General features: G+C 35.4%; 1 protein-coding gene across 1 annotated transcript; it reads left to right on the top strand.

The window, feature by feature from the left end:
* Positions 1 to 47,559: 47,559 nt before the first annotated feature.
* LOC149529268 (BTB/POZ domain-containing protein At5g48130-like) lies at positions 47,560 to 53,455 on the top strand. The gene is made up of 5 exons (XM_089809417.1): positions 47,560 to 48,167; positions 49,375 to 49,444; positions 49,534 to 50,102; positions 50,372 to 50,954; positions 52,518 to 53,455. Exons 1-5 carry the CDS (start codon positions 47,905 to 47,907, stop codon positions 53,367 to 53,369), a joined length of 2,337 nt encoding a protein of 778 aa, XP_089665543.1. The 5' UTR covers positions 47,560 to 47,904; the 3' UTR covers positions 53,370 to 53,455.
* Positions 53,456 to 72,089: the final 18,634 nt, after the last annotated feature.

The raw sequence follows: 72,089 nt of genomic DNA, 5'->3' as shown, positions 1-72,089 counted from the left end.
ACCTACCACCATTGTTTTTGTTTAGGCTCTCTTAGGCACTAATGGGGAGGCTTCTTCCTTTGAGCTTCTAGGTGGTGAGACCCCTTGCTCTAGAGGCTCTGCCTATTACTTCTCTTGTGGTTTGTCTAGCTCTTGCTGCACTTTTGCTTCTTGGGCCTTGTCCACTTGCTTCATTGCCTTAGGGGCTTCCCTTTTCCTCTTACCCTTTCCTTTTTCGGTCTCAAAATACTCAACCTCCCACTCATGTTGATGTACCATTATGTACCTCACTAGTGATTGAGAAAGGTAGGTTGGTATTGTGACTTTGGTTCCTTTTCCTTTCTTGGGCCTTGTTGTAGCCTAAAGAGGTATGGCTTGAGTAAATTGGATCCATCCAAAATGGTTTCCTGATTCCTTCCCTTGTAAGATCCACTACATGTCTTCCCTAATGATCAGTGTCATCATTCTCCTTCACCCTATTTCCACATTTATAATGGGCCTATCATATATTTTATCCATGTTGTACAAGGGATCCATTATCTCAGGGATATCCTTGTCCCAGACCTTTAAGGGTATCTCTATGTTGAGCACCTTTTCTGCTAGATATAGACTTGTCCAACACTAGTCCCTAATGAAGACATCATAGTTATCTACTACATTCATCCAATGGTCCTCCAAGGTTTCCTCATGTACAAACTTCTTCCAAACTACATGTTGCACCATCCTGATATTATCAAAATATGGGTGTGGAGCTTGATAATCTTCTAAGGGATATTTATCCCATTTTGAGTCAAAGGTAGCAATATCTTGCTTCTACTTTACCTTGAACACTCTGATGCTGATTGGCCAAACTCATGTTTTCTTATGTTGTTTCCTCAATCTATCATATATAGAAGTGAGTTGGGGAGCTATCTTCAATAGTATGAGTTGGTCTAAAGGGTACCTTGGGAGCTTCTTGGGACATAGGAGAGTACCATCTATCTAGAGATAGGTAAAGGTCTTAAACTGGATGTAGTAGGCACCTACTTTGGCATAGTCACCTTCAATAAATTTGATGATGGAAAATATGAAGCCATCATTTACTACCCTATATTCCACACTTTGTAATTGAAGCTTCTTCTTCACTAGTTATGGATATACCACATAGGGTCAAGTGTTTGCATCTTGCATGCTTCCCTTCCTGTACAACCCCGGGTAGTCTGTGGTTCTAGCTACCAATAGATACACCATATAAGATGTTGTGTAAAAATGAAAATCGATCTTGACTGCTATTAGTTTCTCATCATAATTGTCACTTAGGATGGTGGCCCAATCAATAGACATCTTAGTTATTATGATGGTCTCAATGAAGTGCACCATCCATGTCTCTAAGTGACATATTGGAGGAAGGCCCATGGCTCTGCTAAGGAGAACAATTGAATACCCAATATCATCTTTCATGTACCACCAAGTCATATCCACCTTCCCTACTCTCTATCCCAAGGGTGTTCTATCAATCAAGAATGTGGATTGCACCAATTCCTTGGCCTCTTTCTCATTTTCTCTATACCATTTGTTTATGCCTTCATAGGATATCTAGAGGTATTGGTCTACCCTTGGGAGGTGAAAAAATTTCTCAATGTTCCATGGCCTGAAATCAAGGACCATCTCTCCCATCATGATCTTTACGACCTTCTCATCTGGCACTTAGTTTTAGGCTAGTATCATGATTAGTTCAATGGATTGTATTAATGTAGGGTGTGAAGTGACATTCACTAACCAAATTCTCATCAAGGATGACACCATTATTGATCTTTCTTTTCATTTGTTCTAGAGGGTTAGGAAAGCATTCTAGTCAATGTGGCCAAGTTTTGTGTCCTAAATCTTTGTGTGTTAGTCCTAAAATCTTGACTTCTTAAAAGCTCCTTGGTATTTGAATGCTACTATTTTGGTGCCATCTTCAACGCCATAGAGGGTGATGATGCTGCCATTATATACACACAAAAGAGGGAAATATCAGTACTCTAATGTCAAAAGACTATTATAATGCTCAGCTAGGACCCAGACTGACGAAAAATAGAACCAAAAAAACTAACAAAATGGTGATAGACCTCTAAAATTCCTATTTTGTACACTATCCCACCTAGTGCACATGTGCAAGTGTAATAGTGTGCAACGTGCACACTATGCTTATGCATTTGGGCACAATCCACATAGTTGTACACCTGCGCAAGGTGCACATGTGCACATTACAAAGGTGTGGTTTTTCATAGGAGGGGTTAGTCTTTTTGTTTTCTTTGGTGTGGAGATGCACACCTTTTGAGGGTGTGCATGTGTGTACCTTCATTGATGTTTATCTTTACCTTGTAAAAGTGGAAGTTATGAGGCAGAGCAATGGAGATGCGCAACAACGAAGCTCAATGGTGTAAAGGTGCGGGAGTGGTGGGTGAGTGAAAAAAAAGTGAGAATAAAAGAAGGGGGTGGCGGTGGGGTATATATAGGTATAGCCTCCTTAGTGTGCACCTCTAAGGGTGCACACATGTGCATGTGCACATGTGTGCAAGTGTGCATATGCACACTTTATGCACTAAGGACCATAAAAACTTGATTTTTCACCTCTGTTCGACTTCTCGATTGAGGATTGGGGTTTTACCTAGACCTAGAGGAGGGTCCTAACTGACTAAGGTGCATGATTGGGTGCCTTGAATAATTTTTAAAAATATGGGGTCCCTATTTTGTGACTCAAAATGGTGCATGCATTGTGGGACCACAACAAATACATAAAAAAATCTCCCCAATTTCTTTAAGGGTTTCCAAACCCCATGGAGATAGACATCTAGAAAGCTATCATGAAGTTAAACTTTGCCTCATGGAATATCAAAGGACTTGAATCCTCTAATAAAAATTATATAGTCAAAAGATTTCATAACTCACAAAAAGGATTATACATGCTTCTATTACAAGAGGTCAAAGCCATAGGAATTTCTCTTGATATTTCTCTTAACTTTATATGGAAAGATGTTTGGCTCTTTCAACTTGTCATCAAAAGGGAAAAAATAGGCTTCTCTATCCTAATTGACCCAAATTGGATAAAAAAAATTTGTAGTAGAGGGTGCTAACCATGTAATAGAGAAATTTGGGTATCCTTGAAGTAAGAGAACTTTGAAATTGGTATTTGCTCCATATATGCTCTTAATGACCATAATTAGAGGATAAAAATGTAGCAATGGATCATGGAGTTTCACAACATACCTTGGGTGATTACAAGAGAATTTAATATGATTAAAATATTTGAGGATAAAGATGGAGGCATTAGATTTGAATGGAAGGGAAATACATGGTATTTGTCGAGTAAGATGATAGGAAAGCTCAACCTGATTAATCCATTAGTTGATGAAAAAACCTACGAAGGCATTTGGTATACTTGGTCCAACTTTTAGAAGGGATACATGAGAATATATTTTTAGTTGGGTAGAGTATATTTTAATAAAGATTTTTTTCTCAATTTCAATCCTCCTAATGAAAATTTAGTCAAGGTTCTTCCTTATACACTATCTAGGGTTCTTCCTTATACCTTATCTAACCACCATCTTGTGAGAACCAATATTTTTAGACTATAACTATAGAGGAGGATATTCACTAAGGTAGAGGGTTTCTCCCTCAATAACTCTATGCTCAAAGACAAGGAGGTTATGACCACTATTAATATAACTTAGTGGTAAAACAACAACATCAACTTACATGATAACCTAATTATTAGATGGGTGAAAAATACCCAACCCTACAAACCTTATCAAAAGTGTTGAGGAAGAAAAAGGCCAAGGATGCCAAATTTAAACAACTCTCCTTGATCAATTCTCATCAAAGTGCAGAACCAGTGTTGCAAGATTATACCTCTAACTTGTGCATTGTTAAAATAGTCTCCAAGGTAAGAAATGACCTTAGAATACTTCAAAAAAGGAAAATACAAAGAGCCAAGGTGGGGACCATAATGAAATGGATGAATTTGGGTGACAAAGGATTGAAGTTGTTCTTCCAAGTCCTTAAATATAAAGAAGAAACTGATAGGATAATCTAATGGTGAAGTTGGATTTGTTTTCTGCAACTTCACAAAGTAATGTTTTAGTTTCCAAATCTATTATGTTAAGGTGGTATGGTCAACCTCCATCCTAGTGTTTAAAGTTTGGTATTGGATGGGATAGTCCCAATCATGTTGTGAAGTATTTAGGAATTCCAAATTTTTATGATATTGCTATCAGGATTTAACTATGTAGTATTTGAATTAAACTCATTGACCCATATTTCATGAGTAGTGATTCAACATGAATCCATCTCTGATGATAATAAATGGAACACTTAGAACTCATTAGATCTAGGAGATGCTCACAAAGGTGAAGCATCAAGACTTCCTGAGAGGTCACCCATCCGACTACTACTCAATCTTGAGGTGATGCTCAAGATGGAGTAAATTGAGATGGGTGACCTCCTGAAAAGTCTCGGTGCTTCACTCTATGAGCATCACCTATATCTAATGATTTCTAAGTGTTCCATTTATTATCATGAGAGATAAATTCATGTTGAATCACTACTCATGAAATATGGGTCAATGAGTTTGACTCAAAAACTACATGGTTAAATCCTGATAGCAATATCATAATTTGACTTGATGTGGAAATATCTCCTACTTATCGATTCCATTTTGTGTTAATCCTAATATTAATGATATGTGGTGCATGATTAAGGAGAGAATTATTTTAAAATTAAACAAATAGAATTCTAACTACCTTGCCATGGCTAAAAGAATCCAAGTTTGCTAAAAAATCTCTATTTATTTCTCCTCCATTTGGCTATTTAATGTGAATTAGTTTGAATTTCTTTAGAAGGTTATCTTGCCTAATTTTAGTCCTCCCCTTTCAAGTTTCTAAGTTGATCAATTTTATTTGCATACATGTTTGAGTCCTTGTCTAGGTATCCCCTAGGTGGATCCCTTCCCATCAGGAACCCCTAAGGCTTACTTTTTAAGAATTTCCAAGTTTTCCATGCTTTGCTTCTCCCGAGACCTCTATTTGGGATTCCTTCTTTTTCCTTGCATCAAGGTCTTAGGTGATTTGGGTGTGTTGATGTCTAAAGTGTCTTCTTGATGAGAAGAAATCATGTTATTGCTTTGTAATTAACTCCTATAGCTAGTATAGAGTTCCTTTCATATTCTAGTCTGTGTTGTTGAATCCCCATTGCTGGCATACTCTATCAGGAAGCATCCCAAAGAACAAAGTATCTTGACATCTCTAGATGTATTTATAGGTTGACTCATGATGACAAGATCAAAAGAACAAGGATCCACATCCATGAAACTCTCATACTACTAATCTAAAATCACAATTTTTTTTGTGTTGAAAAGCGAAATTCCATCAATTTGGGTGCTTTCCCTTTGGAAGTGCATGTCTTTGAGTTCATTTTCTAAGAAATGCTAGGAAAAGAGAAGAAATAATCCTAGTTTTTCAAATCTTTGGAAAAAATATGCCTTTAGGACATCATCTGTCTAATATGAAAGGATGGGATTTCTATTCTAAAAGATATAAACAGGTGAACATATTAAACCCAAATGCAAAGGCATTCTTTGGAAATACCACAATGTTGTTTCTGATGAAATAGTTCATGAAGTGTTTACTTGATTAAGAGAGACAAGAGTCCAAGCCCTCAAGGAAAAAATTTCATTTCACAGCTTCTCTAGATTCTAAAGTGAAAAGGGTAATTTACATTAAGCCAAAATCAACTGATTTAGTAAGTGACTAATCTCTCTACTATAGGAGATTTAAGTGAATGGTATGTTCATCAAATTTATGAATCATGTATGGGTGGAAGTAAAATGTTTTAAAGAGCCATTAGCCTATCTAATTTATTAAAAATCCAACTGTTGTGATTGTTAGTTGTGAGTTATTTCATTTGTGTGGTGCAAACATTTGAATTTTTAAGTCTATATGATCAAATTTTCCCCAAACAGATTTCTTCATGTTGTAATAGCTATTTTATCAAAGAAATTTGTCTCCTTTGTGAAAGAATAAGCTAATGGAAATCAAAGTCATAGGGTATGATTGCCTGATTGGATTGGAGAGTGAGTTAAAGAACTATTCTGACACCACCTTCAAATTTTATGGCCTGGGCAATTTACACAGAAGACTCAATACCCAACCTATCCATCCAATTACCCACAAATTCAAAGAGAGAAAATTAGTTGAGGTTGATGGGTTCCCCATGGTCATGCAAGTTCCAGAGTTGGTAAAGGAACGTATCAAAAGATACAATCTGGAGACAAAGTAGATATTGCTACATGATCAATCTATTCTACTTTTTGTAACCAAAGAATTAATGCAATTTGGATTCAGTAACCCAATAAAAGAAGAGTATTGTGACATTTGTTTTTCTTCCTCTGCATCGATGTTCAATGATAAGAAGACTCTGAGGGGAGATGACATGCAAAGAAATTTGTTACAAACACCTTATTTTAAAAATAGTAAGATGCCAAGAACTCTTTTTGGAACCAATTTAAAGAGAGAAATCATCGACATCTTGGCATTGTTGCGAAGATTAAAAGGAAGGGGGGGAATTTTAGATTTCATTGAGCATCACTTATACTTACTCCATGCTATTTTTGTTGACGAACTATAGATTTATTGGGCTCAGATTATATATGAAGAGCTTGTCTCTTGGCTAAACTTAGCTAAGGCATTCAGGTAGTTCTATATGTTGTCATATTTGATATATGCCCTAGCTACACATCATCTTTGGCCTAGTCTTTCTAGTATTCAAGTTTATGATGAGAAAACTATGGTGTATGAATTATACCCTCACCTAAAACTATAGAGGAGCTTCAAAGAATTTGTGAAGGTCAATGATGCCTTCACAATAAGGTTGTGTTGGGAATTGTAGGGGTGCTTTGAGCAAAGATTTCCACTAGAGGCTATATCAGTAGTCCATCAATTCAGATGCTACTTCATCCAATTCTCATCTTTCTCCTACCTCAAGATTGTTGCATTTGATGGTATCCCAAAGAGGCTCCCAAGGTATCTATAAGACAAGGTTGTTCTTGTTGAGTTGTGTAGGAAAATACTAGAGGTGAACAAGTGGTGTTCCAATGTGAAGAAGATAGCTGAGATTCTTTTTCCAATACTGGAAGGACCTTACTCTTGTACCTCTAGATTTGATGCCCATAATGTTGGCAATATGACCAATCAATCAGATAAGGTGAGTTATGTGGTTGTCATTTATGGCAACATCTGTTTTAAAATTTAGTTATGTTTACTTGTCAAAGAAAATTTTCTAAGTATTAGACAGTGTTACAACAATATGAGAAGATTTGATGATAGCAAAATATCCCCTTGGAATATTCTCTTACACAGTTAACTAGAGATGCATGACATCATCTTGATGATGCATACCAGTGTGCATGTCCATACGATCAACCAAGTTCAAGTTATGAAGGAATTAGTGATGCAGTGATATTACAATGCAGAACAGAGCATGTTAGTAGAATGAGTTAAATGACTTGAATAATTGTTTTAATTATTAATTCTTGATGAGCTGACTCTAAGGATGATATGTGAGCCGAATAAGGAAGAATTATTGATATGCTTGGTATAAATAAAGAACTTCATTTGCAAAGTTAAGATGTGTGTGCAACTAGTAATTTCAAAGTAATACAAATTTTGTGAAATGCAAGTGACAAGTGAATGTGATGTTATGATTCGTGATATCTGAGATATGATGCAGATTGATATGTGTGCAGTCACTCTTTGTATGAAGAATTGACAATCAAAAGATTGGTGAAGTACAACAAGTAATCTAGTATTGTATGTATATCTATTTTCTTGAAGAACTTATTATATAGTTGCATGTTAGGGTAGTGGGCTCTTCTTGCACACATTTGTATATGATCTACCAATTCTGAACAAGGTTGAGGCTTCTAACAAGGCCTAGTTTCCTAACAGGGACTCGAGACACTATACATTCTTCATAGGCTCCTAATAAGGTCAATATCCTTAACTAGATCTTTTATATAGTGAATCATCTTGTGGGTTCCATCCCCGCCAGGGTTTTCCCTTGGCCAAGGTTTCCCTAGTTAACAAAATATGGTGATATGATTTCTCTTCTTGTATGGTTGTTTATATTGTTTAGCACTATTGGTTTTCTTTCTTATGCATGTGGAAAAATAATTAATAATATTCAGATGTGGGTAAAAAGATTGAAAATATTGATTTAGCACCCCCCCCCCCACTTCTTAGTATTATCTATTTCTAACAATTGGTATCAGAGCCTACTTATTTAGAAGAGGCTTAATAGCTTGAATAAGATCCCTATGGATATGAAACACTTGAAGAAGAATCTTGAAGAAGCTCTTGAATAGATTAATCTCCTTACTGATGAAATAGATGGTCTTAAAGACAGATACAAAGATGCAAAAGCTTACATTGGTGAACTAAAGGACAAGATAGATGATCTAAAGCAAAAAGGATCTAGTGAGAAAACTAGTGATAATGATATTGAAGATCTAAAGAAATAAAATGAGATCCTAAAACATGAGTTAAAGATAGTTGAACTCAAGCTAAGTCTTAAGAAAAATGGAGGAAAGAATGACTTTGAAATAAAAGCTGAAAATGCAGATCTAAGATCCTAGTTAAGAAAGGTAACATCTAAATTAGAATCCATCAAGTTAGAGCATATAGAGTTAGAAAAATACCACACTATTGTGAAGGGTGAGTTGGTACAAACCAAACAACAACTTGAGAAATTATATACTAGTAGTAAAAAGATTAAAGAACAGATATCTATACAAAGACCCAGTTATGACAAGATTGGACTGGGATTTTTCCTTGGACAATCTGCCAAGAAATCTATTGAGAGAAAAGAACTTGATACTCCTTAAGTCAAGAAGGATCCAAGCAAGATAAATGATACATCTAAAGACAAAGAGAATGTTACTCACTCTGAGAAATCTAAAGAATATGATCAAGATAAGGATAACAGAAGAAAAAATCTCATGCCTGGTGTGATGAACTTGAGTATATTGAAGATTATTGTAAAGGTGAGTCTTTCAAACCTATTTCAAATTTGTATTGTCATAATTGTCATGGATATGAACATTATGTTGTAGATTGTAAGAAACCTAAATTTGATAATAATAATAATGTAAATAGTAGAATGTTTAGGAACACTAACCATGCAGGAAACAGAAGAAGATCTCACAGCAATGAAAGTGGAGAAAGAAGATAAATTTTTTGTTATAGATGCAATAATCTTGGACACATTACAAGGAATTATAGAGCACCTGATGACCAACAGAATGAACAAAGAAGGAATGTACCTATATTCCAATTATGTAATAACTTTGGACGCATAGAAAAGTTTTGTAGAATGGATAGAAGAAACCTTAATAGCAATCAAAATCATAAAAGGAAAAAGAGAAGAAATGATGAGAGTTTGAAGGAAAAAATGAAGGAGCTGATTGAAGAATTTAAGGAAACATTTGTAAAAGCAAGAGAAGCTAGAAGTTCTCACACAATTTAGGAAGAAGCTCATCCTAATGTAATTGACAAGATAGCAAAGTCACTTATTGTATGTGACTCGCCCTACCAGAATTAAGCATTCTCAGTGAGACAACATGTCAGTTATTAATAATTGGTGTTAGAAAGAATATCATAGGTTGTGCAATTAATAGTATATACTAAACACTGAGAGGATTCTACAGTGAAGTGTGCATTGGTTAATATGATCAAGATAAAGATATATAAGAAGAATAACCTCTCTGTTATATAGAGACAATATACAAAACTAGTGAAAAATATGCATTTAATGCAACGTACATATTGTAAAAGATTTAAAGGATGCAAATTGATTTGCAAACATCATTTGTTTGTGCAAAATCTTGAATGCAAGATCGAAGCAAGATTTGAAGTGTTAAAGAGGTCTGCAAACACACAAATTTGTTGAAAACCCTAATACGTGAAGTTAAGGTATTGTCTAAATTTGTTGAGCATATTTTTTAGAAATGTAAAAACAAGAAGTTTTTAATGTCAACAATAGACTTGGATACAATTTTAAGAAACACCCATTTGTCTCTATGCTTGATGACACTATTGGAGCATTTTTGCAAGTTCCAAAAAATATTCTTCATGTCGAAGATATAAGAGGTTATATTCATTGCAAAATTGAAAGCATAAGAGATACAAAAATTCATAAGGAATTAGAGAAAATGTGCAAAAATGATTTGTAACTAAAGCTAGAACATGGATACCTAGAGCAACTTAACCTAGTTAAGCATATGTTCAACACTGGCTTTGACAATCATGAATGGATAAGGATAATTCTGAGCAGAGTACATGATGATCTTCTATGGTTGGGAGATTCTATCATATGTATCGATAATGACCTAATTCACAAGGTCATAGGTTTAAACAATAAAGGATGCAATCCAATGAACATAAAGAATGTGTGCAAGATAGTTGAAACAAATCTCAACACATGTTTTGATGGTAGAAACATGAAAGTTACTAGCAATCAAGATGATGGAGTGAGATTGATTTGCAAAACTTTGGGCTACAAGTTCAACCATGGATCTAGGATAGATTTAGTCCCTGCAAGATATCTTCATGCAGCTTAGCAGTAAAAGGCAAAGATGTTAATATATACGACATCATTCAGACATAGTTGTTGGATAATATATCAAGAATCAAGAAGTCTAGGAGCATAGTCATTAGGTTTGAATCCCTACTGACTCATATATTCTTATACGTAACTAAGAAGTTTTGTGGTATCATAAATTGGGATGGAAGTGAGTCCACAATGCAGATTATTACTCACGCATATAAAGCTAGACCTGAAACAATTAGAGATAGTGATATTGACAGAATAATGAAATCTTTTCGAGCTAAAATGAAGAAAAGGTATAGGATACCTCCTGTGCTAGTGGAAAAATATAAGGATGAATTGTGCTTCATGGTAGAAACAAATTTCATATGTATGGAGGTAGTCGTTCCTTGAGTTGAATTCATTGAACCTATGGGTTATGAAATGAGCAAGAAATTAATTGAAGGATATGGGCAGATAATCCTTCACTCAGAAGTTGTTTCAGAATGTCCTAGATGGGGGACATATATTGAGAAGATGAGAGAAGTCAAGACAAGTCAAATAATCAATGACTCCAAGAATAAGTTTGAAAAGGCAATTGATTCTATTTTGAAGGAATCGGGAATGTCTAGAAAGGAATTTGATGAGGTAAAAGGGATAGCCATGGAAATGAAGGTCAGTGGTCAATCTAAATTATTGATCCCTACACCTATTACAGTGGTCGAACCTACTGAAGAGGTCACAATTGCCTAGACAAGTGTGCAAGCACCTACTGTACCTTATGCAGTAGTTGTGCAGCAGTAACCTTAGAGTCATCCAAAGACGATAGAAGAAGCACCAGTACCAAGCAAGTCTATAAGGCTTGAAAAGACCAAAACCCCTCCTAAGAAGAGAGTCAAGCAGACTACAAGTGGTCCAAGCAAGAAAAGAAGAACCTTGCAGATTAGTTCTTTTGAATCTGAAGAAAAAAACTGGTGACAGACTGGTAGACCCAACTGATTAGGAAGAAAAGACCTCAATAGGAAGAAACGCATGGAAACCCAAGGTAGAGAATCTTAACATGCAAATCATTAATGACAAAAAATTTGTATAATTAAATAAATACTATGATTTGTATAATAATATGAATAGGAGATAGCTAGAGAATGTTGTAGTTAGAAATATGATCTTAAAAGATAAAAGGTTTGATAGCATAAGAGGTCAGATACCTGAAGATTTGTACAATAGATTGAGAAGCAAAAAAAAAGTAAAGTGATAGAGGAAGACAAGAAAATAATAATTAATATGGTGAAAAATTTATGCACTGTAAATAATGAGGAAGCGTTAACAAAAATTTTGAAAAGGAATAGCACCACTATTAAGAAATAAAAAGAGATTCATTCTCCTCATGGGAGGAAATTATGAAGAAGCAAATGTAGAAACTCAAAAAGCTATAGTCACATACATGTCTACTATGTTAGAAAAGAGTGCGCAATAAGAAAAGTCAAGCCCTGTGTCAAAAAAGAGTGAGCAACCAGAGAAGAGAAGCCCTATGCCTAAGGAGTTTGAGGAGTGTGTGCAGATAGAGGAAACAAGTCCTACTGTAGTCAGTCCACCTCATAGTTTTGAGCAACCAATTTCAAGTGATACACCCCATATTACCATTGGGAGTGAATCCATGCAAGTGGATAACACCAATGTGATAGTTGATAGAACTAAGGACCCATTCAAATATTTTGGTGCTAGCATTGTTGGCAATATTGTGGATTACAGCAACTCATCTGATGAAGAAAAAGATCAAGAGCCAAAGGAAGAATATGCACCTTCTACAAAGAAAATTGAATCTAGCATTGAAGCAACTACTTCAAATGTTCCCTTAGCAACAGTAGCAACAACACCCTCTACACCACCTACTCAAGCAGCAGTAATCACAGCAGCAACAGTACAGTCAAATGAAGAAGATGAAGCTCAAAATCTCATATCTTCTTTGAACAAGTTTCTTGAAAAGAAGAAATCAGTCAAGTCCATTGAAAAGAATTTAACTTCAGTTTTGGAAATATTGGAAATAACAATAAGCCATGTTGACATACCTATAGATATTCAATAGAGAGTAGTAATTTTGTGTAAAACTTTTGATAATGAGTTCACAATACTTACTAATGTGGCTACAATTCAAGCGCAAACGAAGCATGATGGTAAAATTCTTAATACCATGTGTACAAATATGAGGAATGATATAGAAACTTTGAATGTATGCATTAAGGCATTGAGATAGAGTATAAAAGAAGGGAAACAAACTTATGCTAAGTGCAATTTGGCATATATCCATCTTCAAATTTTTGATGAGCAAATCAAAGAAAAGGCAATTGACCTTTAGACACTCACTGACAACTTTTTGAAATAGAATCAGAAGTTAGATACCATTGAGCATATGATGCAGACACTTCATGACAACATCAAGGATACTCAAGCTGAAAAAGAGAAAGTTCTGAAAAGATTCACTCTTTTGAGAGATTACTTATCCCCACAAGTTACATTGCTAGAAAATAAGTTGTAGAAATGCTTGCCAACAAAATTGTCATATGACAAGTTTATGGCTATAAATTTGCACACAATAGAGTTAGCCGCATATGCTTTATGTGTGCTAATCAATGTATCTGATGTACTGAAAGATAGTTGGAAGAAACACTTTGCACAATTAAAGACCCAATTCAGTGATTGTTTTTCCAGGTTTTGATGTAGCTTCTTTATTTTGATAGATTTTTCATTTTTTTGGCACCATTTTCATTGATGTCAAAGGGGGAGAAATATGAAAAATTGTAATTGTAAGGGGAAGAAATAAGGAAAAGTGTAATTAATAGTTATATTTTGAAGTATAGTAGTAAGTTTTGCTTCAAGAAAACTTTGTAATCAGAGTTATAAGGGATGTAATCCTTTCAAAACATGAATATAATATTTTTATTGTGTTATGGTTATTTACTTTGATTGGTATGACAACATGTTTGGGACTTAGCCAATTTTCCCAAAATGTTGCCATCAATGCCAAAGGGGGAGATTGTTGGCAATATGACCAATCGATTAGATAAGGTGAGTTATGTGGTTATCATTTATGGAAACATTTGTTTTACAATTTAGTTATGTTTACTTGTGAAAGAAAATTGTTTGAGTATTAGACAGTGTTATAGCAGTATGACAAGATTTTATGATAGCAGAATATTCCCTTGGAATATTCTCTTACACATTTAACCAGAGATGCATGATGTCATCTTGATGATGCATACCAGTTTGCATGTCCATACAATCAACTGAGTTCAATTTATGAAGGAATTAATGATGTAGTGATATTATAATACAGAACAAAGCATGTCATCAGATTGAGTTAAATGACTTGAATAATTGTTTTAATTATTAATTCTTGATGAGCCAACTGTAAGGATGATATTTGAGCCAACTAAGGAAGAATTGTTGATATGCTTGGTATAAATAAAGAACTTCATTTGTGAAGTTAAGATGTGTGTACAACTAGTAATTCCAAAGTAATGTGAATGTTGTGAAATGCAAGTGATAAGTGAATGTGATGTTATGATTTGTGATATGTGAGATATGATGCAGATTGATATGTGCATAGTTACTCTTTGTATAAAGAATTGACAATCATAAGATTTGTGAAGTATAGCAAGTAATCTAGTATTGTATGTATATCTATTTTCTTGAAGAACTTATTATATAGTTGCATGTTAGGGTAGTGGGCTCTTCTTGCACACATTTGTGTATGATCTGCCAACTCCTAATAGGGTTGAGGTTTCTAATAAGGCCCAGTCTCCTAACAAGGACTCGAGACATCATACATTCTTCATAGACTCCTAATAGGGTCAATATTCTTAACCGGATCCTTTATATAATCACCAGGGTTTTCCCTTAGCCAGGGTTTCCCATTTAACAAAATATGGTGTTATGAGTTCTCTTCTTCTATGGTTGTTTATATTGTTTAGCACTATTGGTTTTCTTTCTTATGCATGTGGAAAAGTAATTAATAATATTCAGTTGTGGATAAGAAGATTAAAAATATTGATTCACCCACCCCCTCAATATTATCTATTTCTAATACATAATCTAGTTGAGGCCTTTGAGAGCAGAATCAAATTGATTTATTATGAGGTAATAAGACCTTGTATGACCCAATGAGCTTTTTAAAAGATCATCTAAAGCTAGGGTATGCTCATAGACATGTTCTAGACATTGGAGACTATTGGGTTGAGTGTTATGATGAATTTCAAACTAGAGAGACGTACTGGTCTAGGTTAACAATAGATGAAATTAGACTATATAATGACACTGTTGATGTTACTAATCTTGCTACATGCATCCCTCAACCTATGAATAAATCAAGAACACCCCCATAGTGTCAACTCCACCTGAAAGTCTTGTTATCAACATAATGGAAGTCCTGATGCACGGAATCATCAAAAGAATAGACAAGTGGGTGAAGTGGACTAGAGAAAGAAAGAAATAAATTGGATCTGTAAGTTCTATTGGTGGAATATCTTTTGGAACACCCCAATCAACTAGTGCTATGTCCACAACTGTTACTACATCTACAACTGTTGCTATGTCCACAACATTTTCTACATCAACATCAATCGGACCAACTCAATATGTTGGTGGAGGAGGAGACCAACCTCCTAAAAAGAATGTTCAAATCACTCTAACTTGTGGAGGAGGATCTCCATCAAACATGGGAAAGGTAGGGGAAAAAGAGAAAGACAAGGAAAAAGAAAAAGAGAAGGAGAAACTAGTAGCTAAGTCATCTTCCCCTATGCCAGTCATCAACCCTAATGGTGACAATAATCCTTTGGATGGTCAAGAACATGAGGCATCTTAGCAAGGTGATACTCTATCCCTCTCTATACTAAGGGTACTTCTTTCATTGTTGCTAGGCAAAGAAAAATAACTCCTCCAGTTGAGAGGAATTTGTTTGATCCTACATCTCTACAATCCACACTCAATGCCCTTTCAACCGAGTCTTGGTTGGAAGAGACTATTGATCAGAAAAAGAGAAGATGTGAGGAGGTTACTCCATCTAAGGACCTCATCATGCAAGCAACTTCATCTTAGCCAGCATCAAAATAGGCAAAGAAGCAAAAGACTATAGCAACATTGGTCACAAATTCCTCTACTGGTCATATGCTAGTGGAAATTGCAGAACATCAAAAGGAGGGAAAGTTTCATGAGATAACTAATAATGATTTTCAGATCGGAATGGTTGACATAAGCATTCCATTGCATGATTCTATGGTCAACATCTAGAAATCATCTAATGAGAAGATTGAGGATAAACTCAAAGAATTGAGATTAAAAAAAAAAAGAGGTACTCAAAGCCTCAAATAAGGAATTGATAAACTACATCAAAGTTGCACTTGGAAGCACTTCTACAAGAACATTCAACCCAAGTGCAGAGGAGAATAAGAATTTGTTACTTAAGCTACAACAGGGGAGGCAATATGGTCAAATTGTTCGTGCTTGGATTGATGACATGAAAGCCCAAGGTCCCCCTCTCATTAAGAACCTTGGAAATCTATTGCTAGACACTAATGAATTGAGAGAAGTAGCGTCAAGCCATCGAACTTCCATGCACAAAGAATTAGAGAGCTTAACATATAAATTAGCCTTATTGCAAGAGGTGATTGCTATGAAAACTAATGTTGCTATAACCCATGAGATACTCAAAATAGGTCAAGAACCATTGCTTCATTGGAAGCAATCATTGGAATTCAAAATTGAAAGCTCTGGGAGGTTTGAAAATGAGATAAAGGATGTCTATCATTTAGTGAAAAAAGTAATGGACAAGATATTTGAACATTTAAATGTTTTGAACTCTGAATCATATGTTACTAGTAATGGCTAGTTGGTAGATATCAAATGAATGAAGACTAAATTATTGGCATTCATTGAAGCGACTACTAATAGTGGTAATTTAGGCTTGAAAGAATTAAGAACTCAAGGTATAACCAAGGATACTCAAGATAATGAGCCCTAGAAGGTGTCGGTTAGGAATAATCTTCTTAGGGCTCAACCCTATAGGGCCAAATCATGGAGTAGGTTGAACATGTTGGACCTTATCACTTTGGATTTCAATACCAAGGTAGGAGGATATAATGTATTTAAAGAAATCTAGAAGAGTTGGAAATATGTTAGATGCTTGTTTGGAAGTAAGATAAGGACTAAACAAGAGAACATATTTTGTGGATAGAGTTCTATATGGTGGGACCTTAAACATGGTGGTATACCACTGGCCCTTGTGCAAGGGTGTTTTGCAAGGAGATGGAATGAGAGAGGCATTAGGACTTCCAAAGAAATTCTTTGCGGGGGTTCCCTTGTACAAAGGTTAGTTTTGAGAGAGAAGCTTGATTTCCCTACTTCCCATCGAAGAATATATTGTTTGTTAAAAGGTGTAATTGATAGCCTTTCCATGAAGCTTGAATCTTTCTCTATTGGTTCATATGCCTCACAATTTCTTTGGCCTGACTCCATGCCCCTTCATCTTCTCAAATCCAAACATATCTACTATGTTCTTCCTCTAGCTTGAAGATACTTAACCACCTAGACTCTATGTGGAACCTCCATTTGAACTAACTGACTGGATGAAGATCTTTATGACCAACTTGTGGGTCATACCTATTGAACCTAAGATTTCTTGCTTCCTATGGAGATTCCTCTTGCACAAACTTCCCTTTAAGAAACTAGGCGATGAATCTAATATTTTCTCTATTTGCAAATAGTTTGAATTAGTCCACCATGTATTTTTTTATTGCATTTTTGCCAAAGAAATTTGGAATTTGTTTGGGTTGAAGCTTGGTAATCACTTTTCATTTAATTGCATTCTCTCAAGAATATTGCTTCTAATAGAAAATGATGTTGTTACACTTTTAGGTTTATTTTTTCATCTATCTTACTCTAGAGCATTTGGAAATTAAATAAAAATTTTAAGGTAGAGACATGTACCTTACTCAGTCTCTATGGAGACTCATTTATATTGATGTTGCATTATAGGTTACAATAGTAATTAAAATGAATGAAAGCAAACTTCTAAGTGTCGGGATGGTGACTATGAAAAAGAAGGGCCACCCTTAGACATCACAAACTATGGAGAAAATTAAGCTTGGGAAGAGTAAGTCAAATCTAAATATTTAACACAGAATCAACCTTTAGTCTGTGATGTTTAAGCCATCTGGAAAAGAAGGAATTAGATCATGGTTATACCACCATTAAACAAAGGGATGAATTTGACATTACTATGGCAGAGTTTATCCAACAACTTAAAGTGAAAGATAGTTGGAAAGGGAAGGCACAAAGTAGAGACGAGCTTGTTGTACACTTCAATCCATCATTGTCCCCCATCTATAATACCACTTCCAACTCTAGCAGTGATATCTATGATGTACTTATTTAGCTAAAACTATTCCAAAGGATCAAACATATCTATATAACATTTTTTGAATTGTGGGATGGGTTTAATATTTTTACTCAATGGGTTGATTGGGGGGTTTCCATGAACATTATTGAACTCTTATTTTGTTTAAGTTTAGTGAAATGCAATAGAATAAAATACTACACATCTTTGACATTCCTCTCATGAATGCATCCACTAGTCCTCTTCACCCTTACTTACACAATCCTCATATTGGTGTTTCATCTACTAATTTATTTTGTTTTATATAAGTACTTGCAACATAACAAATAAAAATATACATTTGAAAGTATTTAGTTGCAATAACTCTCTACCAATCTTAATCTCATTATTAGTATTTAGTAATTTTTTTAAAACTATTTATATTTTTTTAAAGATTTAATGCATCCCACATTTATAATTTATTTAATTAAATATTTATTATTAAAAAACCTTTGAGACAAGGCAAAAGCCTACAACACAATGGTAAATTGTAATGCTCTTATATAGGAGGTTTGGCGTATTTTTAAAGGTGTTTATATATTGATGTCTATGATTAACTAATTATTAGTAATTTTCTATATTGAAATAAAATTATGATTTATTTTACTATTTTTTTATTATATATTATTTTTGTGAAATATTTTAAATATAATAATATATATTAATTAGTGTTTAACTTTTAACACATTTTTATTCACTTATTATTTATTTATCATTTACACATCTTTATTTGGATGTAATTTTATATACTTATTAGTTTTATTAGTAAGTTGTAATTTGGAAGTGTATGGAAATGAAACTAAAATTCATATATTTAAATGTAAAATCTTAGTTTGTTTAATACATATTTGTGTTGATGTTTAAATATAGTCAATATATTTTTTGTTAATTTTATGATGAGGGGAATCAAAGAATACCCATAATGAATTTTAAATTTTTAAAGAATAAATGTGTATTTAAAAATAAATTCAAAAACCCTTTTCTTTTGTAATTATGCTTTGTTCAATTTATTTTTATTTTTATTTTTTCTAGAGGACAAATAAAACATATTTATCTATAGACCATCTACATTTTAGTGAATATTGTATTGGATAGTCTTTATCATGGTTTATTTGGTTTGTGAAGAAGGTTAACTTATGCGAACATGATTATCTATTAAGTTGATAATGTCTTTAATTGTATTCTTATACACCAATTTGACATATTCAACAACTAGAATGGGAAAATCAACTAGGTATTCTAAAAGATATTTTATTAGATTATTCTTATTTATCACATTTATATTTAACATGTTGGATCAAGTCAACATTGCTATGGATTGAGTCCAATGATCAAAGATTGAATTAAAGGAAATTCAGAGACCACATAGACTTTGGCTTGTTTTTTATATGTTTAGGTGTGGTTAAGTTGTGTTAAAAAAAAGGTGTGTCAAACCATAAAACTACATGAGAAGAACTCAAAGCCTCAGCATGAGCATTCAAAATGTTTGAATTGTGGGGTTGCCCTATGTTATACATTCTTTCTTTTAGTAATATACTTTTTTCCACTAAAAATACATGTCTACCTAATGATGATGGTAGATATTGTGATTTTGCTATCATGATTCAACTATCTAGTTTTTGCTTATTCGTGTTTATTGAGTAAATGTTTACAAGAATCCATCTCATGAGAATGAATGGAACTCTTAGCTCATTACATCCAAGTCATGCTCAAAGGGGTGAAGCATTGGGTCTTCTTGAGAGGTTACCAATCCTAGTGTTGCTCCAACTCAAAACTTAACCATGGAGTTATTTTCTAAAGTTAAGCTCACTTAGCTTGCTAAGCCATGTGCAAAACCTTCCGCAAGTATTATTTCTTATGAACCATTCATTATATAGCTCCTTTAGCTCTCCATTTGTTGAAGATTTTGCAAATAGGTAACAAGTTAGGTGAGCTTAATGTTGAGAAAACTCCAAAATTAAGCATGTTTGAGTTACAATATCAGAATGGATGACTACTCATCACAAGTCAATAAATTTAACTTGAAAACTAAACACTTGAATTTAAATAACACAATTACAATCTTATTCCTAAAATATTTATGATTATTATAATATTATTTAGTCCGATTATTTCCATTACCACCTAATGCTTGTATGTACAATGTACCGGTTTCTATAGGTTTTACTCTTTTCCAACGAGACATAGGAAGGACCCGCATGTGACACCTTCCGATATTCGAGGAGATTGCTCGCCCAAAACTAGCCTGGTCAAAACTTCTAGAAAATCAATTATTTAAACAAAACAAAACAAAGAATCTTATAAAATGCCTGCACTTTACTTGCATTTAAATTTTATGCTTACAATACACGTCTACTGAAAATATAAAATACGCGAAAAAATGTAGATACAATAAACAATAGAAACAAATAAAAGTTTTTATGACGTCATTTGTACGTTTATTGTACACATATTGGACGTTGATTTAGGTGAAGATGGCCTCAATTCATGGCCGTCTACCCTCTTTAGACTTTTTAAGTTATATTTATTATTCATTTAAACTTATATCTCCTATATATTTAACAGTTTTAATAATTGTCAATCAGAGTAAATTTATTTTGTTACTCTTCTTTGTTAGAATGTTACATTAAAAATATATTTTTTAATTAAAGAAGTATGCAACTTTATTTTGAATCCATTTCTTATTAGATAAAGAAATAAAAAGATAAGATGCTTTTAAATTCGCGTGTCCAAGTCATTTGACTTTCAAATCACACATAAACTTGTATCTTTATAAAAAATAAAGTGAAGGCTTAGATTAGGACGTAACTTTGAAAAGAAAAATGTGGGGATGTAGGGCTGGTGTAGAATCAATTTACACGGAACAAGAGAGTGAACAAGAAGGGGAGGGTATATATATGTATATATTGAGGGTTAAGGGTATATATTTAATAATATATAAGCATATGAATATATTTGTTTAAACATATGTATGTATGATTTTAATTTTGTATATTTATAATAGGTTTTTATAATTATATTCATATATCTACCTTTATAACAATCTCTCTACACACATGCATTCAATATACACATACATACACATGTCGTACACATACACACTACTATACATTAAGACATTTTCAACATTTACTTATTTTTATGTTCATTTGTATACATTTCTATTTCTATATATATTCTTACTATCAAACATTTACTTATTATTATTATCATGGTATTGCTATCACGATGCAAATGTGTAGTTTTAAAGTCAAACTCGTTGACCCATATTTTATGAGTAGTGGTTCACAAGAACCCATCTCTCATGACTCACGAGAATGAATCGTACACTTTGCACTCAATGCATCTTGGCGATGCTCACAAGGGTGAAGTATCAAACCTTCTTAAGAGGTCACCCATCCCAATATTGCTCTAACTCAAACATGTTTGACCATGGAATTTTCTTTAAGGTTAACCCCACTTAGTTTACTACTCCATTTGCCAAAACTTAAGTAAGTATTTTGCCTCATGAACCATTTATTATAAAGCCTCTTTAACTCTTCAATTAATGAACTACAAATATTTTTTACAAGTCAAATGGTCATATTATTGAAAAACACAATTGCAATACATGAGAAGAAAATGAAAAGAGAAGAAGAACTATAAACTTGATATTATTGAATAACAGGGGCCTATTTATATAGCTGAATGAATAATGTAGACATTCCTAAAATATTGCAAAAGAGATTGACAACAAACTATCAAGAGTTTGACAATACACTAAGAGGATTTGACAACACAAGAGTATGGACAAGTGAACTACTCTAGAGAGCTAATTGGATCTAAGAGAAAGATCTATAGTTTGTCATTTGTTCAAACTAGAACTCTATGACACAACTACAATTAAACTAGACTCTTGCTACCAACAACTCAAACTTGAGTTGCCACATTGCAACAATGATTATTCATTATTCTAACACTCCCCCTTAAGGAATAATCTGATTTGTTTGACTCCTAACATATCTCTAAAGGTTACAAACTTTATTTTACCTAAGGACTTAGTAAATATATTAGCCACATTGTCATTGGTATTACAATAGTCTAGCTCTATCTCTTGACACTGAATTTTCTCTCTTACAAAATGGTGTTATGTCTCAATATGCTTTGATCTTGCATGATAAATAAGATTGCTTACAAGTTTGATTGTACTTTGATTGTCACACTCAATTGAAGTAGGTCATTCTTGCTTTTGTCTCATATCTTCAAGAGTTCTCCTTAGCCAAATTTATTCATAGGTAGCACTACATAATGCTTTATACTCAGTTTCAGTAGATGAAAAAGATATGTTTGTTGAGACAAAACACAATCCTATGTCAAACACATAACTAGTTGTTGATTTACAATCATCCGGATCCCCTGCCCAATTAGAATTAGAACAACTTGTCAACTCAATATTCAAATGGTTAGTATATTTAATGCCAAAAGATATGTTGCCTTGTAGGCATCGAAGGACTCTCTTTTTTTGCATTCCAATGAACCTCAAGAGGATTGGGCATGAATTGGCTAAGTACGCTGACAAAATATGAAATATCAAGTCTTGTCATGGTCAAGTAGTTTAGACTTCCCACCATCTACATATACAATATCCCACTAACTTCTGAAGTGACAATGTCACAAGAGAACTTGAAATTTTATTCCGATGGAGTACACATTGCTTTACAATCTTGCATATTTAACTTTTGGGTTAACGCTTACATCAAGAGTAATCAAAGTCCTACCATTTTGTTTCCACACTTCAATTCCTACGTAATAATGCATTTTGCCAAGATCCTTCATTTCAAACGCCTATAATAGAGCTTCCTTGATTACATCAATCAACTCTATAGAACTTCTTATTATGATTAAGTCATCCACATACAAAGAAATCAAAATAAAATTCCCCTATTCATCATTCCTTATGTACAAATTTGGATCATTTTTACTCTTGATATATCCTTGTTGAAAGAAGAATTTTTCAATTTACTCATACCATGATCTTGGTGCTTGGTTGAGACCATATAATGCCTTTTTTAACTTCCATGCCAAGTGATCTTTTTGTTATTGAAAAACCTTTAGGTTGAACAAGATACATTTCTTCTCTTAAATCACCATTTAAAAATGTTGATTTAACATCCGTTTGATGAAGAACTCAATCAAATTTAGTAGCAAGTGCAATCATTAGTCTAATAGTATTCATTTTAGCTACTAGTGCAAAAGTATCTTCATAATCAATTCCTTCTTTTTGTGAGTACCCTTTTGCAACTAATCTACCTTTGAATTTATCCACAATGTCATCAATATTAAACTTTGTTTTGAAAAACCAATAGAAATTTTACTTGTTGGTAGTTCAATTAGTTCCCAAGTGTCATTATTCATAATTGAAACATATTCTTCTTGCATTGCATTCATCCATTCTTTATGATTCTTAGCTTCTTCAAAAAATTTAGGTTCATCTACACTCATTAGTTGAGTCATTAAACTATAATCATTATACTTGATTTGTGACTTGATTTTCCTTGTCGATCTTCGTAATGCTTCATTATTAGATGGAGTGGCCTTAGCTTGACTTGTATCATGCCTGCTTTGATCATGAGTTTATTGATCTACAATATCCAAACTTCCATTATCTTCTTCAAGTAGTTTCAATGAAATAGTTTTGTTCATCTTTTCTTCTTCTCAAACATCATCTGCAAATTCATGAAATATAACATCTCTACTATAAATACTTTATGAGTAGTAGGATTATACATCTTATAGGCCTTTTGATCAATATTGTAGACACCTAACTCTAATTACACCATTAGGTAATCTTATTTAGTCATCTTCTAGGACATTATTAATTAAATATTGATTATTTAATTAATTAATCATCATCCCCTAGTTAATTAATTAATTTAATTAACTATAGTGCAATTGATAAAATCAAATGATAACCCAAAATCAATTTATCAATTAAATCCTCATTCCTTTATTAAATTAAATAAATATCAAAATCTATTTGATTTAATTTCTCAAAACCCCTTTTATTAAAAAAAAACCTAAACCTCTAAACCATCCCTAAAACCTATATTTACCCCTAATCCAACCCATTCACCCATACTAACCTCACTTAGCCAACTAACTAACCCATCCCATCAAAGCTAAGCCACCTACCTCCTAACCCACTTTCTAAGCTAAGCTTAATCCCCCTCCTAAACATGTGCACAACTTTAAGCAAGGGTTAAGACTTGCTAACCCAAGCCAAAGTCAATGGTCTCCCTTGTCCTCTTCCATCCCTATCCAAGAGCATTAATGGCTCTTACATGCTATTAATGCCTCTTACATCACTCTTACAGACTCTTCATCCCTCATTATTCCCTTTGACCATCCATTTCTCTCATCCCCTTACACTTATTCTCCTTGTGACAAGTGTCACTCCTTGATTAGCTCCAAACAAGTAAATCCATGTGCTCCCCTTTCAAAGCATCCTAGCCCTCCCTCACCATTCTTCCATCCTTGCATCCTGAGCCTCCATCTCACTACCCCTTAGCCTATAAATTGAGCCTTTCCCCTCTCACAATCCATCACCTATCAATGCAAACTTATAATTCGCTACTAGCCACTATAGTATAGCTATTTTACACCATTACCATGTTAAAAGCCACCTATACATCCATTGTTGAATCCTCCTCTCATCTCCATGCTTGATAACCACCCACCACTTGAAGCTTGAGCACAAGCGAGCACACATCCCCTATCTATCTAGACACATCTACGTTATCATAGGTCACACCCAAGGAGCTTATCATTCTTGGTCTGCCTTGCTTCTTGGTGTTCACCTCAGCTTATCACAAGTGTTGCTATTATTTAGTATTCTGAATGTTAAATTTTCTATTAATAGTTGTTGCATGATAGGTTTTTATGATTACATTTTGGTATGCCTGGTGGGACCTCACATTCAGCTCATTCTAATCATGTCCTTTTGTTTATTTTGTTAACTAACCAAATTGATGCATTGCACTTGTTTACGTAGGTGTTTGTTTTCATAACAAATTTTGCAGGTGCCAAAATCCCCAACCAAGAAGCGTGTTCCCAACCATCTACTCAAATCCTTGTTAAAGCACCTTGTAAATACCCTTAATTCATGAACCCACAGTTTCAAATTTGCAATCTTATACCAATGGGATTGCAAACTTGCATAGGTGGGATCATGTTTGCCATAAATTCCCTTTACCATGTGGCATCAAGACCACCCACATTCCTATAGACCACTCTTTTCGTGAGAACGCAAGCTTTTATCAGTGCAATTGCTATAAAAACCTACGAGAACACTTGACCATAATAACTAGACCCTAAAATCCTACTTTTTCTCCCATTGTCAAACCCTCAAATACACCTATCAATGAGAACACTACCCCATAAACCCACAAGATTGCGATGTCGTGCGACCACTCTATGATTTTTCTTACAACCCGCTTTTTACTAAAGTTTCACCAATTTTATGTACAAAAATCCCATGTATTTTAAACTACTTTCTCATGCTGTAGGATTGCAGGTTAACACCCACGGGTTTGCTAGTTTGATTGACCAGCTCTGACCTTTGATTGTTTTCTATTGTAGAGACATCTTGCTAGAATCCCAACATTTATTTTTTTGCAGGTTTTCTTAGTATACTCATCAGAAAATCACTCTTAAATTTTTAAAGGAACACTTATAATTTTTCTTGATGGAATGAATATTTATGCATTAAAGTATTTTTTATTGGAATGCTTGATTAGATAATTAAAAAACCAAATCTTGAGTGTTGAGCTTTAAAAATGAACCAATGCGATGAACATTCAGTTTATGTTGCAAATGAACATTATGTGAAAACACTTTAGCTTTGGGGCTTAAAAATAATTCATTCAATTTCGAATGCTCTAAAAAAAAACTCGTCCTTATTCCCTCCTTTTCAAAGCTTTCATGTGCAATTTTTGTTTGTTGACACGATTTATTTTGTTGGCCATTGTTGTAAGTTGGAAATGAACATTGAATGTTAAAATCATGTGTGTTTTCAAGATTAGCTATTAAGATACACTAAGTGTCCAAAATAGAAATGAACCAAGTGCCTTGTGTGTCTTGAGACAGTGCCCTTTAGCACATCTTTATCTTCTCTATTTTCTGCAAATTAAGACCTTAAATTACGTGATGCATGTACAAAAAATTGTTAGCAAGATTATCCACAACAACATAGGAGTGCTTCTAGTGAGTTCATCCACCTCTAGGAAGTGTGTCCACTTTGGTGAGAAGCTCAAATTGATAAAAATATGGTTGGTATATAAATGAGGGAAAAGGTAAAATTTCTCACTCTATCAGAAGTTTGGGCGATGTGTTTCTGGGGGTAGCCTGAGTTGGGAAAACTTTCCCACAATTTTAGCTTGTCTAGAATAGATCCTTAAGTGGATCACATATGTAACAATTGCTTGACTGACTCGACAGACCTATTTACAACCCAATTTATTTATCATGATTTTATCCTTCATATGTTAATTCATGGTGCAAGGGAAACAACATCCCTCAAGATCTCTCACCATCATGTTCTCCTGGTAGAGGCATAAGGCTACTTGGGTTTCATCTCCAAGAGTTGTTGTCCCCACAAAAGGGGGACTTATATTTGACATGCCTTGAAGATTCTTTGATGTGTGTCATTTTTTATCAACTCTTGTATTGACTCACCTCTTCAATTAGAGGGACATATTGCACTAGAATCAAGAGACATCAAGTTGTGGACCGTTGAATGACATATTCCAACCAAAATTTGACCTTAGGGACAAAGAGTGCATTTGAATTGTCTTATTTGTGCAAAAGACCCCTAAAAAGAATTTGTAAAACATACACATTTTCTATGGTTACTATCAAATCCTTTTGCTAAAGAGATCACTTGTTTGTCTCTCTCAAAGTTGCTTTGTCCTTTGACAGACTATTTTCTCATAATCCATCATGTTCGAAAGATTCTTATCCTTGTTATCTCAAAAATAGTTGTTAGCAAGTCTATTCACAACTTTATTCTCCCTAGTTCAACTTTACCTTTTTCAAACTATCCTTGTTATTTCAAAAACAATTGTTAGCAAACTCATTCATGAAAACTTCAGTTTTTGGCCACTTTTACTTCAACTATTTTCCTTGATGAAAACTTCCTTTATGAGCACTCAACAAACATTCATCTTCAAACCAAGTTCGTCCTTACTATTTTCAAAGGATTGTTAACAAGTCTATTTGCAACAGTCCTAGGCCTAGTTTATCCCACTTTTCTACTTATATCCTAACCCAAACCACTTTTCCCTTTTTATATAAAACACCATTTCTTGAGAACTAGTTACTCCACAATTGATTTATGTTTTCCAACCTAAGATAAAAAAGTATACTTAGTGTAGTCACTACCTTAAAAACCCACAGTTGTTATAAACCCTATAAAGTTATCTCATGCTAGACCTATCGAAGACCAAGTTCAAAAAAGATAAAGTTCCACAAATACTAGTGTACATAGAAACAAAATGCAAGAGGCATACCCCTGACCTAAGGATCACCTAACTAGATCAAATTGAGAAAGACAGTGCTAACGTAACACTACAAACTGAGTGGGATTACAAAATTCAAAAGTTAACTCTCAGACGTGGTGTCAACCAAAGCCTTATCGATAACTCTGGTGTTACTTACTTTGATTAGGTCATTCTTTTTCCACACACACTTATGCACTTATCCCCTCATAAGCTTAGTCTTTCATATAGCTCATCATCCTATTTAAAAATTTTGTAGACTCGTCCCCTCCCTTTTGTCATCAATCTTAGGTTTTCAAAAAAAATCCAAAATAAGATCCAAACATCCTCCATTATTTACTCCTCACTTAAGCATTTGGTATTACCTCATTGAAAATTGTTTACCCTAGAAACCTCCATCCACCACACTATCATAGTTATCCTTGAACTAAGCATTGTTTAGGATAAGCTATCCTTCTTGTTTGTGTAGCTCATCACCTTGAGCAAAAGGTTGGGTTGCACACTTAATCATCACGTGTCTTGAAGAAGGTTACAAGGCTACCTTAGGGTTGATATCACCATCACATTTCAAGCTCACACATAAGGGAAACATACTCTCTTTTTACTTAACACCATATCATTTAGGTTTCCTAGATATCATTAGGATCATTCCCATACAATCTCCTTTGCATCTTAGAAAATCCCTACACTTTAGTCATATCTAGACAAATCACCTCTTTGCATATACTTGCCTCCATTTGTTTTTGCATTCCATCCTTAGGGAAGATGTCATTTCATTCCACCTACCACATGTCTCAGTAAGAATAAATAGAAAAAGAAGGACATGGATCCTAGTCTTAGTAGTAGCACATCTTGGGCACAACTATACCCTGTAGTCTCCATGGCACCACCAGATCCACCACCACAAATTACAAAAGAATCAGGCCCTACACTAGACATTGATGCTTTCATGAACTAACTTGATCACACAACCATTGCTAATGCCATCATAGATTGAAACAAGGAGACCAACATGGCAAACTTCTTAAGGGATAATGTCAGTGCCTTTGATTTTGGAAGACCACTACCTACCAACATTACAAATCATGTGCATCCTCTATTTGGATGGTAATAACCATCCATAGGGCCATCTACCCCTCATGATCCCTTCTTTTTATCAAGCAATGGATACTAACCAACACAAATAGAACCAGCATACCCGAATATCCCTTCAACCCAAGTCAATGCTCCTATTCCACAAAGCAATCAACCCATCATCACTCAACCCTTAGTCCATACCACATCCCAACCAACCACAAGTATACCATTTGCATCTACTTCTACCACCCCTGTTCCCATTTCACAATATAATCCTTTTCCACCTAGCAACATTGCATTTTCCCTTCCATCATAAATTGCATCTAATCAATTCACTATTACCACAAATGTCCAATCCACATTCCAGTACACTACAAGAATGCCTCCATTATGGTCAAGCACATCATATTCCATCCCACCCAACATTACTATCAATCCATTTGTCTCTAGCCAAAGTACCTCTGCCTCATTTCCACTAAGACCTTGGAGTTTTGGTCTAGAACCAGGGTCTACCACCAGTGTTCCCTTTAGTATTGCATCCATGCCTATGTCTCAATTGCATCCACCCCTTCTACCTCAAGTCTATTCATTACCACCCATTACCAACTACTTTTCTATGCCACCCTTAGGCAATGGCCAAGTCATCCCTTCGTCACAAAACTCGGCTATAAACACCCTTCCCCACATCAATTACTTAGCACCCATTAACACTCATTTGCTTTCTCAAGTAGGAGCAAAACCAAGCTATATTTGGCAAGGTATACATTCTCAGAGAATGGCCCATGTCCTATCCACACTACCACCTTTTCAGCCGCAATTCGCACACCAACAATATGTCCAGGCACCTATGTAGAGTTATTTAGCCAAGCATCAACCCCATACCTATATCTCCCAACCGCAACTTCCCCATTAATAGTCTACCCAAAAAATGCAATAGTATGCCCAAACCCCATTCCAACACCCAATAGCATCCATCCCAACAATTTCACAACCCATATTTCCACCACCACTATATGGAAGCCAAAGTTTTCTATATCAATCTACATCATATGCTACATACCTCATAGCAGGGGCACCAAGATTAGGGGCACCTATTATCCCACCTATAAAATCTAAATGGGAAGAGATGAAAAATGCTCTCAAAACCCTAAAAGATGGAACAAAATCCAAAACTTTCAAATTTGAAAATGATTGTCCATACCCATTTGAAAAGATCATTACAATGATGCCTTTTCCTAAACACTTTGAAATCCCAAAATTTGATAAATTTAGGGGGAAAGATGATCCCGTCACACACATCAAAGAGTTCTATATGCATTGCCAGGAAGTGGCCTATAATGATGTTTTCCTCATGCAGCTTTTTCCAAAAAGTCTAGGAAGCCCCACCCTTAAATAGCTCTGTCATATACCCTAGAGCACAATCAAAACTTTTTTTGATCTCTCTAAAGCCTTTGTGGCTCAATATGCTCATTCGGTCGAGATTGAGTTATCCATAGTAGACCTAGTCCATACCAAAGAAAAGGGAGGAGAGAGCCTCATAGAATACTTACAGTGATGGAAAACACTCACAACCCAAATCTCATGCACCATCCCTGAATGTCACCTTATCAAGATTTTCATTAACAATGTGCATCCTAGTCTTGCCCATCACATGGTTATGAATTTATTAAAAACAAATAAAGACATTAAGGAAAAATGGATGGGACTTGAGCAAGGACGCATTAAAGATGGTGTCAACAAGCTTTAGAAGGAAAACACCCAAGATTGCGGTCCAAGCAATGACAAACCATGATACTAGAACAAAAATAAGAACATAGTTACTGATGGTGTCACTGACACTTGACATGTTCATGTTGTCAAAGCAGCATCCAACATACCACCACATTTTGTCAACAATAATCTTATTAGAAACAACCACCAATCTATTAGCAACCACCTATACAAAACAATCAACACAATGTCCAAGTACCCAACCATCAAAATCAGACTAACACTATCACACTTTTGGCTAGACCCGAACCACGTGTTTAAAGGAAACCTTGTGTATACATCCTGTTGGGTGAACCTTTTGATGATATTTTTGAGAAACTAGCCAAGGATGACCTTATTCGGCATCTACAAACACAACACTTAGAACATAATCAGTCTAGGGCATCTTGGTATAAGGATAATGAGTTTTGCAAACTCCATCGTGTCAACGGGCATACCACCCTCAAATGCATGCAACTCAAGGACTATGTCCAAGACCTTATTGATAAAGAAGAAATCACAGTGGGGACACAAGCCTCACCAAATGTAGGACTGCTAATGTTTTCCCTCCACACAACATAAACACAGGCAAAGCACCTGCAAATACTCTTATTATTAACAAACCTAATAATGCTCAAAATAAACAAGGTGATAACCAAGACAAATCTTAGAATTATACCTCAGCCTACTTGGACTATGGAAACCTCATTGGATGCATATCACAAGTCGATCCTTCTATAAATGTTATAAATATCAAAGGCTAGGAAGCCCAATGTGTGGCCACCACTCAAAGAGCTCGAATCAACATAGTTGGCCCATATGTATCTACACCATTCACACCACCTTCATCAAGACCACCCCCCTTATGACCATAATATAACATCTTGGAACATCTTAGAAATATGCCAACTCATATTTCCATTTTAGATCTCTTGCACACAAGTGTACTTTATCAAGAGATCCTTGACAATACTCTCCATGAGTCACGTGTCCCTACCGACATCAATGCCACCAAGTTTTGCAACTTGATCAGCCACCTATTCGCATCATGTGCTTTATCCCTCAAAACTTTTGACATCCCAACAATCGAGCCCAGTTGTATACTTTCACTTTGCATAGCTGTCATGGTTTTTGACTTTGCAGTCAAATGAGTCATGATAGATAATGGATTGGCTCTGAATCTATGTACTTTAAAATTCATCAAACAGGTAGAATATATTGAGGTAGATATCCTCAATGAGGTCATCACCATCAAAGCATATGACAACTTAGAGTGCACCACTAAAGGAACCATCTTGCTACCTCTCGGAGTTGACCCAGACACTCAAGAAATAATGTCATGTAGTTGATCTTAAACTTCCATACAACATCCTCCTTGATTGACCATGGATTCACGCCATGAAGGCCATTCCATCCATTTATCATCAGTGCATCAAGTTTCCACATAATGGCACTAAGATAACCATCTACATAGATCTTGAACCCTTTTCTTATTGTAATGTGTTAGAAGCTTCATACACCAACCATTGTCCTAGGATCAAAATCAGCAACACCATGGCTAGCTCCTCTAGCACCTACTATGATCTGGATACCATTTTAGCCTCTGCCCTTTCCATGGTTAAGATCAACTAACAAGGTTGCAGAGAATACAATCTTTCATATGCTTTTGCTCTCGATGCTTTACCACTTGATCCACATACTCAAGGGCACCCAACATATTAGGGGCTAAAACCGGATATGACCCCTTAGCTCAGACAACTTGGTCCTACCACATTTGTTACCAAAGGTATCATTGACGGAGAGGGAACAACTCCTGACATTAGTACATGGCTATACAAAGAGCCACCTCCAAAAAGTGAAGAACTTCTTGATCACTTCAAACAAAAATACCCATGGTCACATCACCTTGCTACCAAGCAATGGGATTATCAAGGAGGCGGTCTAGGTTGTCAGGAGTCAGGCATTAGTTAGCCTGTGGAAGCATACAAAGAAAATAAAAAGAAAGGCTTAGGTTACAAAATCCCTGCAATTGTGGGCACCACAAAAGAGGGTCATTCCTTCATAAACATCCAAAAAAATCCTGTTGAGGTCAAAGACATTCTTGAGGAAGTAGAAAAGAAATCCTATGATGATATCTTCCTTGATGAAATTATCCTAGGAGCCTTTGTGCTCTACCAATTATCCCTAAATCTTGTAGACTTAACACTCGCTCACCCTGGACTCATTGATTGAGGCCAACCAAGTGTTATCTATGTTGATAAATTCTCCACAAAGCTTGCACTCCTTATATTTATGGGAGTAGAAACAACACATAAAAGCCTACCACCACAACCAACATATGTCTACAAGTTGGATCTAGAAGGTTACTTCGGGGAGGAGGAAATCTCTAGTTGCAAAATTGAATAGAAGAACAAAGCTAAAAAGCAAAAAAGAAAAGCAAAGGCATCCTTTGGTGAAAAATCCTCTGGAGTACCATTGAATGACTCAAAAAAGAAAAAGAAAATAAAGGATGCATCCAATGATGAAATTATTTTTGAGGCACATGAGGATGGAGATTTCATCCTTCCCCCACAGGATCATAGGCCCATAATATCATCAATCTTGATAGAAGAAACCTGGCCAATCAATATCAGTCTAACAAAAATACCAAAGATCACATAGATCATGACATCTCTGCCACCTAAATAGACACAAATTCTCATCAAAGTCCTTCATAAAAATGTTGGTTGCTTTGCATGGTCCTATCAAGACATGCTAGGGTTGGACCTCAAGTTAGTAGTACACCATTTGGCTGTGGATCCAAAGGCTAAGCCTATCAAGCAAAAGCTTTTTAAGATGCATCTCGACGATGCTTTATTGGTTAAAGTAGAGCTAGAAAAACTACTAGAGGAGAAAATTATTTTCCCAATTGACTATTCAGAATGGATCTCCAACATGGTACCTATCACGAATCCTTCTGGTGATATTAGGATTTTCACAAACTTCAAAGATCTCAACAAATCTTGCCAAAAGGATGATTTCTCATTGCCAAACATAGACATGATTTTTGATCTCATCACAAGCCATGAGCTCTTATCACTCATGGATGGTTTCTCAAGATATAATCAGATTCAAATAGCAAAGGCAGATCAACATAAGACAAAATTTACCACCCCTTGGGGGACATTTTGTTATAACATGAAGTCATTCATATTAAAGAACGTTGAGGCAACATATCAACGTGCCATGATGGCCATCTTTTATGACCTAATCAAAAAACTCTTGGGGATTATGTGGATGATATTCTAGTCAAATATCTTAATGCCCTTGATCACTTATCTCATCTCAAGGAAGTGTTTGATCGATTGGCCAAGTATTGTCTCATGCTCAACCCCAAGAAATGTGTGTTTGGTGTTACATCTGGAAAACTCCTAGGGTTCATTGTATCATGATGTGGTATTGATATTTACCCTAAAAAATTCAAAGCCATCATGGATATGGATCCTCTTAAGACACTCAGACAATTTCACTCTCTCCAAGGGAAAATACAATTAGTTAGAAGATTCATCTCCTAGCTAGCTAATAAGTGTCAACCATTTACACATTTACTCAAAAAAGATCAAAACTTCAGGTGGGGTCCTATTTTCCAATGTAACTTTGAATTGATTAAGAAATACTTGGCTAATCCACCTATCTTGGTTCCTCCAATTACAAGACACCCACTCATATTATACATTATAGCTACCCCAATAGCACTAGGTGCTCTTTTAGCACAACTTGATGTTGTAGGAAAAGAGAAAGGCTATTTACTACATTAGTCATACTCTAGTCAGGTACGAGCTCAATTACACACCAATGGAAAAGGCTTGTTTAACTGTGGTCTTTGCCACTCAGAAGCTCCATCATTATATGTTAAGCCACACTGTGCAACTAATATCCAAGATTGATCCATTAAAATACATGTTGTCACACACAGTACTCATAGGGTGTTTGGCTAAATGGATCATGCTTCTTAGCAAATTCGACAACCAATTTGTCGACAAAAAGGCTATCAAAGGTCAAGCTATAGCACATTATTTGGCTAATGCACCTTTGGTTGTTGATCACCCTCTCAGTATGGAGTTCCTTGATGAACACCTCTGCTTGATCAAGGAATAACCATTCTAAAAGTTATACTTTGATGGATCTTACACATCTCATGGCTTTGGAGCCAGCATATTCTTGGTCACACCTCAAGGAGATTCCATTCCTAAATCTTTCAAACTCTAGTTCCAGTGTATCAACAACATCTCAGAGTATGAAGCCCTTATTGTGGAGTTCAAAATAGTAGTTGAATGGAACATCATAGAGCTACAGGTCTTTGGAGATTCACAACTTATTATCAAGCAAGTTCTGGATGAATATCAAACTAAAGATGACAAGCTTCAACCTTACAAAGACTTGATAGATTAGTTGAAGCAACATTTTACTTAGATTCAATTCATACTGATACCTAGATTACAAAACAAGGTTGTAGATTCCATGGCTACTATTGGTTCACTTTTGGAGATCTGTCAGGAGGCTACATAATATGAATTGTTAGTTGAGCAACTACATAAGCCTGCATATGAGGAGATGAATCAACACAAGTATGAATCTTGGTTGGTCCCTAATCCCCATGGTACCATGAAATTCCCACTTACCTACTAAATGGTATCATATCTCCCCATCTCACACAAACCCAACACCATAACCTTATTCATAAAGCATCCCATTACATAGTCATAGTTAACACCCTATATTGTCATGGCTGTCATGAAACTCTCTCTTGATGTTTATACCAAAACAAGGTTGCAATGGCTCTCAAAGAGGTACACATTGGACTTTGTGGTGCTCACACGAGTGGAATAGTTCTAGCTAAGAAGATACTTCAGGTTGGATATTATTGGCCTACTCTAGAGCATGATGCATGTGATTTTGTCTAAAGGTGTCTACCCTATCAACAACATGCCAATCTAATCCGAGCCCCAGCTCAAGATATTCAACCTATTATACCACCATGGCCATTTGCATGTTGGGGTTTTGACCTTGATGGTGTTATATTAACTCTCGCTTTAGAAGGATAGAAGTGGATAATCATTGCCACTAATCATTTCACTAAGTGGGTAGAAGTGGTCCTACTTATCACCACCATGGGAGTTCAAGTGTCCAAGTTTATCCTCTGCCATATAATATGTCATTTCAGCATCCTAGCTACCATTTTCACTGACCATGGAGGTAACTTTGAAAACCTTAAAATGGAAGAATTGTGCACCTCCCTTCATATCCATCACCATTTTTCTAGCCCATATTTCCCACAAGGTAACAGTTAGGTAGAGGTAACTAATAAAACCCTACTTAAAATCCTAAAGTAAGTTGTCAATGATTCCGGCCACGATTGGCATTTACAAATCAACCTTGCCCTATGGGCCTACCACACCTCATTTTGTACATCCATAGGCACAACCCCATACTCCCTAGTCTATGGTGTTGAAGCAGTATTTCCTATTGAAGTCGAACTCCCATCCTTGCACATTTCTTTGTCAAGCTAGATATCCAATGAGGATTATAGAGTAGCTAGACTCACCCAACTAGATCTACTTGATGAAAAAAGGCAGCAGGCTTATGACCATCTCAGGGTCTATCAGAATCACCTCAAGCACAACTTCAATAGGAAGGTTCATCCATGCCAATTTCAGGAAGGGGATATGGTCCTCAAAGAAAACATGAAGGTCCAGGTTGACTGAGAAAAGAAAGGCAAGATTGAACCCATATGGCTTGGTCCTTACATGGTCACAACATCTTTTGGCTCATGGGCCTATTATAGGATGCATATATTGTCACTAGGGTCTTATAGGATGCATCCTTCCTCATACCTAACATTGGCATGTTAGTATCTAGCCATATTGATCTCTTTGGAAAAAGTTTACTTTTTCATGGATTTATTCCTTCTTCTGATGTTGGGTTTTTTGTAGTTTCTTCAAATAATCTTTTCCAAGTAATTTAGTTGTTCCCTCATCATGGTTGTCATGATCTTTTGTATCATGGTGCACTCTGACTGGGGCAATTCATGATCAAGGTTAGTTTTTTTTCCCCTACTTGTGAGCTAGTTGGATATGACCCTTGCATATTCCAAACATGTTTTCATTCATGATCACATGATGCAGTTGGGAAATATTGTTTTCTTGTGGATCACCCAACATCATTTCCATGTTCATTTCTTTGGGACTCATGTGTGATGCTAGGGTAATTTTTGCATGCTTGTTCAAGTCAGTCCTATGTAATATTAGGGAAAAGACCATAATTTTCTTAGTAACCTTGGCATATCTCTAATTTTCCTATATCAAATAAAGTGCTCACACTACATGGTGGTACTTCTTTACTAAGTACCTCACCCTCAAGCTTCAAGTATATCCCATCACCCTCGCCATTTTGTCCCATATGGAAAACTACTTGTTCATACCTCTTTTTCATGCATTTGTACTCTCCACATCCTACATGTTCTCCTCCTATCCTACACATCTATCCTCTCTACACACCCATTCCTTCACAAACTCCATTCTACCACATTATCACCTCTTCATTTTGTTCCAATCTCTTATCCAATTCCATCTCCCTAAGTCTCCTACAAACATTGTGTTTAAAGTTGTGCATATTTTTTCCACCTCGAGACAAAAGTTATGGTCTATCATTGATATGCTACACCACCTTCCTACAAACCACATGTGTTTCCCTATCACTCTACTTACCTTTTGTATCATGTCCACTCATCTCTCCTTGCATTCCCCTAATCTCTTTTCCTATTTTTAGTCATCATTTGCATCATCTTAATTCTTTATGTCGTTCATGTTTTTCACTCATCCTGATCTTTATGGTTCATTTTTTGGGTCATCTTTGCGCTATCATAGCTTTGGATCCCTTGATTCATTTTCCCTATCCTAAACATCGAGTTCATCTTCATTATCATAAACTTATGCATTATAAACCCTAGGCTCATGTTTCATCATCATAGTTTGAGTTCATTTATCATGTTCATCATCATAGTTTATGTTCATTTATCATGTTCATAATCATAGTTTGAGTTCATTTTCACATGTTCATCATCATAGTTTATGTTCATTTATCATGTTGATCATCATAGTTTGAGTTTATTTTTGCATGTTTATCATCATAGTTTATGTTCATTTTAGCATGATTCCATCATCATATTTTATGTTCATTTTAGCATGATCCATCATCATAGTTTATGTTCATTTTAGCATGATTCCATCACCATAATTTATGTTCATTTTATCATGTTTCACCATCATAGTTTGAGTTCATTTTATCATGTTTCACCATCATAGTTTGAGTTCCTTTTATCATGTTCTACCATCATAGTTTGAGTCCATTTTTATCATTTTTCATCATCATAGTTTACACTCACTTCTCGTATTTCATCATCCTAGTGTATACTTATTTTATTATTTTTCATTATCATCATTTAAAAGGTCCATTCAATTTATCTTTCTCATCATAAAGTTGAAACACATTACATCCATCACCTTACCTTAGATTCATTCCCATTTGTTTTAGCTATCATAAACATCATCATAAAATATTTCCCAAATCTCATCATAAAGCATATCACATCCTATATTATAGAGCATCAACACCATCCAACTATCTCATCATAAACACATCACATCCTGCATCACAAGGTGTTAGTAACATCCTACATCTCATAAAAAATACATCCTACATAAAACCATGTCAGTCTCTCTTCTACATATAATCACTTGTATCTCATACAAACATACAACTAATAAACAAATCATGATATAGTACTCCGTACATTCATATCCCACCCAATGGAATGATCCTATCTATATATCACACCCACAAAGAATAAAGAATAAATCACCCATCCCTATAAAAATACCAAAGTCCATCATAGTCCAAATATCCAGTATCCATATAGTACAAATGTCCATATCAATACATCGAGTTTATGCCCGCAAAAAATACATCCAAAAATACTATGCAAAAAGTAGTATATCATTGATCCTTCTCATCCATTGCCTCCTCGCCATGAGACTCATGGGTGTCCCTCTCTACATCTGGTGCTGCTCCTGGTGGAGGTGGAAACTTCATCTATCCTCCTCCAGTACTCGATCTCTCCACCTCATCCCTTCTCCCACTAGCCCCCTTATCTCGCCTCTAGCTCTACCCTATCTTGTGGCTCTGCCCTATGCACTAAGACCCACCAGTCCTCTATGAGCCCCTAGTGCTCCATCCCCTATCTCCCCCTCCATTCATGCTTGTATGAGTCCCAACTGTACCTAACCATGTTGGCCATCTATAATGCTCTATCTACTCAACTAGCACCGCCACATGATATCTCCTACGATAGAATCTTGCCCTCTCCCTTAGAACCCCCACCTCCCCCCGTAACCTCCTCAACTCCAATCCTCCACCTACTACCACCTATGCCCTCAGTGTCACCACCTCCACCACTAATCTATCCCTCTCCTCCTAGATGGTGTCCATCCTCCCCTACAACATATGTCTCTCTGAACCATCACCTCCAACCTTCCCTCCAAATGCTCGACCTCCACCCACAACATCCCCAACTCTACCCCTGCTCTATTTGCTTGTCCTTGTGCCACATTGTACTCATGTTTGAACTGATCTCACTCTATCTTGAGTTGATCCCTCCCCTATTGTGTATCCCACATCAACTGGCTAGTCACACATGTGTTTGCTATAGGGACGCATACCCACCAGCCAATCCATCATCCCCTCTCCCTGATGATGATCCACCTCCACCTCCCCCTCAACCTACTAGCCCCTATGGCCCTTGTCCACCCTCCTATTGTGGTCTCCTCTCCTCTGCCAACCTATCCTCTCCCCTCTTTGGCTGTGGCCTAACCTCCTTTAGTCTCTCCTTCCTCACAACCCTTGGCCTCCATCTTAGTGGCACCTCCTCCTGTACAGTCACCTTTGCCCATTTTTTTAACCCCCTAGCAACATGTCTCCCCTGCCTCACCACTCAGGCAAACTCTCCTACCACTACTGTTGCTCTAGTGACCTAGGCCCAATCTACTAGCCTAGGGCGCTCAAAACCATCTCAGTACTCCTAAGTCGAGCTCGCATCTACGACATGCCCAAACCAATCATAATCTTGTGGTGCTACATCTTTCCATGCCTGTAGCAACCCCGCCCTCTAAAGTGCAGGCCCAAAAATAGTGACTAGCTCTCGCATCACACATTGATACCAATTTGACTCCCCTAGGGAAACTTGTGGCCATCCAAACTATCAAAGGGACCTATCTGGCTAGTACTGCTCTACAATGTACTTTCATTGCCCAAAAATAAAACATAGTGAAATGGTGTATGGAAAATGGTGCCTCTCCTCTAGCTAGGGCCCAAGACCCATATATGGCCTCCATGTGACAACCCAAATCTCATCTATCTGGACTCACTAGTAGTCCACCCCCTCTATATAATGATAAGTCATTTGATCACCCTAGTTGTACATAATTAGCTCCTCTTCTTACTTATCCCTCTACCCAATATTGGCCTAAACATTGTAATATGCTCCCAGGCCCACACCTGTAACAATGTTGGGAACCCCACACTCCTCCCTTGGTGCCTTGCACCCTGGTATACTATCTGATAAAGATCTAGGTATAACTCCGCTAACATCAATGAGCCCCATGCCACAAGGACCCTAACATCCACAATCCACATAATCATCGGTATCAACGCTAATGTAACTCCTATACCACTAGTATCTCGAGCAATATATCATCAAACTAGCCCACATACATAAAAATAAATCCTCCTTTCTGCTACTACTTGATCCACATGCTCATTTAAAGGAAATTGGCCACTCTATATATGATACTAAACTCTGGGCCCCACCAATTGTTGTACCACTACCTCTCTTGTCATCTCCTTGGTAGCCATCACTAGCATCCCCCACATAGGTAACCAAAAGATCCTATAAACATCCTCTAAAGTCACTGTGATCTCCCTTATCGATAAGTGGAAAGTGCCAGTCTCACTATGTCATTGCTCACATAAGGTTGTCACCATTGCCATTTATGTCAGTGTATGAGGCAACCTAGCCAGGTACCCCAGGCTGATACCATCAATCCTAGCCTAGTTTGCAAGCATGAACTGCTCTCTAGTGCATAGTACAATTGCCCATCACTCCCATGACACCAAAGTGTCCAACGACCACTCCATACAAGCCAACAACATGTTAGTTTTCATTTTCAAAAACCCAACAGACCCCCCTCCCCATGTCCTTTTTTCCCACAAATTTTATACTTTACCCTTTCTCGATGTTCCCATAGAAATGTTGTCATGAACAATCACCACCCACGATCGTGCCATTACATTTTATAGCAGAATCACTCTTTGACTTTTGCCTCCCCAAAAACCCTATCTAGCATTCTCGCTATCCCAAATGTACCCCAACATTTTTGCAGCCACAACTTCCTGCTGTAACGTGTCCAACCAATCACCCTTGCTAGTCAAAATTTTCCCCATTCCTGCGTTAACATTTTCTTCAAACTACCCTTAATCGTGAAACTGCATTCCCGTCAACAGGAACACATTTTTGCTCATGAACTTGCTATCCTACATAAAATTGTTGGTGAATTCACGTTCTCACATTAACTAGTTGCCAAATTCATGATCTCGTGAAAATGGCTTGCTACCCTAACTTTTAACCCTATCCTCTAGACGACTTTGTGGGATTGTGGTCCTGTTGATCCCTCTAGCGATCCCACTGGAATCGTGCCTACAGGAATGCATTTTCTAAATTGTGGGAAAAATACAAAAAGAGATGCATAAATGACTAAGCAAAGTTTTTTGACCCTACTCGTTGGTTTGGTGTCACTGTACTCGTACTCACCATACCACATTTGCTCAATACTCCCATCATCCCTGCACAGCCATCACGTTGTCTAACTCAAAGCTCCAAATGACAATATCATAACGTCAATATGAGAGCGAATGACCCTTTCTACCCCTCCTAGCCTCCCTTATAAACCTCCTAGGGTGCCCCTTTTCATTCCTTGACCCTTCCACATCCATCTTTTCCCCCTACCTTGTTATTCTAATAAAATTATTTTTTTCACACTCCTTTTGCCCTTCTACATCCCCCTACTCCCATCACTTTGTTATAACTTTTCAATAAGTTGTCGAGTTTCATTTTCTCTCCATGTTGCCTTCTTGAGGGGGCATCATACAATCCATTCTATCTTCTTCTATTCAAAACCAAGACAACCATGTTGCTTTAAAAAGTCTTCTTCGCATCATTTACATTCAATTTTTTTTGAAATAGTGTTGTCCCAACACTATGTCAAAGAGGGACAAAATGTAGACACCTAAATCTAATTACACCATTAGGTAATCTTATTTAGTCATTTTCTAAGACATTGTTGATTAAATATTTATTATTTAATTAATTAATCGTCATCCCTTAGTTAATTAATTAATTTAATTAACTATAGTCCAATTGATAAAATCAAATGATAACCCAAAATCAATTTATCAATTAAATCCTCATTGCTCTATTAAATTAAATAAATATCAAAATTTGTTTGATTTAATTTCTCAAAACCCCTTTTATTAGAAAAAATCCTAACCCCTAAACCATCCCTAAAACTTATCTTTACCCTAATCCAACCCATTCACCCATACTAACCTCACTTAGTTAACAAACTAATCCACCCCATCAAAGCAAAGCCACCTACCTCCTAACCCCCTTTTAAAGCTAAGCTTAATCCCTCTCCTAAACATGTGCACAACTTTAAGCAAGGGTTAAGACTTGCTAACCCAAGCCAAAGTCAATGGTCTCCTTTGTCCTCTTCCATCCCTATCCAAGAGCATTAATGGCTCTTACATGCAATTAATGGCTCTTACATCCCTCTTACACACTATTTCTCCCTCATTAGTCCCTTTGACCATCGATTTCTCCCATCCCCTCACACTCATCCTCCTTGTGACAAGTGTCACTCCTTGATTGGCTCCAAACAAGCACAATCCATTTGCTCCCCTTTCAAAGCATCCTAACCCTCCCTCACCATTCTTCCTTTCTCACATCCTAAGCCTCGATCTCACTACCTGTTAGCCTATAAATTGAGCCCTTCTCCACTCATAATCCATCATCTATCAATGCAAACTTATAATGCCCCACTAGCCACTATAGTATAGCTATTTTACACCACTATCATATCAAAACCCACCTATACATCCATTGTTGAATCCTCCTCTCATCTCCATGCTTGATAACCACCCACCACTTGAAGCTTGAGCACAATCGAGGACACATCCCCTATCTATCATGACACATCTATGTTATCACAAGTCACACCCAAGGAGCTTACCATTCATGGTCTGCCTTCCTTCTTGGTGTTCACCTCATCACAAGTGTTACTATTATTTAGTATTGTAAATGTTAAATTTGTTATTAATATTTGTAGCATGCTAGGTTTTTAGCATTACAAATACAATAACCAACAAATATATATGTGAATGACTTTGCATCAAGTTTCCTTCTATTCTCTTTTGGAATGTGACAATATGTCTTATTTCCAAAAAATCTCAAATGACTAACAACTTGCTTAATTCCAAGAAGAGATTCATAAGGAGCTTTGTTTGCAAGATACTTGGTAGGTCTTATATTTGACAAATATACGATTGTATTAACTACTCCAACCCACACATTATTAGGGATATTCTTTTCTTTTAGCATTCTCCTAGTACATTAAAAAATTGTTTAATTTTTTTCTTTCAGCTACACCATTTTGTTCAAGACTATGAGTAACTGCATATTGCTTAAGAATGTCATTATCATTGCAATATTTTACAAAAAATTGAAAAGTATATTCCCCCTTGATATGATCTAATAATCTTAACATTGTACCATTGTTGTGAATTCTTTGAAATATTCAAAAACTTCACCCCTATTCCTTAAGAAATACACCCAAGTGTATCTAGTGCAATAATAAAAAAATATAAGAAAGTAAGATGCTCCCCTAAGTGACTGAGTTTGCATAGGATCACATAGATTAGAATGCACTAATTCAAGAATAATTATTTCCTTCACATTGGTTCTTATTAGAAATTCATTTCTATGTTATTTTCTTAATTCATATCCATCACAAATGATTTGTTCATCCAACAATATTGGAAGACCTTGCACCATCTCTTTTCTTTGTAGAGAAATTAGATTTTTAAAATTTAAATGACCATACCTCTTCAATAGATATACATGTAGCAATCGTTGCATGATGATTTTCCATTTTGACATCAAGTTTATACAAACCTCCCATCCTGATTTCTTCAACAATCACACTACTGTGATTTTCCATATCTTTAACTTGACAACCCATCTTCAAAAAAATCAAGTTTTAGACCTTGATTAGCAATTGCTGAAACTGAAATCAGATTCTTCTTAATTCACGGGACATACATAACATTAGAAAGTTGTTATACATGACCATTAAGCATTTGTACACTTATATCACCACTTCCTTTTACATAATGTGGCCTATTATCTCCTAAATAAATCTTTCTACCATCATCTTTCTCTCAAATTTTTTTGAACCAGTTTCTATGACATGACATGTGGATTAATGCCCTTGAATCTATAAACAAGTCATTACAATAACTTGATTCATTTGAAAGAGCATAATCAAAGACAAACAAATTTAAATCATGAAGGTTATTTTATCATCACCATGAACACAAAATTACCCTCATATTTATTATTTTTTGAGTCATTATTTTTCTTTTTTGTAACATTCATATGCATAATGACCAAGTTTTCCACAACAATTACAATTTCTATTTTTCTTACATTTTGTTTTGAGGCTTCCCCATCATGTCTGTTAGTTTGGTTGTCAAATTCGTCCCATCCTTTGTTCTTTGACCATAGATTTATTTTATATGGCTTCTTGTCTTTCACCATCAAAGTTGACTCTACAATTTGAGATCAGTTATCCACATGCTTCTTTCTCTCCTCTTCTTCTAGAAGGATACATACCAAATCAAAAGAAAGTGTATCTTCTCTTGCAGCTAAACCAGTAATGAGAACTTGATAGTCACTAACCATTCCATTCAAAGTAATTGTTACTAGATTATTGCTAGACACTTGTTCACCAACATAAGCTAACTTATCACTCAATTCTTTATCTATTGACAAAAAATTATTAACACTTTCATTTACTTCCATTTTGATAGACAATAATTTCCACTCTAAAAAATAAATCTATTTGAGTTTGTAATATCATACAAACCTTTCAAAGTTGTCCATGTATTACTAGAAGTGGTTACATCTCTTATATGAGGGATAACTGAGTCTTTTACTGACATACACAAGAAAATCTTGTCTTTTGATTCTCTTTTCTCCCAATCTTGGACAACAATTGGTGGTGTTGTAGGTTTGGCCTCTTTGCCATTTACAATGGCCCAACCATTATGCCCCTCCATTAGAATTTTCATCTTAAAATTTTAATAAACATAATTAGAACCATCTAACTTATTTGATTTAGTTAGATAAGAATATATAAGATTAACCATCACAAAAAAATGAGAGAAAACTAATAAGATTTTTTTTATCAAAAAAATTATTACACTTGAAAGTACTATCACAATAAGTACTCTTCCAAAATAACACCAATGATATCAGCACACTAACTAATATAACTTGAATCAAATCCTCCTTTTGCAAACACATTACATCTTCAACACTCCAAATAATTTAAAAAACATCACTAAATGAATATTAGACTTGGCTCTTATTGTTGGAAACTTGTGCAACGCTCCCCTCAGGATTCGTGACAAGGGCTTAACCACCTCATGTGTACTATAAGTTGAGTGGTTGTATTGGACATTGACAGATCAATCTTTTGGTGCAATGGCAACCCCACTCTAACAAGTGGTATCAGAGCTTGGTCATAGGTTTGAATCCTCACACCCTTTGGTAACGCTGAGGGGGAGATTGTTAGAATTTTTTTGTGACTAGGGCTTAACCGCTTCCTGTGTACTATAAGTTGAGTGGCTATATCGGGCATTGACAAATTGCTCTTTTGCTGCAATGACAACCCCACTCTAACACTAATATCATATTGAAAAACAAAGTTGCAATACACAAGAAGAAAATAGATAAGATAAGAAGAACTAGCAACTTGATATTATTGAATAACCAAAGCCTATTTTAAATAGCTGAATGAACAACCTACATTCCTAAAATATTGCAAAAGAGATTGACAACAAACTATCAAGAGTTTGACAACACACTAAGAGTATTTGACAAGACAACAAGAGTAATGGACAAGTGGATTACTCTAGAGAACTAACTGGATCTAAGAGAAGGATCTATAGTTAGTCATTTGTTCAAACTAGAACTCTATTCAACACAACTACAATTAAACTAGACTCTTGCTGCCAACAGTTGCCTTATTCTAACCCATATTTCTATTATGATTCAATTGTGTATTTTTTCGTGTAAAAAACTCATTAACCAATATTTCATTAGTGTCATTGATAAGAAACCTTCTCTCATAATTTAATGAATGCTATACTTGACACTTGTTGCATCTAGGTGATGCTTACATGGATAAATCATTGGGCCTTTCTAGGAGGTCACTATGCCAGTATTGCTCCAACTCAAGTGCACTTAACTATTGAGTTTCCCCCAAGGTTAAGCTCACATAGATTGGTACACCATTTGCAAAATCTTCAACAAGTATTGTGCCTTATGATCATTCATTATAGAGTCCTTTTAACTTGTCAATTGATAACAAAAATATGTTTTCCACAAGTCAAATTATGATATTGCTATCAAAATTCAAATATATATTTTTTGTGTAAAATTTACTAACCTATTATGCTTCATGAGTAGTGGTTCACAAGGTTTCCTCCTTATGTGAATGAATAGTACACTTAGCACTCATTATATCTAGGTAATGCTCACATAAGTGAAGCATTAGGTCTTCTTGAGAGATCACCCATCCCTGTACTACTCCAACTCAAGGAAGCTTGGCCATGGAGTTTCCCCCAATGTTAAGCCCACATAACTTGCTACACATTTGCCAAAAGCCTTAGCAAGTGTTGTGTCTTATCAACGATTCATTATAGAGTTTTCTTAGCTCTTCAATTAATTAATAAAAGATATTTCCACAACTAGTCAAATTTCCTCGTTTTTAAAATTCATTTGCATATTTTTCTATTTCTATATATATATATATATATATATATATATATATATATATATATATATTCCATTCCTACATCTTTTCTTTACTTCATGTCCCTTCTCCCCCCTTGTTTTTTAGACTCCATCTACAATCTAATCCTTCACTCTCTTCTTTTTCATGATGTGCCACTAAAACTATTTAATTAATTCTACATGAACAATTAGAAATTCATACCAACTTTATAAATAACTAATTAAATTTTCAACCACCCTTTTTAAGGTTACAATTCAATAATTAAAAACCTCAAATTTTTACGGTTTATAAACATTTTACATATTAAACATACTTTTTCCTAGTTTTCAAAATTCAATTATTATAACTATAAAATAAATTTAATTTAATTATTCTTTTCTTATGGCTTTTAACTCTACATAAAGTCAAATATATTTAACATTACCTATACAACACTTGAATCATCCTAATTATTAGATAAGTTAAATTAAACACAATCATTGATACATATAATTATATAGGTCCATCCATAACTTCTATCGTTTTCCACAATTTCTTTAAATTAAAGAGAAATGGACCCATTAAACATCGGGATACCAATGAAAAAATCATACCTTGACTAAGATGGAAATGAAATCCATAATCAAATTCAGTTGTAGCAATCAATCATTGGTTCACTGAAATGCAAACAGTTCAACCAGAACCAGAGCCTAACAACACCACCATAAGGATTTAGGTGGACTAAACAATGGTTAATCAATTTTTTAATTGATTACAGACAGGGAGGTTATAATTGAGAAACACAAATAATATTTAATATTAAAAATGTCCAAACTTCCACAAGGTCTGTTAATAAATGTTGGTGGTCCACCATGGAAGGAATACCAAACACCAATCATTTTACGTCACTGTGGGCATTTGTTATTTCACTGAAAAGTTAAAAATACTAAATACAAATAGTTGTCATCTGGGCAGCCTATTTAGTACCTCTGGTGTTTTGTCCACCAAAGATTTATGTATTCGGGTACACTCCCTCCTCCTGCTCCTCTACTTCGAACGCCCTTTCATTTTGTTTCATCTGAATTCAAGAGCTTTTATCTATACAAATCCCCAAAAGGACTTGGTAGGCATAAAAACAAAAGCAAGACAGTTCTGTCCATCTCTGCAATAGAAAGTTCCTCTGCCCACTTCTTTCTTTTCACGCTCAGACAGCGTTCATGAATCAAGCGTGAAATATTGGCCTTATTAAGGGGCTCATTTCTCAGAATGTGAAGAACGCCTAATATTACATTTTGTCTTCTGAGGATTTGGGTTTTTCAACTCGGCAAGCATGATGATTGGGTCTGGTGGTCTGAATCGGATTGGAGTTGTGGATACCATTTATGAAGATGATGAGGAGGAGGAAGAGGAGGAGGAGAGGCCGACAGGGTTTTCGTCGGGGAAAGGAAATTTATTGAGAAATTCAGGCAGGTTGGATGGTCATATGCACACGGACGGCTCATGGATTGTGTTTGAGAATGGGGCTTACAGTTCTAGTGTTGTTCCTGCGACATACCCAGATGAATGCTCTTTGGAAAGTATTGTCAGCTCATGGTAAGTCACAAGTATTTACAGAAGATGAGACCAAATGGGCTAAACTGCAAGTTAAGAGAACTTAGAAAGAGAAAAATGGCTTTTATTCTTATTTGAACTGAAATTTCAGCAATCCTTTTCTTAGATTTTGAAGTGTTTTAAGAACGCCCAATTTAAGTGTAAGTTTAGAGAGCATAAAAGTAGAGAAAGAAAGAAACAGCTTTTATTTTCAATTTAACAGCGAGTTTGAGCAATCCCCTGCTTATATTTTGAAGCGTTTTAAGAACGCCCAATTTAACTACAAGTTTAGAGAGCTCAATGCATACGTATAGAGAAAAAGGAAAAACAGCTTTTAATCTTATCTGAACCGCATTTCAGCAATCCCCTGCTCAGATTTCGAGGTGTTTTTAAGAACGCCTAAGTAGTGGCATGTATGCATCCCACGGGACAAATCTCACCACCATCCTTTTCTAATTACTTCGTTTGTGTTCTAGTTTTTCCCGCCAGTGACCATCGATATCTTAGATCACTGCAACGGACGGCATTTCATTTGTGGATGATATAAATTTATAGCCCAGCTATTCCCAAACAATACTTCTAAATTGCTCTGCGATGTGGTAAGGTTATAAAAATTGTTATCTCATGATGCAGGGTAGTGAACAGCCGTCCTAAATGTTCCTGTGACAGGATTACAGATCTCTTTGGTTCTGGTTCACCGAATTTAGTTATAATGAGGTCCGCTAGGTTGCATTTGACCTGCAGTCTGTAACAGAAAATTTCTCAGTCTTCAACATCGACCCATATGAAGGTGCAAATTAAGTCAAAATCATGCATCCATGTCATTGATGTTGGGCATTTATAAGGCTTGGTTAGGCAATCTATTGTATATCTTACATTTCTGAAGCCATATACTATCAAACTAAAGTAGATCCAAAAATGAAATTTATTTACAGGGGTGTAGGCAAATGCTTAATGGGAGTTAACTGCCAAAGTTGGGATAGGATTGAGCTCAGAACGCAAAACAGCTCCAAAAATGTCTAAAAAATGAGAAGAAATCTCTAAATTTCATAGCTTATCTACTCACTCTAAATTCCGTAGCTCATACTAGAATTGCACTACAAGACTGACTAGCAAAATTTGTTTGCAACTGGCTATTACTTCCATTTCTATTTCATGAAGGTAAATGTTTTTAGCTCTTGCGTTTTCTGATCTGGTATGGTCTGCACAGGTCTGAAGCTACGGGGTTCTCAACCAACGCAGTAGTTCACATTAAGGATTCCACTTTCCATCTTCACAAGGTAGACGAATTGATCTTGGCCCCCTTATATTTTTCATATTCTGTATCAATTATGAATGCATTTCAACTTTTGTACGTGCCTGCATGCAGTTACCTTTGGTGTCCATGAGTGGATACTTGAATCGGAAGCTGAAGGAAGCCAACGAAATACATTTGAATTCTTGTCCAGGTGGGCCGGAGACTTTTGAGCTCATAGTAGCCCATTGCTATGGTTGTATGATACACATGGAACCATCCACCATCTCAGCAATCAGGTGTGCATCGGAGTTTTTTGAAATGACGGAGGACTACTCCAGAGGAAATCTTTGCAAACGAAGCGACCGATATTTCAAAGATACAATACTGAAGAACTGGGACCATGCCATTGAATCCCTCCGATGCTGTGAGGAGCTTAATCCCATAGCCCAAGGGCTCGGGATGGTCAGCACTTGTATTGAAGCAATATCGCTCTTAACCTGCTCTGCAATTGAAAAACGAGCTCCTGTACTATTTCCATTGGCACCCATGGAGATCACGTTTGGGGGCGGCCACATGGAGAATCTGATCAATGACCTAATAACCCTTCCTTTGGACTATTTTAGGCAGATAATAGAGTCAATCAGAAGGAAAGGCATTAACGAGAAATTTATCTGCAGAGCACTGTTTCTGTACACCGACAGGTGGGTGCTCTTGTTGTTTTAAGGAAGCTATATGGGCTCTTCTTGTTCAAGGAAGCTATATGGGAAATAAGTCCTTCAGGGATTACATTTCCACATCGCTTCTTTGAAATGAGAGAAAATTTGTTAAAAATAATTTAATGGAGATCTATAACTCTAACAAATACACTTAAAATGAAATTTGAATAGAGCTTTATAGTTCTTTGATGATTTGAGCTGATTTACATCTAGATTCATTTTCCCAGATTCTAATCAATCCTTTATCTTTACAGATGTATATTTGATAGGGTGGACTTTCAAGGTTTAAACATGATAAAGGACAAAAGCGGTGAGATGAAAGCGGAGGTGGAATGTGTTGTTAAGCTGCTTCCTATGGACAAAGATATCGTACCTATTACCTTCCTGTTTGGGCTCCTTCGCTGTTCCCTTGCATGGAGTGCAGACAGAGAGTGCACCTTTAAGCTTGAAAGCAGAATTTCAAGCCAGTTAGATCAGGCTACGGCAGCAGATTTCTTATTGCCATTGAAGAATGATAATGATGTAATTGACGATTTGGGTATTTTGGAGGTAGAGAGCATGCAACATATAGTTGCCATGTTCATGTCTCAACAAAGTGATGTGGGGGAAGAGTCTGATTACACCCTTTTTAGTGAAGGGAATGCCAGTTCTCACAGCTCCACTAGCAACAATCCATTTGTATGTAATGTGGCCAAAGTGTGGGATGAGTATCTCACAGAAATTGCTACCTATTCCAATGTTTCGCCTGCCATTTTCCTGGATTTGGTTGAAACTGTGCCATCCTCTTGTAGGCCTGTCCATGATCAGCTCTACAAAGCTATTGACTTATACCTCAAGGTAAGGTTTACTACACTTTCTTTAATTTGATATTTTAGTTTTACCTAATGTTCTTTGATGAAGCTAGATAATGATTAACCATTGTAGCTAGTCATGGTCTCTATGTAATTCCTGACTGTAATTAACATCAAATGATGCTGTGTGAATGCTAGTGCACTAGTGACCAAAGAATTCCGTAGTATTGTAACATCCTGCTAGGGAATGCAGTTGCAGTTGTTCTATCCTTTCTTATCATATGGAGATTTATTGCTATATTCAGTGGATGTAATCTTGTATTTGTGCATTGGGTTCCCTAGCAGGGCATTTCAAGTATACTCTGAACATAGAAATATAGATATATATGGTAATCTCATTTAAAACTATATTTTGGCCATTGTCCATTATCCTTGCTGCATATCGATGTTCCATGCTCCATGGTTTGACTTCTACCCATATTAGGGAGCTTCTGGATCATAGCCTCCAACATATTTTCTAACACGAGGAAAATTTGTTATCTTGAAATCTAATTTCCAGTACCTTGTGAATGATATATCAATTCACCATACTCTCTATTTGTATCTTCATGACTTTTACTCTGTCTCACCTATTCATTGATTTTACTCCTAGCTCTATAGCAGACGGATTTGTTCAATGGGAAGATACTGTGGAAGGTGTCACTTGTATCAAATGTCTTGATTTTGAAAAGCAATCAAACCCATAGAGACGGAAATCCATAACTGGAGTATTGTCTTGTTTTAGAGAAGACGATGGACAATTGAAGACAATGTTGCTATTCATGTAAACTAGTCACATTAAATATAAGAATATCCAAGGAAATTTATAAATTATGATCATCTAATAAACAGGCAGGTTAAAAGTAAAACTGTTACAGTGCATATCGTCCAATTTAGTATTTTGAAAAAGCAGATTGTAACTGTTAGGACATTCATCATTGATGCACTGCCCAAATGTTTGATAATCATATGAAAAGCCTCTTTGCAAATGCATTGCAGTGAAAGGGAAAATCATAAAATATTTTTGTCTAAAGCAACAGAATAATGTGCTTGATTACAAAGGCGATTGAACTTGATGAATGCCTGCTGATTTACCATAATGCTATTTCAAGTACAATCATTGAGATTCATATGTTGTTTCAAGAAATTATGAATAGACAGGAGTCGTCTGCATTTAGGTCAACAAAGAAGAGTTTTTTGCATGCCTGCATATTTTAAGATTTTACTTATATTTATATGAATGATTTGCATGTAGTTCTTGAAAGAAGGTTCTATGTGTATGAACTAGTGGTTTCAATATATAGCCGTTGATGATGGAAACTATATGTTGCACGTAGTCCTTGCGTTACTTGGCTTGGATATCCTCTATGGAGCAACTCACTAGAAACTATAGGATTTACAAAAAAAAACTGAAGCAAGAGAAACAAAACCTAATGCATATATGTTCCTCCCTTGTAATATCTAAGTTGATATATATATTATATATACACCACTCAAGAGCATGCTCTTCTTAATCTATCCATAAAGGAAAAATCTGAGTAATATATCTGGGTTTGATTCCTTTGTGCAGATGCATTCACAGATATCAGAGACTGAGAGGACAAACATATGCAAAATGCTCAACTGCCAAAGGCTGTCGGAAGAAGTTTGCTTCCATGCTGTTCGAAATGAATTTATGCCACTGCGAATGCTAGTTCAGGCTATATATATGCATCAAGTACAAACTAATTGCAACCCAAAGCAGCCACTAAGAAGCAGAAGCCTCAGCTGTTCGTATTTGAATTCAAAGAACATCATGAACAACAACAATGGTAACTATGAAATGGGGAATTATGAGAACAAAGATTTATCTCTAGGATCCATCCTCAAACGGGATGGAATCTTTCGCCAAGCAGCCCATCTAAAATATGATTTGGAAGAAACAAGTTCCAGACTCAGAAGCCTAGAAGAAGAAATCAAATACATGAAGGAAAAGCTCGGTCACAGCTTTAGAAAAGGTTCAAGCATTACTACCAGCGACTACTCCATTGAAATGCCTGCATCTGAAGAGTTCTCAAAGAAATTAAAGAATATGTCTGATCCGAAGGAATCATATTGGTCTAACAAGGGCTGTGGAGGGGGTGGTCTCACTCAGAGAATTATCAAATCACTTCAAAAGCTAAGGTTGAGAGGTTTCAAAAGATCTAAGCCCAGAGCTGATTCAGAAAAATCAAAATTGGGTGGAGATCAAGAGGAACAATCTAATAATGATTTGGGGGTAAATGCAGATGGTCTAGCAAAGGATGACAATGAGATGAGGTACCCTATACAAAGAAGTTTGATACAATCAGTTCCTATAAGCTTAAGCTGCAGGGATATTAAATTTTCTGTGAATGAATCCAAGCCTTGTACAAGTTTTGAAAGGAGTAATAGTTTGTCGTAGTCCTTTGTTCCAAGTTGTGTTAATAAATTATAAATTGTAACATTGAGGAAGTTTTGATGCAAATTAATTTAGCATTTCAAGCTTAATTCTTTGGTTGGTCTCCGCCCTGTGTTATGCACAAAGTCGTAAAAATGCTTTTAACCACCATGATCACTCAAAATTGTTTTTAAGCAAGGGGAACTTTGTTTCCCAGTTGGAATCATACAGTTCTTTTTTTCCACTCAATCGTCTTTCGAATTTTGAGTGCACTCATCTGATTCCATCTCCTGACTTTATGTTTTTAAGGTAACAAATTTTGTAGGGAGCTTCATTATTTTTGGGCTGGCAGAAAAAGTTTCATATTACCCAAACCAAATGTTCTAGTGCTGAGCAGTCTCAAGAAATCCACATGTTTAAGAGAGTATATTGAAGTTTTTAGTTTGTCTAGTTAGTTATGCTTTAGCAACGACATACAAGAATGATATAGAAGTGCACTCTGAATGAGAATAAAATAAAACAATGAAGTACTTCTGCAGCAATTTCGTCAACTCAGGAAAAACAATACTAAGGGTGCAGTTCCTAAGAAATGCCGAATTCTTAAAAAATTGAGTGGTAAAACCTACATCAAATTCAAATTAAGAGGGTCGGCCAAATTTTGTTCCTGTACAGTGAATAATTTTTTTTCGATTTAAAAGTTATTAATACGATCATTAACTGTGGAAAATTCACTCAATTCATCTCTTGTTTAAAATAAATAAATATGGCCTTAGTTCTAATAGAGATGTTCACAAATTTGATGAACTGTCTAAAGATAATGTGGCCTCTAGTTCTAATAGAGATGTTCACAAATTTGATGTTAGAGAGGAGTGTAATGATTTGCTTAAAATAAAAATTTGTTGAAATCAGTAATAGTGGATATGTGTTATATGTCTAAAGTCGATGAATACAAATATGGTAATTGATCATTGGAATATGATCTCGAACATTGATACTGAAAAAGCAAAATGCAATTTAGTCTAGAAATAGTTTTTTGAACCAAGTTCATGAATAAATTTGACGTCTCTAAAAATATGCTTCAAATCTTTTTAGAAACTAGTTCAATACATTTGCCAATAAATTGGAAGTTGGTGAGCAATGTGCTATTCAACTTAAATGATTTAAAATTAACAAGAATATATGTGGGCCAATAGACTTAAGATTGGTGAACAAGATGACAATGAAATCAAGAGTGTGATCCAAAATATAGATGCAATATATATACATTCTAGATAATCAACAAGCAGTTGTCTAACCCAGTTTCATGGATTTTAGAAATTTGAGGTCTCCCTTAAAAGTGACACGTAACCAGCCCTCAAATATAACCTGAAGATAGAATAATTTCTAGTCACGCAGGGAGTAAGACTAGGAATTGTGCAACTATAACCTAAGTATGATACTGGTAGGAACATTAGTCACCAATTTGTATACTTAATAAGTAAATGGGTATAATCAATACATAAAAGTTGGTTAATACTAGGTCTTGTGTTTGGAATATCTAGTCTGATTTCAATATTAAAACTGTTTAAAGACAGTAAGTTTCTGCAGTCCATGTATATGATTCAATTATGGATATAAGAATATTCACACAATCAAATTCAGTAACTATCAAATTCCACAATCTATGATACAGAGAGTGTTATTTCTAGATTCAATTGTGTTCATGATTTTTACATCATCACTTTGGTTCACATGAGATTCATCATTGACTCTCTTCATACAACACTGTCTACGATGCCATGAAAATGCATCTCTCTGCAGGGCTGCATGTATGTTGCCCCCTAGCCATTGGCTCTTCATCCTTATAATATATCACAAAGTGTGATCTAAAACATCAATACAAGACTTCAATAAAATCTATTAACTATTTGAATGTGCCACTATGATCATGATGCCCGTACATTCATGATGCAGGGAATGCATTCAAATTTCAGAGCATTGGTTTGTTCTTTGGAGAAGAACTACAAAATCCTAATGCATAAAAGGAAGTGTCAAGAGACCAAAATATGGTAAGCATTTGCCCATGGTTGTCCGAGCTTCTTTGTCTTACAAATCATAGAATCCTCAAGCCCTCATATTGAAACTTCAGAATCTTACAGAATAATATTAATCTGATTTCACGTACACTTTGACTGATTCTTTCGTGGGCATTTGGTAATACTCATTGCTGACAAGTACAGCACTGAGATTGCTTTGTTTTTACACAATCTGAATATGTAAAGCAGAAATGGCGTTCATGCTTCATGCTTGACTAGGGGCTATCTTAGGATCGGTCTAAAAGGCGCAACTTGACGAGCAGTGGGAGGCAGATTACATAAATAGAAAAAAAGTGAAGAGTTTTGAGTATAATAAGTACAATGTACAGGTCTCAACTTCCAGTGTGTCCTACCTTTTACATTTTGTCGTAATCATTTCACGAACAACACACAGTTGTGCACTGAAACGTCATTTCTCTGTCGTTGGGGAACCCTTTTGCCCACGCGCAAAATGGGAGGATACCCGCCTGATATGATGGACCAAAACCATATTTTAATCTCGAAATACATTATATATTTTATGACAACTGTTACGGATTCTTCCATTAAGGCTCCCCAAAAACCAATGTGCGGGCATTTATTACAGAGAATGATGCACGCCCTCCAAGATCTCTGGACTGAGTCCAAGATTTGTGGATTGAATCTGTGCCTTAGATGACTTGGCAATTTTTTGAAAGATGGTCAAGGAGTCGACTATTTATGAGAAGGTATAGTTGTAACAATCAAACAGGAGCTCAACTTCATTGTCCACAATATAGTAGTTGGAAAATTATATCTAAGAGATAGGTGGCTGGGAAATCTAAAGTTTCAGGTTTTGAAATGTTTGTTGCAGTTAAACTAAATGGAGTTTTTTTCAAAAAAAATCATTTAGAATAGTGCGATATTGTAAAAAGTATAATTTATAAAGAATTATGTTTAGTTTTTTATATTTGTCACATTCAGACTTATTTTATTTAATGTATTAGTTGATCTAAATATTTATTAGGTACTAGTAGTTTCTAGTTTATTTAATTATCTGATTTTTTTTTTATTAGTATTAACATATAAAATCTTTTTAATTCAATGAATAAGTCTTTTGTAATTATTTTTTATATTAAAAAAATATTACATATTGGAAAAAAAGAAGGGTAGATATAACATCACATATCTAAAATCTAAATATGACACACCCAAATTCTAAAATATAAGAAAACAAGTCTATAAGTGGCAAGGACAAGAGTAGGGAGGCACTCATGTCAATGCATACATCAGTTGGGTTTGAATTATTTGCACGTGGGTTCCAATAGCCGTCTTCCTTATCTTTATCTCACTAAAATTTGTAACCTGTCAACTATTAGGCTATCAAAATCTTAGATGATATGAACACATATTCTTTATAACCATTCCTATACCCCTAGACTTGATTCTAGGTGTTAAGTTGTTATAATTCATAATTTAGAATTTAATAGTTGTTGTAGGGAGAAATAAATAATATATTAAAAAAAAGTATTTTTAATTTTGTTACAAATGCATGGTTGAATTGTTTACTTAGAATTTGAAACCTATCAATTATTAGGCTATCCAAATCTCAACTTTGATATGAACAAATATTCTTTATAACCATTCTTCTACCTTGGACTTGACTATAAGTGTAGATTAGTTATTATTTATAACTTAGAGTTTATTTAACCTAAAATTTGAAACCCATCAACTACTAGACTATCTCAATTTTAAATAATACAAACAAATATTATCTATAACCCTTCACATGCCTTGAATCCATAGTTGTAGGTCTATTCTATTTTATAATTTAGAGTTTACTATTAGAAGAGCATAATCTATATTAAAAATTATTCTAAGAATATTTTGTTCTTGTTACTAATGCAATATTTAAATATTCAATATATAATGCTTTATGTATATGTTGACATAAAATTTAAAGCATATCAACTATTATACTATCCTAATGATATAAACAAATCTTCTTTACAATCATTCTTATGCCATGGAATTGATCACGTGTGTAGACTTATTGCTATTTATAATTGAGAGTTTATATTACTAATTAATAAATTATTGTAAAGGAGAAAAATATAATGCAATAAAACAAGATGATCTAAAATTTGAAACTTTCCATTAAGTTATCCTAATCTCAAATAATATGAGAAAATCCTCTTTGCGATTATCTCCATCTATTTCGTGGACAAGAGTGCCCTTGTACCATAATTGAAGACAATTTTATCAATTCCTTAATATGACCTTTTTAAAGAAAACTACTAATTTATTAGATCGATCGAGAAGAGGAACACCATATAATTATCAAGAGGAATAAAAATATTAGAATCTTTTTTGCACTACATACATCGTTGCTTATATTGTATACATCTAAAACCCTCTTTCACTTCTTAACATAACATCTCTAGATCTCTTACCAATTTTATTATCACATTTGGCAGACCAATATGTTACAACACTTTAATGATAGAGTTGACATGCAACCTCTGGCCTCTGATCTGCAACTCATTTTGTCCTGGATTAGGCTCCCCCTTTCCCTTAAGGAAAATAAGCTCATGTGGTTTTTGCAACCCTATGGCGAGTTCTCTATCAAGTCTACTTAGCTTTCTCTTCTTAACTTCACTAATGACTCCACAAGCTGGTCTAAGGTGTGGAATGACCATCTAAACCCTATGAACAATTTCTTTTAGTGGGCCACCATCCATGGGAAGATCCTCACCTTGGATAATCTTAAGAAATGCTTGTTCCATATCCCAAATTAATGCTAAATTTGCAAGGTCTTAGAATCTATATGCCCATATGTTTATTCATTCCAATTTTACTTTTTCTATTTGGCAACAAATTCTTTAGAAGCTTATGGTTCAATGAGTCTTTCAAAATGATTTTGAAGATTTTATTTTGGATTGGATATGCCCCTTTCTTCATCCTATTGTTAATCAAATATGGCTACAAATTCCACATGTGGGCTGTTGGTGTGTGTGGAAGAAAAGGAACAATAAGGTCTTTAGGGACCAAGAAAAAATTGCCGATGAAGTGTTGCACATCCTCTATAAGCTCATTCATGAGAGTCTCTTTGGTTAGAGTTGTCCAAACCCCCTCCTAACCCACCCTCATGGTGGGGCACCTCCCTTGCTTCCTCCTAAAACCTCTCAAGGGAATTCTATAATAATGATAATTCAAAGAAAAATATGCACAGGAAAACTCCCACCCCCCCAGGGTAAGCTCAATTTTGATGGTACTACTAGGAATGGGTTGGATGTAGGTGGAGGCATTCTAAAAAATCACATGGGGTCCCTCATTGTTGCCTATTTGAGAAATATTCATAAGCACACTACCAACTAGGTCAAGGGAACAACCCTTCTTTGGGGGACCAAGTTCTTTTTGGCTCTTGTAATTTACAACCTTGAAATTAAGGGAGATTCCTAGTTGTTAATCAAAGCTTCTAAAGGAACCTACTCCTTGGGTTGGTCCTTGTACACCATCATATAGGCCATTCAAAGTCTCCTAAATGAGTTTGACGATTTCAACTTACAACCCATCTACAAGGAAGGAGATGTTGTATCTGACCACCTTGCCTCTAGAGAAATTAACTTGGATGGTATCATATGTTGGGGATTAGTGCATTTTCTTTGTAGGGGAATTCAAGATCTCAAGATCTATGAAACTTTAACACTTCAAACATGAACCACATTTGATGTCTCCATTACAAACTCTCATTAAACCTTAATCTCATATCAATGCAATCATGCACTTCAACATAACATCACATCTAATATCGAATTACATGCATAAAACTCACAAATACTTAACATACTTAACACAAAGATTTGGCAAAGCATAAACCCTCCAAGGTGAACGTAAACTGTAGTGGTGATGACAACCACAAAATCTTCACTACTATAGCAATAAAGTGTGCCTGTTAAAGCTACAATGTTTGATCACTTATGATGATCTACCCTATGAGGGGTCTTCCCTGTTAAAAGCTTACAAGATTGTTAGGTCTACCTTGATTAAAGGATTTTACATCACAACTAAGTTAGTACTATGATAGGAGATTTACAAAAGCCTATTAAAGCTACTTCGTTAAGAGATTTAAACCTTGAAATACTTATTAGAATGTTTAGTACATGATCCTTCCATATGCCCTTCAATGCTTGATAACATATCTCCTCTATCCAATATGATATCACCTCACTATGACTGATCTTCAATGAATTCTCATTGCACTGTTAAACCGCTTCTGTCTTTCACCTATAATTCACCTCAAAACTTCTCATCAAAACTCCTTTCAATCACACATACTTGCACACACACAAACTAGGTCACAAAACCCTCCTTATTAGTTGTTTGGAGAAGCTTCTAGATCATGATCAATGATCTAGATTCATCCCCTTTTCCATTTGGTCCTTGCAATTTTATGATTGGTGGATTGCCTTTCATAGGGATTCATGATCTTTATCATCACACGTAATCAACTCCTTGATTAACTCCTCAATCTATAAAACATGCTTCCAGATCAACAAAAAATATTTACATAAGTTTTTGTGCCATTACAGACTCATATACAATTTTTTTTACTCGACATTAACACTCCTTTAACTCTCGACACATGAGTGAATGCACAAAGTTGGGTCGCAATTCCGCAGAAGTCAAATTCGCAAAATGAAACTTCTTAGAAACGGGTACTCGATTTTAAAAAACGGGCACCCGTTTTTGGTTCGGGTGCTCGACCCTAAATTAAAAAAAAGGGCACCCGTTATTTTTAAAAATCGGGTACCCATTTTTTATTTTCAAAAAATGGGTACTCATTTTTCAAAAAAATAAAAATAAATTTTTTTAAGAAACGGGCACCCGTTTAAAAAAAATAAAAAATAGGTACCCATTTTTTAAAAGTAAAAACGGGTACCCATTTCTTAAAAATTCAAATTTTTAAGTTTTCGACGGATTTTACATGCCGCTTTTAGCTTTTCAAAATGGGTACTCGTTTTTTGAAATTCAAATAACGAATGCCTGTTTCTTACAACATGAGGCAGGATTTTTTTTTCCTACCTCGGATATTGGTTTGGGATAGGGTTGGTGAGACCAAGCCTATGCCTTGGCCTCTTAAGATTTGGCTAAGGCATTGAACTGACAAATTCATGCCTTGCCATAATTTTTAGAGGGTCTTCCTGATCAAATTTTTTTACGAAACAAAAACCCATTAGAGCTCTCACTGTCCTGATTTCAAAAATATAAATTTTATAGAGTTATGTTTTTATTTACTATTTTATTATTATTTTTTAATCAAAGGTGGTACCTAAATGTAAAATAGCAACGTTCACTAAAACTTTAATAACTTTTTTATTTTATATTTTTTCTTAAATTAATTTAAATGTCATCAATCTACATTCAATTCTTTTGAAGTTAAAAAAAAAAAAGTTGAAAAAAGTGAAATTTTGATCAAATTATGGTGTCCGTACACGAGAGGTTTTAAAATTTTCTTTTATAGCCAATTAAAAATTAATTTAAAAATTCAAGAAAAATATTCTCATCAATCTTTGGTGTGTCAGATAACTCCATTTAAAAGGATTCACAAAAATTCATTCATTTGTGTCAAATTATGGTGTCCGTACACGAGCATGGTATGGTCCTGAAATAGGCATTTTGAAAAAGTGGTTTTTAAAGATCCATACCAAAAAAAAATCTATCATATGGGTATACAAACAAATTACATATTCAAAAGAAGATTCTAGGCACTACAATTTTTATTTCTGAAATTTTTTAATATTTAATCTCTAAATGGCTCAAATTTTGGCATCAATTGACAAAATATTTCAAAAATAGGAAAAACACTTCCACTTTTTGGCCAAAAGTGAGACCCAACTTCTTGCACTGACCTGCATATTGTTCTTCATGTTGTCCCTCGACCTTCACTCTGCTTGGCTCATACTATAAAGTCTCTCTATCTCTCACTCGACATATACTATATCTTGAATCACTTGGCATTCACTAAACTTTTCAACAATTCTTAAGTGTACTCAACATTAACTAGTGCTCAACATGAATTGAAATATGTACATTTTACATAATACTTGCTTGGCCTATATACTAGCTCGTTGATAGTGGTGATCGATCAACATTGCCTAGAAAATGACTTAGTATTTTGCACTAATAGAGAATACCAAGATTACCTTTAGGGTCAATAGCCCTTAGTTTATGATGAATTGGTTTTGTATGTTTTGGTTCTAGTTGATGATGGGGTTGATTATTTTTGGTGGGCTCCTCACTCTCATGTTGTCTATGTTTAATTTGAATTGGACACATTAGTGTTTCAAGAGACCATGTGTCCATAGTAGTCATAAGGTAGAAAGGCTCGAATCTCATCATTTTTGGACTCTCTTGAAGTTGATTTTTTTTTTACTTTTAGGTAAGTTGGATCAAAAATCATTTTTTCGAAGGTGTGCTATTTGGCACCTTTCATATGGGTTTACAATTATGCAAGTGGATAGAAAGGATTGGGAAGGATTAAAAAATGAGTTGTAATTATACTAATTACATAATTTTTGATCATTTATTTCCTCTACATGTGTCATCTTGTGGAAGTTTTAATGCCTTATCTAATCATGTTTCTGGCCAAAACCCTTCTTTGCAACAAGTTAGTTTATTGCTTCATGACAATGGGTGATGATCGTGTTAGGATTGAGCCCCAGATATGTGATGCATGGAAGAAGAATGGGACAATGTGATATATTTCTAAGGAAGGTGGTATTTCTCATTTTATGGAAGTCATAAGTGGTTTTGATAAAAAATCTTTCTAAGCAATTTGTGGGCTCATGGAATACAAGGATGGTCTCCATGGGTGTATCTAATTCTAGGTGAATGAAAAAGTGATTGCTAAGGTGAAAAGCCTCTCCATGATAGGCTACAAGTGGAATATAAATGGTTAAAGTTCATGATATTACTAGTTTAAAATAGTTCTTCCTTGCAGGTGTGGAACCTGTGGAGCTAAGGGGTGGAATTAACCAAGAGGAGCTTTAGAAACACTAGAACAAAATATGCATACTTTTTATGAGGTATTTCATATTAGAGGGAAGGTTTGATGTTTGTTGCTATTATCATATCCTCTTTTTGAATCACTTTTGCAATCACTGTTACATTACCATTACTTTTTTTGTTATAATTTTTTAAAAGTAATGTTAAGGAGGTTAATGAGTCCAAGAGCTTTGGTAATTTTTTTACCATCCTTCACCATTATTTTATCTTTTTCCTCTACCAATTCCACCTTGGTTTGTGTCCTCCCTATCAAATTACTATAGAGAAGTTCCCCATAGCCCTTCTCCAACCATTGAAAGTCTTACTAATACCTCATGCTAGTGTAGGAGCATCTAGGTAAGGCTACATTGTAACCTAGGTTTCCTAGTCAAGTTTTGGCTTGTAGTGGTCTTAGCCAAGCCACTAGTGCAATAAGGGGGCTAGTTAATCCTAGGATATGCTTTGATCACTAGGAGGCCTAGTAAGGTCATGATAACCTTCATAGTTACATAGTTCTTTAAATTTCTTTGTAGTGTGACAATGTTGCAAATGTTGTCAATAGTGCATTTTTGCACTCAGAGGGTTAGATTGAACAAGGAAAGGTTGGAATGGTGGTTTCTTGGTCTAGGGAGTCTATTTAGCCATTTGGTAGTGTTTTATGAAGGTTTGGCCAAGTTTGGGCTTGATTTGCAAAAAGTTGTCAAGTGACATGACAAATTCACAAAATTGCAAAAGTTGTCATGACAACTTTTAGTGCAACTAGATTGCATCTTGGAAATGGTGATGGATAACTATTTTAAATAGTTAGGATAGATGATGAAAGGATATATAAGGTCCCCCTCAACCTATGAGGAGGGTTGGAAGAAATTTGAAGTAAGTTTAGATATTAGACAAGTATACTTTTTGTGCAAATTTTTCACAATGAGGACCTTTTCTTTCATTTTTGTCATTTAATGGATTGAACTCTACACTGTAGCTTTTGCACAAGTTGGTAGATGTAATTTATTTATTTTTTGTGTGGTTTGTTAGGTTGTAAAGTTTAATTTCATTACATTTTATAAATTTCTTGTTCTAGCACTGTCGCTGGTTTGAACTAGGCAGTTTTGGGTCATGGGGTCATAACTCACATTCCCACTGTGGCATCTATACAGTTCCTTGGGATTTTTGAGATGAATCATTGCAAATTAAGTGTGTAAAATCTTGGGCCTTGGAAAGAAAGGTTTCTATTTTTACAGTGATGTCCTAGGCAAGCTAGAGAAACATGGTTAGGGATCACGGAGGTTGCAAGAGCAATTTGATGGATTGAGTACATTCTTAGCTTCAATTTGAGCATGTGGAGAGGTGGTCATGTGGGTGAAGGAAACCCAAACCCAAGGAGAGGTTTTGGTGACAAGTTTTAATAGGTGTTTGAACAAACCCTTGTGGATGCTATTAGCATGTTGATGAAACCCTTGTTTTTAGGCTTAATTCTAGCAACCCACTATACGAATAGGTTGGGGAAGTGAGATTAGATGAATCCGAAGGGTCTTCTAATGGGGTATCTATAACTGAATTTTTTTTTTTCCCATCTTGTTAATGTATTTTTTGAGTTAAAAACCAAAAGGTGTGGTTTGAGGCCTAATTCCTTGTAGCCCTAAAAGGCCTAGTTTGAAGTAATTTCTTGAGATTGATAAGGATCTTATTGCATTTTGTGTTATTTAGCATTGAAATGGATTCAATGACTTGGGAGTAGACCCTCCTCTCCATTGGTGACTAGTTTTTGTCATGTTTGATCATTTGTCATGGATGATGTAAAAAGACACTAAGAGAAGAAGGCAAAGTTGAGTTGATTTCATTATTTGTGTGGTCAAGTTGAAGAGGTGAAGGATTGGAAATAGGGTCCTCCTAAGCTAGGGTTAGTGGAAGAACCCAAATAGGCTAGAGAAGAGACCTAGAGAAGACCCTAATAGAAGGTAGGATTAGAGAGAAAGACTTGCCCTTACATCAGAGTGGTATCAAAGCCCCAAAAGATTGGGCTTGTGGTTAGATGTTTTAGACTGAAGAATCAGTAGGCAAGACAGTAATGATGACTAATTAAGAGTTGGCCAAAGAAGTGGGTGATAAAAAGGAGAGAAATAGAATACTTGAAGAAGCCTTAGAGGAAATGAAAACAAAGCTAGAAGAAGTTGTTGAGGCAACTAAGAATAAAGAAAAAGAAGGTGAAAGTAGCGATAGGGGTAAGGAAAAGATTGATGAGGAAGAAATCATTCTTGAACCAAACCCTCCATTGAATGACGACCCATTCTTGATAGCTATCAAGGCACTAGGAGGAAAAGCCATTTTTTAGTGGAAATATGGACAATGATATAGTGATGGAATGGATTGAGGGAATGGAAAATAATTTTGAGTTTGAAGGTATCACAGAAGCACAAAAAGTAAAGGTTGAAAAAGCAAGACTAAGAGGGTCAACATTGACATGGTGGAAATACATGCAAGATGAAAGGATTAAAGTGGGTAAAAAGCCTATAGCTATCTGGAATGCCATGGTGACTAAAGTAAAGGAAAATTATCTGCCAGAAGATTATGAAGTACAATTACATAGAAAGAGACAAGGTTTGAAGAAAAAAGACTTAGATGTGGCCTCTTATCCTGAGGAATTTCAAAAACTATGCCTAAGGTCGAAGATTCAAGAAGAGGAACCTATTAAGGTAGCAAGATATTTGGGTGGACTAAAGTGGAACATCTAAGAAAAATTAAGCCTATGGACCCCTACCACTATTGAAAAGTGTCATAAATTAGCTCTTAAGGTGGAAGAAAAGAATATGAAGAAGGGAGACTCTAATTTTAGAGGTAGAGGTAGAGGAAGAGACCAAAGAAGGCATAGAGGTGGATACCAAGGTAGAGGTAATGATCAAAGAAACCAAGGTGAGTCTAAACTAGTTGAGCAGGGTAGTGAAACTACTCCAAGAGGAGGTTATACGAGAAGAAGAGGTACTCAAGGAGGCTCCAATAGAGGGATAAATTTAGGAAGAAGAAATTCATACTTTGTAAGTATGAAGTGTTATACTTGTGGATAGTTGAGTCACCCTGCCTATAGATGCCTTGGGAAATCTACTTCTTCAAGCAATGACAAGAGGGTTGCATATACTCATGAAGCCACAATGAATACTAAGATACCTTAGGTTGATCATGCTGAATCATAGATGGAAGAGAACTTAATGTTGAAAAGGGTCACCATTAGGATATAGGTTTTCCATACCTAGAATTGAAGACTTGATGGATTGTCTTGGAGAGGCTCAATATTTCAAAAAATTAGACCTCAAAAGTGCTTATCATTAGATAAGGATAAAGGAAGTTGATGAGTGGAAGATAACTTTTAAGACCACAGATGGGTTGTATGAGTGGTTTGTGATGCCTTTTGGGCTCACAAATGCTCCTAGCACATTCACAAGGCTCATGAATAAAGTATTGAAAGAATACATAGGAAGATTTGTGGTGGTATATTTGGATGATATACGTATTTTTAGTAAAATAAGAGAGGAACATCTCAAACATGTGGAGATGGTGCTAAAGAAGTTGCATGAAGAGAAGTTAGCAATCAATTTGGAAAAATGTGGGTTGTTGAAGCAAGAAATTGTATTTTTGGGATTTGTGGTATCCAAGGGATCTTTGAAGATGGATCAAGACAAAGTTGCAGCTATCCTAAACTGGCCACCACCTACCACAACAATAGAGGTAAGAAGTTTTCATGGGTTAGATCAATTTTATAGAAACTTCATTAGGAATTTTAGTGGAATTTGTGCACCATTGCTAGACACCATCAAGGGTGGAATGAAGACCAATTTTAGGTGGGCCTCTAAAGAAGGGAAAGCATTTGAAAAGTTGAAGGAGCAAGTGGCAACGCAACCTATCCTTAGACTTCCTAGTTTTGAAAAATTATTTACCCTAGAGTGTGATGCAAGTGGGATAGTAGTAGGGGATGTGTTAAGTCAAAAAGGTAGGCCAATAGCCTTCTTTAGTGAGAAATTAAATGAAGCCAAGAAGAAATACTATTCTTATGACTTGGAGTTATATACTTTGGTTTAGTCTCTTAGGAAGTGGAGACATTACCTTCTACCTAAAGAATTTGTAGCGTTTACTAACAATTAAGCCCTTGTCTACATCAAAACACAATAAAAGTTGAGTAATAGACATTTGAAGTGGATGGAATATCTTCAAGCATTCACATTCACCATCAAGAACAGGAAGGGGTAGTTGAACAAGGTTATAGATGCACTAAGCAGGAGGATATTGACCATTCAAGAGGTTCAACTACATAGCATTGGCATAGAGAGTTTCAAAGACCTCTGCAAGGATGATGAAGACTTTGCTAAAGCTTATAAGGTATGTTTTGAATTTTAGAATCATTTTCATAGTAGATTTGTTGATTATAACTTGCAAAGTAGATTATTGTTTAAAGGAAATTGGTTATGTGTTCCTAAGGGTTCCATGAGAGAGAACCTTATCCAAGAAAAAAACAATGGAAGTCTAAGTGGTCATTTTGGTGTTAACAAGACCATGGAGCTAGTTTAAAGGTTTTACTATTGGCTGAAGTTGTCAAGGGATGTGACAAGATATGTGGAACAATGTGTAGTATGCATGAAAGAAAAATGAGGAGCTAGTAATGTAGGTTTGTACCAACCTTTACCAATCCCTAATAGACTAGGGGAGTGTGTTAGCATGAACTTCATAGTAGGGTTACCAAAAACAAAGTAGGGTTGTGATAGCAATTATTGTTGGGTGATGCGACGCGCTCCCCTGCCCACAGGTGGTTAATTATGTGGTGTTCCATGTTCACTAACAGTCATGGCTTTTGGTGCAACGGTAAATGGGCCCAACAATTGGTATCAGAGCCTGGTTTTGGCCTATGTTGTGGTGGACATGTTTAGCAAATGGGTCATCTTATACCTTGTAAAACTACTCATGATTCTAGCCATATTTCACATCTATTCTTTAAGTGGATTGTGAGGATCCATGGACTACACCTAAGCATTGTGTTGGATAGGGATGTCAAATTTATGAGCCATTTTTGGAAAACATTATGGAGTAGGTTGGGAACTAACCTATCATTTGGTTCAACTTACCACCCTCATACTGATGGCCAAACAAAGGTGTTTAATAGGGTGTTGGATAACTTGTTAAGGCGTCTAACTAAAGAATATGGTCAAGCATGGGATGTGGTTATTCCTCAAGTAGAATATGCATATAATGATAGTGTGAACAAGACAACAGGTAGGAGCCCATTTGAAGTTACTTATGGGATGCATCTAAGGGGTGTGTGTGAACCTAGAGATCTTGGAACTATGGAATATAGGAGGTGGTCATGTTGAAGACTTCACTCAAACCATGAAAGAGATTCAAGAGAAGGTGAAAAGGACTATACAAGAAACTAGAGAAAAATTGAAGGCTAAAGTGGATGAGAGGAGAAAGGATGTTCAATTTGAAATAGGTGATTATGTCATGATCCATTTGAATAAGTCTAGGTTGCAGAAAGGAGTGCCTTTTAAGATACAAATGAAGAGATTGGGACCCTGCAAAATCTTAGCCAAGTATGGGGCTAATGCATACAAAGTGGATCGACCTAATGATTTGAGCATCTCACCTATCTTGAATGTGGTAGATTTGATCATTTTAAGGGACCTTTAACTAAGATGGACAAGAACAGTAAGGAGGTTGGAAAAGATGTAGAACCTAATGTCTTACCTCCCAAGTTAAAGATAGAAGTAGAAAAGTTGTTGGATTCAAGGGTCAAAAGGACCACTAGACACAAAGTGTACATGGAACACCTCATAAAGTGGAAACATAAGCCAGAGTCAGAGGCAAAATGGGTCGTATCTACAAACTTCAAGAAGATAGGAATTTCTTATGATATCTTGTCCGCATGAGTGACATGATTTACTTTTGTCAGGAGCATGGTGCATGAGCACTTAGGTAAGGCTACATTATAACTTAGGGTTCCTAGTCAAGTTTTGGCTTGTAGTGGTCTTAGCCAAGCCACTAGTACAATAAGGGGGCAGGTTAGTCCTAGGATATGCCTTGATCACTAGGAGGCCTAGTTAGGTCATGATAACCTTCATAGTTGTATAGTTCTTTAAGTTGCTTTGTAGTGTGACAATGTTTCAAATGTTGTCAATAGTGCATTTTTGTACTCAAAGGGCTAGATTGGACAAGGAAAGGTTGGAATGGTGGTGTACACTTTATTTGTGTCACACTCTAAACCCTTCTATCCAAGTGATCCCATGAGTTCAGAATGCTTGGATGCTGGCTTAGAGCTCCCTATCCATGAAGTGCAAGAAAGTACATTTGAATGTGTGATGGCTCTCAGTTGAGCCTTAGAAATACATTCCTTGCTAATAAACCATGCAAAAAGAGGTTATCTTAGAGACAAGATGCAAGAGTGCAAATGTCCACAAAGAATGCCTCAAGAATGCAATGAAAATGTAGACTAAAAGTAGTATGGATATGAAAAATGCAGCTATGCTAAGCAAAGATGAGAGTATTACAATCCAAATTAATTACTATTTGAGCTATAATATTGCAAAATGAAATCTAAAGTACATGAATACAAACTAGGAATGCCATGGATGATAGAATGAGACAAAGAAATAGAAGTTCTCCACAAAATCTCTCAAGAATTTGAATGATAAACCTGCAACATAACAATACTCAAGAGTGTGGATCCTTTGAGAAGGGGAGAGCTCTTCTCTTTTAAAGTTGTACAGAAAATTGAGATCAAGGTTAGCATGATGGAATATCAAGGGTGGAGTTTGAAAATAGGAATGAACCATGTGCACACACAAGTAAACCAATAAAATAGAAGTTGACTTGGCATATGTGACAAAAAGAGTCTTTTCCTTTAATTTGCAAAATAGAAATAATGCTTTGTGTGTGCACTTTAAATGGGCTATAAGAATGGGGTCTTTTATTTAATTAAAAGGGGACAAATAATAAACTTAGGATAGTATAATCAAACTATAGGGTATGTGCAAGATCATGGTGTACCAAACTATGGCCTTAAGTGGCAGTGAAAAATCAGCAAATTAGGTTTATGTCAACTTGACACATAATTTTGAAGTGGCTATGGAATTTATATCAAAAAGTTGTAAGAAAATAATTTGTAGAAAATTGAATGTAGTTTCTAAACTACTAGGCCTTATCAGGAGAAAAAAATAATTGATTGGTCAAAAGTTTGAATTTTAATGCAGTACTAAGAAAATTTCAGGGCAAAAATAAAAAGTAGGTGTATGTCTGACCACCTTAATCAAAATCAAATCATAATATTTTTTTAATATAATTATAGATATGAAAACTAGACTCATGCCCGGATGTGACGCATATTTTTTGATATTTTTATTCCAAATAAATAATTAAATATGAATTTTCTACCAAAACTTTTTCGGATTAAAAAAAGTTCCGTGTCTGACCACCCTAACTAATAGAAATTTTGATCAAATTTTTATTTTTTTATTTTTTTCTTATACTAGGCGAAGTATAGAATGTGACGCAACTTTTAGATTTAAAAAATGTTATACCGTTTGAAAGTTATAGCTATTTTTCATTCAGTATGTCAATCAACACTTTACAATAATCTTCATTGATAATTAACTAATAAATACTTATCGAACTCAGAATTTGACAAAAATTATATTGATGAAATCTAGAGAGCGATATTAAAAAACTCATTTCGTTTCATTCAATTTTGATCAAAATAACATTGTCAGACGGCTACCCGAAGTCTGAGTATCACTAAAACTCTCTATAAACACGTCTTTGGGGTTGACCGGGCAGGCTTGGTAAATACCAAGCCTGATTGGATATCCGATATGGCTCAGTAGTCAAATTCCAAAAATCTTCAAATTTTGGAGGGAAATTCGATTTAAACGTTCTAGTTTTTTATTTTAAAATTATTTCACTTATATTAATATGTAAAGGCATATTTTAATATATTATATATATATAATAACGTAATGTAAACATACAAGATATAATCTAGTAATATATAATAATATCTTATGTTAATCTTATTACAATCTATAAATATAATATATATTATTATTATTTTTACTAAATATAATAACGTAATTTATATATATATATATATATAAAATACATATTATATATTATTATATTAATATGTATGTTATTAATATATACAATAACGTAATATTTTCATTAAATGTAATATGTATTATATATTATTATATTAATATGTATAATAATATAATATTTATATAACAACGTAATATTTTTATTAAATATAATATATATTATAAATATTATTATATTAATATGTATGTTATTAATATATTTATATAATAACGTAATATTTTCATTAAATATAATAATGTAATATGTATATGTATATATATATATATATATTATTATATTGATATGTATATTATTAATATATATGTATATTATTAATATGTATATTATTAATATATAAGAGTCAAAGGGGGTCATAGGGTGACCTATAACCCTCTTTGACCCATTAAACGACGATAAATGTCTCTAGGGGTCCTAAGACCCCTAGGGACATATGTCGTCCTTTAATGGGTCAAAGGGGGTCCCTTTGACCCATTAAATGACGACATATGTCCCTAGGACCCCTAGGGACATAGTCGAATCATTCATATCGGTCAAAGGGGGTCATAGGGTGACCTATGACCCCCTTTGACCCATTAAACGACGACATATGTCTCTAGGGGTCCTAGGACCCCTAGGGACATATTCGAATGGGTATTATGGGTCAAAGGGGGTCATAGGTCACCCTATGACCCTCTTTGACCCATTAAACGATGACATATGTCCCTAGGGGTCCTAGGACCCCAAGGGACATAGTCGAATCGTTCATATGGGTCAAAGGGGGTCATAGGGTGACCTATGACCGCCTTTGACCCATTAAATGATGACATATGTCCCTAGGGGTCCTAGGACCCCTAGGGACATAGTCGAATCATTCATATGGGACAAAGGGGGTCATAGGGTGACCTATGACCCCCTTTGACCCATTAAACGACAACATATGTCCCTAGGGGTCCTAGGACCTCTAGGGACATATTCGATTGGGTAATATGGGTCAAAGGGGGTCATAGGGTGACCTATGACCCTCTTTGACCCATTAAACGAAGACATATGTCCCTAGGGGTCCTAGGACCCCTAGGGACATATTCCAATCATTCATATGGGTCAAAGGGGGTCATAGGGTGACCTATGACCTTCTTTGACCCATTAAATGACGATATATGTTTCTAGGGGTCCTAGGACCCCTAGGGACATATTCGAATGGGTAATATGGGTCAAAGGGGGTCATAGGGTGACCTATGACCCTCTCTGACTCATTAAACGATGACATATTTCTCTAGGGGTCCTTGGACCCCTACGGACATATTCGAATTGTTCATATGGGTCAAAGGGGGTCATAGGGTGACCTATGACCCCCTTTGACCCATTAAACGACGACATATGTCCCTAAGGGTCCTAGGACCCCTAGGGACATATTCGAATGGGTAATATGGGTCAAATGGGGTCATAGGGTAACCTATGACCCTCTTTGACCCATTAAACGACGACATATGTCCCTAGGGGTCCTCAGACCCCTAGGGACATATTCGAATCGTTCATATGGGTCAAAGAGGTTCATAGG

The sequence above is a fragment of the Cupressus sempervirens genome, chromosome 11, assembly GCF_028749045.1.
Source record: "Cupressus sempervirens isolate cs-2001-9-10 chromosome 11, ASM2874904v1, whole genome shotgun sequence".
NCBI classification, from domain to species: domain Eukaryota; kingdom Viridiplantae; phylum Streptophyta; class Pinopsida; order Cupressales; family Cupressaceae; genus Cupressus; species Cupressus sempervirens.
Note: the sequence above shows the minus strand (reverse complement) of the source record. Positions and strands in the feature narration are given on the sequence as shown.

Coding starts and splice junctions, on each gene's coding strand:
- LOC149529268 (XM_089809417.1), top strand. CDS start 47,905: ATGATGATTGGGTCTGGTGGTCTGAATCGGATTGGAGTTGTGGATACC. Junction 48,168..49,374: donor GAAAGTATTGTCAGCTCATG/GTAAGTCACAAG, acceptor TGGTCTGCACAG/GTCTGAAGCTACGGGGTTCT. Junction 49,445..49,533: donor CCACTTTCCATCTTCACAAG/GTAGACGAATTG, acceptor GCCTGCATGCAG/TTACCTTTGGTGTCCATGAG.